The 68,676-nt window shown below is 46.9% G+C and overlaps 15 protein-coding genes across 15 annotated transcripts; 6 read left to right on the forward strand and 9 right to left on the reverse strand.

Annotated features, from left to right (window-relative positions):
• Nucleotides 1-5,740: 5,740 nt before the first annotated feature.
• EI90DRAFT_3018101 (uncharacterized protein) lies at nt 5,741-6,981 on the reverse strand (the record flags this gene model as incomplete). Its single annotated transcript, XM_039057187.1, has 4 exons — nt 5,741-5,914; nt 5,964-6,077; nt 6,624-6,732; nt 6,779-6,981. The coding sequence occupies 4 exons, from the start codon at nt 6,979-6,981 to the stop codon at nt 5,741-5,743; spliced, it is 600 nt and encodes a 199-aa protein (XP_038913672.1).
• An 8,302-nt stretch (nt 6,982-15,283) lies between these two features.
• On the reverse strand, nt 15,284-16,727 carry EI90DRAFT_3018102 (uncharacterized protein; the record flags this gene model as incomplete). Its single annotated transcript, XM_039057188.1, has 5 exons — nt 15,284-15,607; nt 16,025-16,041; nt 16,157-16,306; nt 16,428-16,638; nt 16,692-16,727. 5 exons carry the CDS (start codon nt 16,725-16,727, stop codon nt 15,284-15,286), a joined length of 738 nt encoding a protein of 245 aa, XP_038913673.1.
• A 448-nt stretch (nt 16,728-17,175) lies between these two features.
• Nucleotides 17,176-18,576, reverse strand: EI90DRAFT_1771697 (uncharacterized protein). Its single transcript, XM_039052185.1, has 6 exons — nt 18,501-18,576; nt 18,111-18,441; nt 17,947-18,035; nt 17,738-17,885; nt 17,654-17,678; nt 17,176-17,590 (listed from the first exon to the last, which is right to left on the reverse strand). Exons 2-6 carry the CDS (start codon nt 18,158-18,160, stop codon nt 17,297-17,299), a joined length of 606 nt encoding a protein of 201 aa, XP_038913674.1. The 5' UTR covers nt 18,161-18,441; nt 18,501-18,576; the 3' UTR covers nt 17,176-17,296.
• A 972-nt stretch (nt 18,577-19,548) lies between these two features.
• EI90DRAFT_3146311 (uncharacterized protein) lies at nt 19,549-22,233 on the forward strand (the record flags this gene model as incomplete). The annotated part of the gene is made up of 12 exons (XM_039065400.1): nt 19,549-19,860; nt 19,917-20,074; nt 20,130-20,363; nt 20,474-20,948; nt 21,010-21,287; nt 21,355-21,439; nt 21,506-21,578; nt 21,633-21,660; nt 21,718-21,877; nt 21,940-21,962; nt 22,025-22,095; nt 22,157-22,233. The coding sequence occupies 12 exons, from the start codon at nt 19,549-19,551 to the stop codon at nt 22,231-22,233; spliced, it is 1,974 nt and encodes a 657-aa protein (XP_038913675.1).
• Nucleotides 22,234-22,382: 149 nt separating this feature from the next.
• EI90DRAFT_3067429 (vesicle transport v-snare protein vti1) lies at nt 22,383-23,776 on the reverse strand. Its single transcript, XM_039061022.1, has 6 exons — nt 23,594-23,776; nt 23,429-23,487; nt 23,243-23,353; nt 22,933-23,184; nt 22,805-22,866; nt 22,383-22,734 (listed from the first exon to the last, which is right to left on the reverse strand). Exons 1-6 carry the CDS (start codon nt 23,700-23,702, stop codon nt 22,644-22,646), a joined length of 684 nt encoding a protein of 227 aa, XP_038913676.1. The 5' UTR covers nt 23,703-23,776; the 3' UTR covers nt 22,383-22,643.
• A 33-nt stretch (nt 23,777-23,809) lies between these two features.
• Nucleotides 23,810-24,427, forward strand: EI90DRAFT_3126975 (prefoldin subunit 6; the record flags this gene model as incomplete). Its single annotated transcript, XM_039063964.1, has 5 exons — nt 23,810-23,870; nt 23,929-23,999; nt 24,053-24,177; nt 24,229-24,289; nt 24,347-24,427. The coding sequence occupies 5 exons, from the start codon at nt 23,810-23,812 to the stop codon at nt 24,425-24,427; spliced, it is 399 nt and encodes a 132-aa protein (XP_038913677.1).
• A 24-nt stretch (nt 24,428-24,451) lies between these two features.
• EI90DRAFT_2928003 (DnaJ domain-containing protein) lies at nt 24,452-24,898 on the reverse strand (the record flags this gene model as incomplete). Its single annotated transcript, XM_039054953.1, has 1 exon — nt 24,452-24,898. A coding segment is annotated over one exon (447 nt), but the record flags the coding sequence as incomplete, so codon positions are not given.
• A 251-nt stretch (nt 24,899-25,149) lies between these two features.
• Nucleotides 25,150-27,673, forward strand: EI90DRAFT_3126976 (uncharacterized protein; the record flags this gene model as incomplete). The annotated part of the gene is made up of 9 exons (XM_039063965.1): nt 25,150-25,471; nt 25,525-25,639; nt 25,692-25,820; nt 25,891-26,213; nt 26,243-26,448; nt 26,500-26,695; nt 26,749-27,090; nt 27,144-27,274; nt 27,326-27,673. 9 exons carry the CDS (start codon nt 25,150-25,152, stop codon nt 27,671-27,673), a joined length of 2,112 nt encoding a protein of 703 aa, XP_038913679.1.
• Nucleotides 27,674-28,621: 948 nt separating this feature from the next.
• On the reverse strand, nt 28,622-29,836 carry EI90DRAFT_3223863 (uncharacterized protein; the record flags this gene model as incomplete). Its single annotated transcript, XM_039066477.1, has 2 exons — nt 28,622-29,020; nt 29,687-29,836. 2 exons carry the CDS (start codon nt 29,834-29,836, stop codon nt 28,622-28,624), a joined length of 549 nt encoding a protein of 182 aa, XP_038913680.1.
• A 4,026-nt stretch (nt 29,837-33,862) lies between these two features.
• Nucleotides 33,863-34,684, forward strand: EI90DRAFT_3126978 (uncharacterized protein; the record flags this gene model as incomplete). Its single annotated transcript, XM_039063966.1, has 2 exons — nt 33,863-33,945; nt 34,318-34,684. The coding sequence occupies 2 exons, from the start codon at nt 33,863-33,865 to the stop codon at nt 34,682-34,684; spliced, it is 450 nt and encodes a 149-aa protein (XP_038913681.1).
• A 704-nt stretch (nt 34,685-35,388) lies between these two features.
• EI90DRAFT_3018107 (uncharacterized protein) lies at nt 35,389-39,894 on the reverse strand (the record flags this gene model as incomplete). Its single annotated transcript, XM_039057189.1, has 14 exons — nt 35,389-35,591; nt 35,653-36,318; nt 36,482-36,947; nt 37,187-37,247; nt 37,280-37,291; nt 37,320-37,517; nt 37,554-37,666; nt 37,728-37,827; nt 37,881-38,055; nt 38,177-38,757; nt 38,820-39,113; nt 39,177-39,470; nt 39,512-39,792; nt 39,874-39,894. The coding sequence occupies 14 exons, from the start codon at nt 39,892-39,894 to the stop codon at nt 35,389-35,391; spliced, it is 3,465 nt and encodes a 1,154-aa protein (XP_038913682.1).
• A 2,128-nt stretch (nt 39,895-42,022) lies between these two features.
• EI90DRAFT_3126980 (uncharacterized protein) lies at nt 42,023-43,139 on the forward strand (the record flags this gene model as incomplete). Its single annotated transcript, XM_039063967.1, has 6 exons — nt 42,023-42,214; nt 42,270-42,413; nt 42,464-42,514; nt 42,571-42,853; nt 42,890-43,043; nt 43,097-43,139. 6 exons carry the CDS (start codon nt 42,023-42,025, stop codon nt 43,137-43,139), a joined length of 867 nt encoding a protein of 288 aa, XP_038913683.1.
• An 8,241-nt stretch (nt 43,140-51,380) lies between these two features.
• On the forward strand, nt 51,381-53,570 carry EI90DRAFT_3018109 (uncharacterized protein; the record flags this gene model as incomplete). Its single annotated transcript, XM_039057190.1, has 10 exons — nt 51,381-51,611; nt 52,063-52,136; nt 52,280-52,391; nt 52,448-52,459; nt 52,512-52,594; nt 52,673-52,752; nt 52,856-52,904; nt 52,960-52,993; nt 53,106-53,153; nt 53,214-53,570. 10 exons carry the CDS (start codon nt 51,381-51,383, stop codon nt 53,568-53,570), a joined length of 1,080 nt encoding a protein of 359 aa, XP_038913684.1.
• A 635-nt stretch (nt 53,571-54,205) lies between these two features.
• Nucleotides 54,206-54,750, reverse strand: EI90DRAFT_3126983 (uncharacterized protein; the record flags this gene model as incomplete). The annotated part of the gene is made up of 2 exons (XM_039063968.1): nt 54,206-54,645; nt 54,702-54,750. 2 exons carry the CDS (start codon nt 54,748-54,750, stop codon nt 54,206-54,208), a joined length of 489 nt encoding a protein of 162 aa, XP_038913685.1.
• A 1,603-nt stretch (nt 54,751-56,353) lies between these two features.
• On the reverse strand, nt 56,354-56,854 carry EI90DRAFT_3126984 (uncharacterized protein; the record flags this gene model as incomplete). The annotated part of the gene is made up of 1 exon (XM_039063969.1): nt 56,354-56,854. The coding sequence occupies one exon, from the start codon at nt 56,852-56,854 to the stop codon at nt 56,354-56,356; it is 501 nt and encodes a 166-aa protein (XP_038913686.1).
• Between the last annotated feature and the right edge of the window lie 11,822 nt (nt 56,855-68,676).

A 68,676-nucleotide genomic window follows, 5' to 3' on the forward strand; every position in this document is an offset into this window, starting at 1 on the left:
ACCAAATTCCGCAGAATCCGACTTTTTGCGGTACATGGAGTTGTCCCCACAACAGCATGCCAACGCGATTTCTTTGTGTGTGGTACCAAGTTCGTACTGAACCTCTATCTGGGAACTTTGATGCTTAACTTTTACTCAGATACTCAGTTCTTCCTGTGCTGGGCCTAGGATCGGTACACCATGAATTCCCAAGCGCACAGAAAGTCCAGCTGGGGAACCACAAAGTGAACCCTCGACCCAGCCAGAAGTTCAGTTTGGGGAGATGGCGAAAGGTGAGGGGTGTAAATAAGTATGACAGCTATGTTATACACTCTGGACTGCAAAATTAAGTCAAGGTTTCTACACAGCTGGGACTGATTAAACAGGGATATGAGAGGCAGTGAATTCTTCAGAACCACATAAAGATTTTATGGAGAGAGGCAGTAACAGGATATCGGAGTTGCATCAAGATCTGTCTCTTGGATGCTCAGCTATGGAAGGGCTGCTTGCTCTGGTGTTGTGCACAAGAGCAGGGTGCAGTGCATGAGATTGTTGGGGTTTGGGGGACACCTCCATGTTGCGAAGTTGAAGCATGTTTGATTGAACTTTGAGAAAGAGAACGACTGGCCTATTCTCCAATGTCATTGCTGAGGATGGACCCTGGCATTGAGCTGTTCATCCAAATAAGGAAACCCCCTTTTGTGAGCCATGATCTTGCCAACTTCTTTAGGCAGATGATTGACCTGCCCCAACCTGTTCGAATCGCAACTGGCAGATTTTTCTGTCCCCTGCTCTATATTACTGTACCCATGCAACCAACTACCAGTGCATCCCAAGTGTGACACAAAATTTCTGCCAGGTGATGAACTGGGAGCTCATTTTGATGCATGACAACCCGACCGGCAGGCACATGACCTTGACTGTGGGAGCATGATCCAAAAGGAAACCAACATGCTGATGGTCACGTTTGGTAGCCAGAATAAATGTGACTAAAGGGCTATCAGGAATTGGTAGTGGGAAACGGCCACAAAGGGCCAGGTGGAATTGGCAACATGCGTGCAATGCATGACCCAGACTTGTGCTCGTACATACAAAGAGGAAAAAGAAAACAGATGAAGGTTAATGGGAGTGATGATAAGAGTCAAGTCGGAAGTAGAGAAACATAAAAAACAAAATACAACACAGAGCTAATGTACAAAGACAATGTAAAAAGATAAACCTCAAAAACAAAATACAGCACAGAGCTAATGTAGGCAAGGGCTGAAAGCTGAGGCAAACAGGAGTGAAGTCACACCGCAAATAGTGTTGGCAGTAGCAAGTTCAGGGAGAATAGAGCATCAGTAGCGGCAGCAGCAGTGGGTCAAAGGAGTAAGCCTGGAAAAAACAGGTGGCAAGTTGGATCTCACTCACAGAGGGAGCACGAGATACCAGCCGATAGGGGGAGGAGAAAGGGGGGCCATCAGGGTCGTGAAAGTTCAGTACACACCTCCACTGAATGGTCCGCTTCGCACATCTGCGCTGAAACATCCAGCATACGTCTGAGGCAGCATCCCCTGACTGTTACAGGAATGGGTTCTGGGGAACCCAACCTGAACCGTTTGGCTTACTAATGGAGGTGGCTGCATAGCCATCGGAGGGAGAGCAGAATGGGATGAGTGTCTGGAAGTACAACCTGTGGGTTGGCCAACAGTAACTTGGCACTCCTGGGAGCGTACCGGTAGCGAGTATGACATGGGCTCCTTGAGGGAGCCACCTGGCTGTCTGCTAACGGGGACTTGGTGCTCCTGGGAGCGTGCCAATAGCGGGTGTGCTGGGAGTGGTTGGCTAGCAGTGACTTGGCACTCAATGGAGCATACCGGTAGTGCAGGATACTGGGACTCCCAAAGGGAGTCACCCAGTTGGTGGCTATCAGTGACTTGGCACTCACAGGAGCATACCGGTAGTGGGAGTTGTTGGGGAAAGCGGGCTGGTGGACCAGTGCACGGTAGTGGGTGACTGTGGGAAGTGGGACCTGCAGGTGCATGGCCAGGCATCCTGGAGCTGCCTGGACCATATCCCTCTCCTAAGGAGGTGGGATAGGCTATAGTTCCTGATAGGGAACTTCTGGTTGGATGGGGGTGACCACTCAACCACCAGTGGACTGGTGGGAGTGGGCAGCAGGAGGTTGGGCATGGGAATGCCCTCCTTGTTGCGGTTTCATCATGGAGAGGATGAATAGGGAGGTGGACATGGTTCCAGGGTTACAGGTTGAGTTTACAGTGGTGGCACAATGGTGAGGATGTTACAATCATGGTACAAGGTTTGTGGGTTATGTATTCAATAATCAGAACCATTTTTGGCATCTGCCTTACACATCATATGACTTCTAACTATCTAATATAAAAGTCATAATGGTCAAGGGAAGTCCCTTGAAACTCAACAAATCCCCCAGCCAGCACCAAAACCCGGTGGGAAAGCTTGGCATGGGGTTTGATGGAGAAGTAAAATGGGGGGAGGCCCTGGGTCCACCTGCTTGCAACCACAGACCATAAGATTCTAGTCTATATCCATAACACTGACCCATTCAGGCTAAGTTGCATGAGAAATCACGAGAGATCACTGCGATCAGTGCTGGGAGGTATGTGAATGCCAAAACAGTCCCGACAGGGTGCAGCCAGGTTTCCCAGCTAGTGGTGAGTGGAAGCAGGAACCTGAGATCAGCTGATGGTAAGTTGCTATCCCATGATTAGTCTCGTGAAATGGAGACATTAAACAACAATTAATTTGAAAATGAGTTTCCCTTTAAAATTTCTTTGCACCTAAGTATGGATGGTTTTGCTCTTGCGCAACATATCTGCTCTTATACAGATGAGCCCATCCTGTACAGAAATGCACTTATTGGATCCTACTTTCCCAGACACACCCTGTCCGTCACTGGGTTTCTCCGGTTCAAACTCCCATCATCCAAACAAATTTATCTGCATCTCCCAGTAATTCCGGCACCCTTGATGATATCACCACACTCCCTTCCTCTAGCCTCAGCTTGGATCTTGGCTGTGGAATGTGAGTGAGGTGGACACGGAGATGAAGATTTTTCACTTCTAATATAAATATTACTAAAAGGGCATTTGAAATATAGTTGCATAGCCACTGAGCCACCCCCAAGGAATTTGTGTGACATGGGCTGTTCAACCACACCCCCAGTGTGACACGTGACATGACCATCATTTTGGCTGGACCGGGAGGCCAGTGTGATGTGTGACCGGTAGTTGGTCATGTGGGTACAGTATATGCTTTCTTTAGGGGAGCTAAGTGTCATGCAGAAAATGGTAACCATTGTGACAGGATGTGGACTGTAAAGGAAGAGTAATTATTTGAAGGGGGATTCACCATTCTGCCATCAACACTGAGTGAGTAAGGGTTTCCTTTGCCTGAACCAGTCAACATAAACCTGGGTTTGGTAAAAACAAAGTCACGGGGACGTGAGTCGCATTATTCATCATACTAGTTGAACTGCCTTCAGCTGGTTGCGAACCCATAAGTGCAACCAAGAACTAAAATGCGGGCACAATGACTTCGTAATAATATATAGAATGCAGGCATTACAATGCGGTACCATACACAAATTCAATCCAAAGAAACCCCGGGAGTTGTTTTGACAGACAGTGTAGACTATTATTTTCTTCAACCTGCTATCTTGGGAGTGGGGTGAAGGCAAGTGTGATGGAATTCCCTCAGAGTGAGACCACATATGTACCAAGAACAGGGCACTGCCCTCTCAATCTTGATCTGTCGAAGTTGTCGTTGAGGTGCACACCAGGGTTAAAGACAATCTCAATGCAAAATGGACATTGCTTTGTAGTCTCCTGCTCACAGGTCAAATCTGCAGCGCTCAAAATGAGAGTCGTTGTGTACATAGACACTGCCAGAGTGAGGCGAGTGGAGACTGTGTGAAAGTTGCTGGATAATCTGAAAGTCAACCAATGACGGCGTGAAGTCAAAGCCCAGTGAGAAGTCAGGCAGCATCCATGAAAGTGAAGAGTCGGCCAAAGGGATGATACAGCATGCAAACTAATGAGTTGGTATGGATATGTAAAGAAACGGCATCAAGGCTCTGTCGTTGATGACATCGGAGAGTGCTTGTCAGATATCAGAGAAGATTTACTGGCATGATAGTGAGAGAGGACGCGAGAAGCGAAAGGCTAGGGTCAGCACAGTGGAGCGCGCCCGAGTTTTATAGTTAAAGCCAACAAATGAGATGGCCAGAAAGGGGTTAAAATGACAGATGAAGATAATGGGGTGTGTGCCTTGCCGAAAGGTCACTCACAGTGAGAGCGGTAGACGCCACCGATGTGAGGCGAGTGAAGGAAAGCTGCTGGTGTTTCAACAGTGCCATTCCTGTAGCTGTTGAGTGCATATACACCTTTCAACATGACATCAGAGCGACGTCAGGAGTGAAGGCAATCTGAATGTTTTGAAACGCTCTAAATGGCCAGAAAGTGTCTATTGAAATGGAAGTAATTGGCAGATGAAGATGGGGGCTGAGATGCATGGCGGAATGAGAAGAAATGCATCGAAAAGTATAGTGTGCAGTGTGCATGCCATCACAATCATTGCAGAAGTGTGTCAACCAAGTGTGGTATGCAACTTCGTGTCTGATCTGGAGTTAAGGTTTGTTTGCGGAAGCACGTCATTACATTTACGACAGAAACCCGTGTAAGAGTGTGATAAAGCCAGAAAATATGCGAAACATTGACTACAATGCGCCAGGGAGCCAATTCAGTGATGCACGGAACGTTGCCAGTCAAAGTCGAGATGGAGTTGTGAACGGAGTAATGGTGGTGCATAGAACAGGAATGCAATGAAAGACACATTATGATGTAAGGATCAAAGGATGACGTAAGTTACACTGGGGCGTATAAAAAGTTTGAGAGGTGAGCAAAGACGAAAGCAGGTTAGAACCCTCTACACTGATTAGCTAAGATGGAGCAGCCAGCGACTGCAAAGTCGTTAAACTAGGAAGGTAAAGAGTAAAAGGTAAAAGGCAAAACATACAGCCAGTACGTGAACAAAATATATATATATATATAAAAGAGAGGCCGGCAATGTCAACCAGGGGGGAAAAAGCTCAGGCAGCACCAGGGCGGGCATCGCACCGACCCTGAGCCCAGGGCTGTCGACCAAGAGCACCCAATTGCCACCTTAAAAAACGCCAAGTGCGGCTTTGGCAATTGGGTTCATGGGTAGTTCCACAAGAACTAGGACAGTTCACGGGAACATCCACACAGCCTACATGCTGTAGACTAGGTGTCCCACTATAGACTCGCAGAGTCATCTCCTTTGGTTTCCCCCTGATGAGGGCGCAGCCTGAGCAGACAACCGAGCCCGGAACCCCCCCCCCCCCCCCCAAAAAAAAAAAAAAAACAAATTAAATTAATGCCCCATGAAACCTTACCATCCTCCCACCTCAGCCCAAACCACAGTGCAGTGCCCATGAAACCACATCCACCGAACACAACTGATGCCTGCCTGTGCCCACCAGTCACCCGACAGCTGCTCAGACGGTCCCCAGCCACTATTGACCCAAGATGGCCCTGCCGGAAGCGCTCCCCCTCACCCCCAATCGCCCTGTCACATTATAACCGCATGACTTTCGTGTCTCAACTGCAATACCCCAAGAAATGCCAGGCCCCAAAATCGTCCTGGTCATGCAGGGCCAAAACTTGTGTTATATTTGAATCTTTCGCAGCTCTCAAACCCAAGTCTAAGCTCTGTCACTGCCCTAGCTTCCCCAAGTAAATGTGGAGGTTGCAGCCCTGGTTGTAGCTTCTCTGCGGGAGCTGAGCCAAGAGACATCCCCTTCTGCCACAGTGGATGGGATCTTAAGGGCGGTCACGACAATGTGCAAATAGTTCATCGTAAAAACCATTACCACCTGCCATCCCGCTGTGAAAACCTGTACAACCTGTGTAAACTAATCCATACCATAACCAAATAAGCATTACCCATGTCTCTCCTAATTGCACAGCCAATCTGTCCACCATCTCAAGACAGAAACACCACTGCCAAATCTCTACCCTAGCATGGCCACAACATCCGGGCACGAAACCCATTACATCCTAATATCTCGCAAAAACAACTTCCCCCCAATAGAATTAATGAACACCACTATGCCCCCTGGCCCGCCTGTAACTCTCTGAACTTGTGCCCCAAACCACCACCGGTAAAAGACCCCCGTTGACTAAACAAATTGACCCACCCCCTCATGCCAAATTGCCCACACTCAGATCCTAGAAAACCCAAACCCCCCTAACTGCCAACCGAATAGACAACCCCTGGGCAGGCCCCGCTCCTCCCCCCCAAATTTTGAATCCCAATCGCACCCACAACATCATCCCAAATGCCGATGCTTTCTAGTAGTTGGAAATAAATACAGGTATCTCCGCCGGAACTGTGTCAGTTCCCTCAGCCCCCAACAAGTACTCCGCTAATCCATGGAGGTAATTACCCCCCTATTCACCCCATAACCTCTGACAAGGTCCCAGTCTGAACAGTCATCCGTACCCCTCCATACAACCTTCCAATCCCTGCTGACGCCCAAGGACGAACAAATGGCTGCAGCCATAACCAATGTGCCGCAAAACTTTGCCGTCACTATAGCTGACCGGGATGATGAGAACACCCATGACTCTGACTCCGACAATACTGACACCTCTCAACCCAGCCCCCTTTTTGGGAAGAATTACCGTGGAAGCAGTAAAAACCATGACCCCACTCCAGCAACCGAAAATGAAACGAGGAAACACATGAGATCACCCACTGCCGCAAGACTCCAAGGCCCTTTAAAGGCCCCCCCCGCTTCCTCCCCCCAAAAGCGATGAGGCCCCCCCTCTCTACCCCCCAAATTCTCAAACCCTCCTTTGCGCCCACTCCCAACGTCTTCGACTTTGAGTCTGGAGGCTCAGTGGCCTTCCTAAAAAATATAAACCCTACCGAATTCCCTCCGTCCCGGAGCCCAGCCATGGATGGGGATGGATCCCCCATTGCCACTGACCACCTGACCTTCATGCCGGTATCTGCTGAAAAACCCAATGATGGAAGAGACGACCTCAACTGGCTACCCCTAGGCCCTGGCCTAGCCAACTTTTACGCACACGGCCTCCGCCCAGGTCGCCTCCTTGAAGGAGCGAACCCCGACCGTGCCAAAGCCTGGCTAAAAAAGGAAGGTGCCATCCTAGTCCTACCCCTAGACGCCGCCCACAGCAAAGAAAACACCAGTAACTTCCAGACCAACATGGAAGCCTTCCTTGAAAGGGCATTCCCACATCAAGTTGGGGAAGTAAGCATTATCCCCCCTGTCCCCATTGATCTCAGACGTGGCGGAACCCCCCAATATGCTAAACCGTGGGGCTTCTTAATTGATGGCCTGAACCCCCAATTTGCTGACCTCCTCATATGTGAACACTTATGGATATGCAAGACATTTGGGTTTATCGCTATCGGCGCTAGATTCAAGCCCTCTTCCTTCATGATTTCAATTGTGGGAATGGGCAACAGGTTGAAGGATGCGAACAATATAAAAGATGCCATCAAGCAAACTATCTCCAAATCACCAAGCCCCTTCCGAACATTCCTAGAAGAGGCAAGCATGACAAGTGACCAAATAAAGGAAATTGTAGACAGTGTCAGAGTAATCCCCCAAGGATATGCCCCCAACAGAAAGGAATACAACGAAAACACTGAAGAAAAAAGAAGGCCAACCTCGGACAAATCGGTAACCATGTGGGAGCTGCATATAGACCCTCCCTTCAAGAACCTCAAAGAGGCACGAGAAACCCCACATGACCAATGGTCCCATATTTTCAAAATGGCCTCATTCGTAAGCGAGAGAACCCAAGCTGGACACGCTTTCAACAGACAAAGAGTCTGTAACACCTGTAAAGCCTCTGACCACCTATTCCACTGCTGCCTGATCCACTCTCACTCAGCCTGGAATCAACGGTACCCCAAACAAGATGCAGACATGGAAGCTGAAACTGACAGCAACGCGATCCCCTCCAGCTCTAGCAGAGGTCCATTCCCCTCCCTCCCTCGACACCTGCCTTACTCAAACTTCCAACGTGGAAGAGGACGTGGCCACCCCCCTACCCAATATGGCTCGCGATTCCTCTCCTTTGTCCCTCCAAAATACAACTTTGACTGATATACACCTTAAAAAGATTTCACCTGGAACTGCAGACAAATAGCAAAATAAATTAGATAACCAAAAGAGCCTCGCTCACACCACATAGCTACTCTGCCCTGTCCTGTAATTACCTCCCTTACAAACATTGCGATTTGATTAAAAACCCTAACAAACCCTTAACCTCCCCTCCCCTCAACACCCTACTGAGCCCACACTTACTGAGCCCACGGGCGACAGGAAAGCCCAGTAGTCCAACCCCCATAAATGCCTGAGAATACCCTGAACCCCAGCTGGCAACCGGATTGGGGAACATGTCAGGGGATGACTCCCAGGTCCCCATGACCCTCCCCTATGGTCCACAGTCCCAGGTGTAACCAGCCCTGTCCAGGGCACAACCTACTGTGGGTCAGAGATGATATATAGAAGAGAGGCAAGTATATACAACTTGCCTACTGTGGGTCAGAGATGAGAAGGAAGTTAACTTCTCATCTTCCCACAGTGGCCACAATACATCGAAAACTTCCGGAGATATCCGGAAGTCACATGAGACCCGAGGTCCGGGCCATCCGGCCGCACTGAGCGTCCGGCACAGGGCGCGTGCGGGGAGTGCAACAGCTGGGTGCGGTTGCGGGTGCGGGTGTGGATGCGGGTATGGGCTAGGTCAGGGTGTATGCCCTGACAGAACACCAAAAACGCCTGTAAAAAGATCAATCCCCCAAAGCCCAATCACACGGTGAATTCCCAACAGGTTATTAGACCACAGCCCCCGGTGCCTGGAGGGCAGAGAATTTATACCGTTTTACCAAAACCCAATGACAGGCACCAGGGATCGGAAAACGGACCCAAACCCCACTCCCCACCTAGACCGCTCCACCTGAGAGGAGGTAGTGGCCCAAAGACAACAACAAATGGCCACCTCCACATCACCACCCTCAACATCAAGGGGGCCAACAGCCCACAAACTAGACAGAAATGGAACCTAATCATGGACAAAATGAAGAAGGACAAAACCGCAGTGATGTGCATCTCTGAGACTCACACTGACTCCTCACAGGAAGACCAACTATCCGACTGCTACAGTGATGACTTCCAAATCCTCCACTCCTTTGACCCAGCCCACTCCAGAGCCGCTGGGGTCGCAATCATCATTAACAAAAACATCATTAAGAAAAATGCAACAGGAACAACCAACCTCATCCCTGGCCATGTGTCAGGGTTCAGCACCCTGCCTTAGGGTGCCCCGGACTCCCCACCTACTTCACCCCCTTTTATTCTTTGACTGTTGCCTTGTTGTTGCCTTTGTGTGTTGTGTACACGCGCGCACGGGATAGCGTGGGAACTTTCTGAGCGAGCAGCTCGCCCAGAACGTTCCCACGGGTCACAGCCACAGTTCTGGGCAAGCAACTCACCCAGAACATTCCCACGCTTGCTGGGCACTGCCACCTGGATGTTCCCTCCGGGTCACACTACACAACTCTAAGAGCTGTATAGTTGTGGGCATGTGACCCATTCCTTTATATAGCAACCATGCGGGGAGATGAGACCTTTACCCTTCTTCTCATCTCATACCCCGCATAGGCAAGTGTATATATTATCTTTCCTTTTACTATACATCTCATACCCCACATAGTGTGAGGACAGGCCAGATGGGGGTTGAGGTCAGGGAGCCTCTGAGTCTGAGGCCGGGCCCTGACACCATGCTCTCCTCTCCACAATTGAATGGCCTGCTGATAGAAAGATCACAATCTTAGCTATATATGCCCCAAATGTCAGAGGAACAGGTACCGAAAGTGCTGCTTTCTGGCAGAACCTAAGTGAACTCACCGAAAACCTCCAAGTCAACATGATCCTAGGAGACTTCAATATCATCGAGGAAGTGATTGACTGCACCCCCCAACACGAAGATGCAGATACCGCAGTAAGGGCCCCCAAAGAACTCCTATACCTCCACAACCTAGAGGATGGCTGGTGCAAGGCCAACCCCCCACCATCAAAAAACTACACCTTCGGCCATAGATCTGGAACCCACATGTCAAGAATTGACAGAATCTATGCCACAAACGAAATAACCAACAGCGCACTCACTTGGAACATCCAAAACCCCGGAATCCCCACCGCCGACCACCAGCTGATCTCGGTCAATATCCATGACCCCTGCACACCCCATATCAGCAAAGGTAGATGGGCCATCCCAAACTTCCTAATAAATGACCAGGAGTTCCTGATCAGAGTTGAAAAACTAGGATCTGATGCTCTTGCCAACATGATCAGTCTCCCCTTGCCAAATGATGGTGGAATACAAAATATATTCCTCCAGTTCACACAGGCCACCATATCTCTTGCACACAAACTCGCTAAAACTAAGTCAGGCAAGTTAAACTCAACCCTCAGATGCCTTGAGAAACGTAGAGACAAAGCAATCAGAAATCTAAACTCACCCCGTTATGCACACCACCTGGAGGAAACCCAATACCAGATAATGGCCCTAACTGAAAGGATCCAAGAAATCGAGAAGACCCGCCATAGGAACAACAAAACCTCAGCCAGCACAAATAGACGCCTATTTGCTGAGTCAATAAACAAATACTGGTGCAGATGGGGGAAAAACAAAAAACCACGTGACACAGTAACCGAACTGCGCATTCCCCACACCGACCCCCCTGCTACACCTCAAACTCCTCCGAAATGGCCAAAATCGCTGCTGAACACTACAATGCAGTACAAACAAGAGACCTCAACCTCTCCTCCCCCCTTGAAAGGGAAAATTGCATCACGGAGTCCCTCTCGCAAATTACCACTGCCCCCTCAACCCAAACAATTCCCATGTCAACAAGCATCAGCTACAATGAGACCTGTGCCACCCTAAAACAATCCCCAAATGGAAAGGCCCCAGGCCTTAACGGAATCCCAACCGAACTCTACAAAAGGCTCCACAAAAGATGGTTAGCTAAGTCTGAAAGCCGTGTAGACATAGTTAAACTCCTCCACAATGTAATTCATGATATCGAAACGCGAGGCATATCCTCCCCTCAATTTACAGCTGGCTGGCTATGCCCCCTGTACAAGAAAAAAGACAGGAGAGAGATCGAAAACTACAGACCGATAACCGTACTAAATGCTGAATATAAAATTATGACAACAGCCCTCATGAATAAAATTGCCCCAATTGCCCCCAACCTCATAAATAAATGCCAGGCTGCCTTCATAAAAGGCAGAAGTATTCATGACCAAATCGACCTGGTTAACCGCATGATAGACCTATGTGAAATCATTAATCAAGACGGTGCGATTGTTGCCCTTGACCAGGAGAAAGCATATGACAGAATACGCCATGACTATCTCTGGCGCACTCTAGAGGCCATGGGAATCCCAGCCCCCACAATCAACACCATAAAATCACTGTACTCCGAACCAAAAACCCGCGTAATCCTGAACAGCGAAATCAGCAACGAGTTCCCTGTACACAGAGGTGTAAGGCAAGGTGACCCACTGTCATGCCTCCTGTTCAACATAGCAATCGAGCCCCTATCAATAATGTTAAGAGAATCAGACAAAATACGAGGCCTAGAAATTAAAACCCTGTCACTCACACAAAGAGTCATTGTCTCCCTCTTTGCGGACGACGCCGCGGTCTTCCTCTCAAAAGACAACAATGTGGACTGCCTAATGAGTATCCTCAATACCTGGTGCACAGCTTCCGGGGCAAAATTCAACAATGAAAAATCCGTAGTCATCCCTGTGGGCTCACCAACATATCGCAAAACCCTACTCAACACAAGAAATCTAAACACCAACTCGACCAGCCCCTTCCACAACGATATATTAATCCTCGAGGATGGACAAACCACGAGATATCTAGGAGCACAATGTGGAAACCACCCAAGCGGGATTGACCCATGGCCAGACATCATGGCCAAAGTCAGCACTAGTCTTAAAAACTGGCAAAAAACCTACCCGACTATCGAAGGACGAAAACACATCACCCAAATGGTCATCGGCAGCATGACCCAATTCCACACCTCCGCCCAGGGCATGCCAAAAAAAATTGAAAAAGAGCTCGGCACCCTAACAAAAAACTTCATCTGGAATTCTCAAATCCCCCCAATCAGCATGAAAACTCTAAACAACCCACCTGGCGAAGGGGGAAGAAACATCCTAAACATCAAGGCGAGGAACGAGGCGATCCACCTTGTAAAACTAAAGAGAATCCTCGACAGGTCCCCCAACAGATCACCGGCTGCAGACGCCGCAGAAGCGTTAATCATCTCCTCACTCTCGAAACACGTCCGGGACGAAGAGTCCCGCGACCCACGAATAACCGACATCTTCACCCAGCAAATCTTCATCAAGCAACGATACACGAGCAGAACCCTCCCACACGAAATCAAAGCCATACTCAACACAGGAGTCAAGTATAACCTAGCCCTCGATGACATTAACCTTCCTCTAAGCATCAGACTCGATCTCCCAGCATGGCACCACATCGGAAGAAAAGACCGTGTCAGAACAAGAGAAAACACGCCCGCGGCAAAATGTCTGAGAAAAACCCACGACTGCTTCCGCACAGGTGACCTCCTCACCATGGCAAACATTTTAGACGATCCATTCCACAGACGCTGGAGTAAATCTTGCTCCTGCCCCCCCTGCACAAGATTCCGTACAATGGGTTGTAAAAACCCTGAGACCTGCTACCAAGCCGCTGAAAACATAATCTCGAACCTGAAACCCCAAGTCAACCCCCGATCGGTCCTACCATGCCGTCCCCCCCCTCGAGAACACCGGAACCCACTCCCTAGGCGACGTGCTGAACGTCAAAACCATCAAAACCTTCCCCGACCTGAAAAACAATACGTCAGACTATTTCCGCATCTTTCGCGAAGAACTCAACCAGACAAATCCCCCCACGCTGAGACTCCCAAGGAACCTCAGCACTGACATCGTTGCCTACACAGACGGGTCCTGCACTGGCAACGGCGAAATCGATGCCAGCGCCGGCTACGGAGTGTGGTACAGTACAGATAACCCCAACAACGCCAGCCTCCCCGTAAACCGCACCTTCCCCCAAACAAACAATACTGCTGAAATCCTAGCAATAAACCACGCAGCCGCTACGACGCCCCGAAGAGCTAGACTCCACATCAAAACTGATTCTAAATGGTGCATGAATACACTAACCATAGATCTGGACAATGCGGAAGACCAGAACTTCATCGGATCCCCTCATCCCCTTGCTATAAAGACCACCATCAACTCCCTCCGGACAAGAAACGGCATTGTCTCCATCGAATGGATTAAAGGCCACAACGGCTGCGAAGGCAACGAAAATGCTGATAACCTCGCTGCAACGGGCTCCACAAAACCCCCCAATGCCGAACCCACCATCACCAGCCTCCCCTTCACCCAGAACGGCGCTAGACTGTGCGCCCTAACCCAAGCAACCGCCACGAAACTAATAATCCGAGAATCAGCAAAGAACAACCACAACAAAAGTCAAAGATCAACGAAGAACCTTGACCACATCAGAGACACCCTGAAAAGCCTTGACTGCCCGGCCCCAAACAACGACTTAATCTGGCGCGCCATCTTAAGAAATAAGAATGAACTGAACCCCAGCCTTAGAAACTTCGTATGGAAACTTGTCCACGGCGCCCACAAAGTCGGCCCCTACTGGAGTACAATCCCTGGATACGAAGACCGCGGCCTATGCGCGAAATGCGACGTCCCTGAATCAATGAATCATGTCGTTTTTGTGTGCCCACACAACCAAGGCCCTAAACTTTGGGCCGCCATAAGATCCATGAGCACAACAAAAGGAATACGCTGGCCCAATACCATGGATATACACCATGTAATGGCAGCCCCCCTAACCTTAATTAAAAGCCGGAGCGGCATCACAAACCACGGTGCTACTAGATTCTTCAGAATCGCCGTCCTCGAATGCGCTTGGCAAACATGGAAACTAAGATGTAAAAGAGTCCTCAGCGACGACACAAATGGTGAAATTAAAATCTCGCACAACGAAGCCATAAACTCCCTCAAAGCCGCCATGAATGAAAAACTTAACCAAGACAGATCCCTCACGAACAAGAAAAAATACCATAATAAAGCTCTACCCGAATGGCTCGTTCTACACACCTGGAGCGGTACACTGGAGAATGAACTATGCCTCCCCGAGAATTGGCTAAAGTGCAACGGGGTTTTAGTGGGTATACCTGACCCTCCGCGGTCACGGGAGCCCCACACGGAGCGATCCTCGCCAGTGCGATAACGCATTCCCCCGTGGTGGCAATTCCCCTCACACCGAGGCACCAATCATCAACTACTGGAAGGCACCGCCCTCCCTACAAACCTTCAGGCATTACGCCCGCGAAAGCTACCGAAGGTTCCACCAAAAAAAAAAAAAAGATGGAGCAGCCAATGAAAGAGGTTCCAAACATGGCTTCGGGGTAAACCGAGCCAATCAGATCTCATAAAAGACCGACCATGATTATTTATATGTTAGATGATCATCCCAGGGCTGTCATTCGAGATACGAACTAAGGGTTTCTCCTTGAAATCGTCCAAGCATATAGCTGCCAAATCGAAGTCCATCAGACAATGCCGACTTAACAGACTGCGAGAAACACATTTGCCAGACTCATTTTGATGCTGGTATCAGATCGAGAAGTGTTGAAACTATACCAGTATCTTTATCGTTTGAACGCACCATGAGCCCATCCGGCACTATTTTGAAGGTAGGAGGGGGGGGACATGATGACTAGTAGGAATGAGGGTAGCCTTGATATTGAGGATCCCACATTTCACTCAAAGAATATGTTCCCTCCCGCCAAACTGAGTGCATATACGAACCGACCGTTTCCACAATGCTCCCAGGAGGCAGCGCACCGGGATTGCAGAATAGTTGACGCACCTTCGGGTCTTACGAAATTCTACTAAACGTTCCTTTAATTTTCTGCGCGTTTTCGTTGCCATCGTTACGTGAAACAACCCTCTTCTTCATGAAAAGCAGAGGTATGACATTGAATCTGCTGCTGATGGCCCGCTTAGCCAATCCATCACCCAATCAAGAGCGAAGACACAGGCTTCTAGTCATCCATTCGCGGATTTCCCGACCATCAGACAGCGGACTGTATATATTGGTCACCCAATGGGTGGTGGATTCGTTTGTTTTGGTAGCAAGAGATGCTGTACACGACTAACCAGGGAGTCAAAAGGCCAACTGCGTCGGAGGGTGTGTTCGAGCCAACGTGATTGGGAGAGCAGTCCGTTCGCCGGGTTGTAAATCGTACAAGCATTCGTTGCCCGAACGCAGGCCCCAGGAGACAGATCGAGATTTTCGAGGATTGTGAAGGGTTCATCTGATGGTGCCCCTCCCCCCCTGCCCCTGGATATAGTGGGTGAGCCTCGGAGTGAAGGCTGTGATACGTCCTCAGCGACCGAGATGGCGCCTGGGCGGCCCGAAATCTATCCCGCAGAGGGTCGATAATCTTATAATGACATGCTAGCCCGTTAGCGTGACGTACGGTCAACCTTTGGCAAGATCTTGGATGAGATTAAGATCCGCGGGCGAAACTTTTCCAAAAGAAAAAGTCGTGGTCAAGGGACTGAAAAGATGCCTGGAGGGAGGGGAGAGAACAGCTTCGGCTCGTGATACCCTAAAGTAGGCGGTGAGTGTCAATTACTGGGATGCACTGAATTCCTCGCTCATCGGGGACTTGCTGAGTAAGGAAGGTTGTGTTCTGATCGTTTTCGCAAGAGTGAAGAGCGAACCGGTGGGAGTTGACAGATTCCGGGAAAACAAGAATCGAAACCATAATCAAGATTGCGCTGCGGAGAGCTAGTGAGTAGGCGCTTGCCAACCTGACCGGACGGGTGACTTACAACCATAGGCAGCGAACCTGAAGAAACCACCGTTGATGCACAGAACAATAAGGGCACGGATAAAGACAAGCCGTTGTCATATGATGCTTCAAGTCTCTATCGGAGCAGATTACGCAAAGATCCTCGACTTACTTAAAGCGGAATACCCCAACGTAAAAACAGATGTATAAGGGGGTCCTACACCTTCCCTTCCTTTGATGAATGTGATCAACGAGATCTCCAACGCGTGGAAGGCGATCAAAGTTATGCTCGGCTGCACGGATTTCACCATACGTGTGTTGACTGCACATGAAATTTAATCCGAAGAGGCATTTACCCAAGTTTCCAGGTAGTCTCCTCTGACCGCCGTTATGTCAGGTTGGTGCAGGCAAGTGCTGCTAGTTTTAGGCCAAGGCAGGCCCACGCCCAACACCCAAGGATGACAGGAATATGAAAAGTTCCTTCTGTACGACCGCCGCGAAAGGCTCAGCTGGTGGTGTCAAAACTCCTATTGTCACTTGGGTATATAATATGCAAGAGCTGCAGTACCAAGGAAGACAGTGTAGCTCCCCGAACCCACGGACTTCTCTATGGAAGGCAGAGGAGCGAGAACTGTAGATCAAGGGGTTGAGAATCTATGAGACGTCGATAACGTTGGTTGAGAGAATTGAGGCGGAATCCATGAGACCTGTTCCTTCAAAAGAGGTGACGTCCCTGGATCCATTGTCGGAACAGGTCTCCATTGATGCTAGAATATGCTCAAATTGTGTGAAAACAGCGCGTTCGGTTTATATGGCATAGTATTCCTTATTTCCGAGGCAAATTTCGCAAAGCGAGGGCTTTTCACTGAATGCAATTGAGGTATGAAAAGCCCATATCTTTGACCTTAGCGTGCCTATCAAGAAGCTACTTCACCAGTTTCCACTTACATAATATCGTGAGGTGGTACGTGCAGATTGGGGAATGGAACCGATTTGAAGAAGCTCTAGGAACAGTGACTCGAGGGGTTGAGACGCAACCATTCATTATCACTGCGCACGAAGCGAAATAAACTGCGCTGGCGTGTCTCATGTGCAGCACTTGAGGCACTAAAATATTGCCATGAGAGGATTTGGGAATTCGGAACCGACGCAAATAAAAAGTGACCCTCATTGCAAGGGGTAAGCCAGGCTGCCAAAGATCGTCCTCGATAATTCGCAACTAGCAACATGGGAGAGGCAAAAAGGTACACGTTCACGTTAGTTTATGTTTATGTGGGAGTTCTTTGGAAGGTCTTAGCGTGAGGCGCATCCTTCAGGAATACATAGGAAATTCGTTTCGATCTGTTTCTTCATACTCTATTTCGGTCCCTCCCAGATCATCATCATTCCACCGGCCACCAACCAATGCTTCTAGATCGGTCACACCACCAAATGGCGCAGCAGTACCTGAATCTCTCAAACGCGCTATTTCATGTTCGAGCTGCTGTTGAATTTCAGGTGGAAAGAATGGAAATTGGCCACCGGTTTGGATTGTACCAAAAGATGGATCTTGGGGTAGGTGTGGAACGCCCATCTGTGTCCGGCAGGCCGGGCAGGTGTCTTTTTTCTGTGTCAATGAAATGACAGGGGAGAAGTTAGTAGCTCCCGGGGGATATTGCAGGAGGCCTACAGCAGAAATAATCCATTTAGCAAGACTATGCAGGATGAGATATATGAATTAAAGTGAACACCGACTCGAGAAGCTTTGGCTCACTCTTTCTTGCAAAAGTAGTGCCCACATGAGGGGATCCTCGTCACACCCAGTTCGTAAGGCGAGTTTGCGGGACTATCCATAGCGTAAGCCATTTCCGCTAGCGCAATGACCGACAAGAATGTCTCTTGACAAATTGGGCAACTATCGTCTAGAACGACGCGTCATCGTTATCGCTCTAGCCAAGGTCACAAGTGCGAAGATCACAGTGCCTTGATGACCGGATGTCCTTAACTCTGCCTCTGTGATTGTAGGAAGTGAGTCCACAAAATCGTCGCGATGACCAGGGCTGGGGTTTTGACTGTATGGCGCGTCGATCTTGCATTAGCATTGAAAGGACCACTGGTGTGTTCAACTGTATCGCGAAAACTCTTACAGATGCTCCAGAAACGACATGATATCGTAATGACTATCTCTAAAATCCATTTTATCGTTTGGGTTCGTTGACAATGAAGTGGTCAGGAGATAGGAGAACGACGCGTGTCGGAGCAATCATGGTGGCCACGAATGAGTCATGTCAGGTGCGGCGGCTAGTTCCGCTGGCTTCAAGTGAAAAACCGTTCCTTGCTCTCCTGAGCATGCTGGGTGAAGGGTTCGCTTTGAACTATGCCCGTCTCTCCTCACGTTTTACATAAATGCCCAATCGCGACATTCTGAGTGAAGAATTCTCTCGCGCGATATGGCCCAGTGAGCAGCCACAAAGTCCTCTATATATATATTGATTAAAATTATATTGCCTTGGCATGGCCCAACTGAATTTGCGCACCTTGTGGTTGTTCGAAATATTTGTAATTCTATGTATTATGTACATAAAGGAAGAATTCGAGTATGATGGATTGACCCTGCGGGTTGTTGAGGTGATGCGTGCGGTTACATGTGCATGTATTTATGTATGTCTGCTGCATAAATCATTTCCATTGTCAGGAAATGCAACTGATCATTCACTGTTGCCCATGATACGCCATTTGCTCTTCGCTGTGCCCCTTGGTCTGAGATAATATTTATTTTCGCGATGCTCACTTACGAGCTGGCCTCATTGAACTACCTTCCTACTTTGTTCTCATTTTAGGCGATGACGGGGAGCTGAAACAAAACACAAATAAAAAGGTAAATTGTCAAGACGATGGTAGTCTGATGGTCCGGATCTTGCCCGAGCTGTGCTGACACGCTCCGCGTATCTGCATAGAAGAGAAAGCCAAAACTTGATCGACGTCGTGGCAGCAGGAATGGCTGAATATTGCTGTGTTCCGCGGTAATATGTATTTACCCGTCAATGTCATGTGGTTGAAATTTCAAAGGGTTGTCTTACATAATGTCTATCTCAGCTATCAATGTCATCATGCACTACGTTTGGTAGAGGTCTCTGGTAGTTGGTAATAGAGATTGGATTCGTTCACAACTATGGCAACTACATAAATAGCAGGGAACTCGGTGCAAAGCCGACCGTCGGCTATTTCCTTGGGAGAAGGTTTGGAGCCCCATCAAGGTTGGTGTAGGAACATGTTTACCAACACCCTGCTGATCTTGAATGTTGTCAGGATATCGGAAACAAAGGCTTGTGGTAAGTAGATCTGGTTACCTAATTTGGTACGAAGGGCATTCCCCGAGAGTGGCTCTTGACAGCACTAAATTAGTGAAAGACTAGATTCATTCTTGCCGTAATCGTGCATGACATTTATATTGTCAAGTATTTCAGAGCACTACACAGAATGTCCCATTTTATTCTCCAACCTGTCCTATATATGCACAAAGTAGGAAAAGACTGTCGCGGTCTTACCACGCTTCTTTGAGAGCTACGAACAAGCTCCTCAACCATGTTCGTCGTGCTCTTCTCATTTGTCCTCGCCGCTGTGACGCTGTCCGGCGCGTCATCAGTTCACGGCGTTCATCAAGATCCTTGTGTCAAAATCGCTGGACACTCTTATGTCGCTCCTGCTGACGCTCTAGCTTGCATGCGCTCTTTCCCTTATAATGAAACGCTCAAAAAAAATGTCCTAGCTGTCGTCAGCGGTGCGTTGGACTTCTTCACGTTCGAGGCTGAGCAAATCCACAGCCCACCTCCGTTCCAGGAGAGCTCCGTCAATCTCCGCTCTGAGTTAGCGAGGATAAAAGCCACCAAGTATCCCGTACGTGCCTCGTCCGTGGATTCAGCGTCCTTTACTGACCGGTCACTCTCTTTCAGACCGACTATGACTTCAACAAGGATCTCTTTGACACTATCAACAGGCTGAACGATGGGCATACTCTTTGGCTCCCTTTCTGCTATTGGGCTTCGTTTCAGAACATAATCCCCGCCCCTGTCGTCTCGCTTTCTGTGGACGGCGTGCAGAATGTTTACATGTATGACATCAAAGTTGCCTAACTCCTCTCCCGGTTCTGCTCATTTTCTCTGCAGTGCTCCAGACACAGTAGCTTTCATCAGCCAACTTGGCGCTCTCTTCACATCTTACTACGATTCCATAAATTTCGATTGGAAGAGATACGCTGGCGCCAAGGTTCTCGAGATTGGTGGTATGCCTGCATACTCCTACATTGACCACATCGCATCCACCGTCAGTGGCAATTACCTCGACCACGGGATCCGAGTCAATTCAGTGTTTTCGGGCTACAGGATCGCCTCAAATTCCTGGCAAGTATCAATTGATTTCGCGTTACATCGATTGTGTTCCTGATCAAATATGCCCACCATATGTCATCGCCTCGTGTGTCCATTTGCGTTCGATTAATATACACATTTAGGTCTCAGCGTTTAGGCGATCTTGCGGGACCTTTCTTTCCTACTCTGACATCCCTTGAATTCAAGCTCATCCGTGTCAATTCTGCCAGAGTCGAGACGGTCAAGTTCCCCTACCGCGCTGCCTACATCAACTCTGGTACCTTCACTGATTCAGCATCCTACTGGAAGGCCAACTGTGCTGTCACTGCGACTACGAACGGTCAGTCTTATTACCCGTCCGACGCCGAAACTCAGCAGGGGTTCGTGAAAATCGAGGATCATGACTCAATCGTGGCCAGGAGGGTGCTGAAGATGGTTGGTGCAAAGAAGGAACCCATGGATATTGGTCGGCCGTCCGGTGTGGGGCTTCCAGCACCACAGTGGCCCACTGCTCCTCTGCAAGCTGGGACTGGTGTTTTGAAGAGCTATATTTTGCCAGATAAGCCGGGCGTTGGTGTCATGATGGTGGGGTCATTCGAACCAAGGGGCTTTGTTCAGGTGACACACCCACTCCGTCCCACCATTCCATGCGCAGCTCAAGATTTACTTTGGATGCTAGTTCCAACAGGACGTTATTGACTCTCTTTCGAAATTCCGGGCCGCCAAAGTCACCAAGCTTATCATCGACGTGTCCAATAATGGAGGAGGCTACGTTTGCCTTGGGGAATATCTCCATCTTGCTCTTGTTGGAAGCAGCTTTGGCTATGGAGGATTTACGACATCCCACCGTGCTAATGACCTTGCTCGAGTCGTGGTCGCTGCCGATATCAAACGGGGCGTTAACGCGTCGATATCATTCTATGCACCTGATAACTACGCGTTCCTCAACGGTACACCGTAGGTTATTTTAATACTCTTTTTTCATGGGTAGGCCTGAGGCATATTGATGCCACCCTGCCTCTAGCCTTCCGAAAACATACAACTACATGGAGCCTCCCGTCTCCCACCAGGTCAACGGTTTGCGTGAGCCTGTTGGTCAGCGCATTCTCGTGAGTTCGTTAGCAAAGTTGTGCATCGCGTTGAAGTCCTAACTTCCCCGCTTAACTTGGCACTAGGATAATTCTTGTACGCCATTCAAGGTTGCCTTACCGCCCAAACCTTATTTCAAGGCTGAAAATATCGTCATTGGTAAGTTCGTCGAACCTTCATCTCTATCAAGTGGATTCACAAAACGTCATCAAGTCGGAAATGGGAATTGTGCCTCTACATGGTTTGTTCGATCTGCTTGGTAGAAACTGGAACAATTCACTTATTATATATCCTCCAGTGCACAGTTCACAACTGTCATGCGCGAGCGTCACAACGTTAAGATGGTTGTCTTTGGTGGCAAACCCGGCGAGCCAATGGAGTATAAGGGTATGGCCGGCAACCAAGTGCTTGATTGGCCCGACCTTAATTCGGAGTTATTGACCGCAGGCGTGAAGACTGTGAGTGTCCAGACAAAAACAAGCCTATAGGGCGTGGGTCACGACACTAACCCTTTCATCAGAATCCTCAGGCACCCCCTGACTTGTAAGTGGAAGCGCAACAGCATGATGATGCACTCATTCCTAATGTATCTCCACCATTTGTAGGATCATCAATGGTGATATTCGGATCAACTGGAGAACGGCCTATAGCTGGAAAGATCAGAATACACCTATCGGTAAATCTCATCTCTCCGGACATCACATAATGAGAGTGTTAACCTCCCGGGCGGAATGCAGCCTTCCGCAGCGATCGTGCTCCATACCGGTTTCCTTATACGCCCGACATTGTGCATACTCCGCAGGCTCTCTGGTAAGATACTGCGTTTTTATCGATGGCCGCGATCTGATTCTGGGGTGGTTCTTCGGCACGGACTGTAGGGACTTTGTGTACGTCGTCCAGAACACTTCCTAGTTGGTACACTGACATGTGTTTCGACAGGGCCCACAAATTTTTCTAGTAGATCTACATTATTTCTTGACCTATGTGTACTTGATTGTCGCTCCTTTCGGGAATACAATTACTCGACTGTTCTTATTTCGGCGTATGGTAAACATCATCTGTGAAGTCACAAATTGGAAACTAGGAAGCATGTACAATGACCTGCACACAATGTCCGGACTGTGAATAGAGTTAAATATGCTCGGCTAGGTGTCCATCTGCGGAAAAAGTTCGAACTGAGAGTCGTAGCCGGGGCGATGATTAGCTGAAGCCAAGAGATTTGGTCTAGCGGGATAACTTTGACCAAAGAATGAATCCAATGAGAATCAGGAGAACAGCGATGATGGCGCCCATGATGACACGCTGTTGATTCATGCTTGCATTTGAGGGGAAGCGAAATGGATACGTAAGTTTGTGCAAACGCATTATATTTGGGCATGACTTACCGACGAATCATTCCCTTCAGCGTACCAGAAGCACGAGTGATGCTCGCATCGGCTTCATGAAGCTATTTGAACGCGTTAGACCGAAAGTGGAGGTGGGAGTGAAGCACAGCTGAGTGAATGCTGCGTACAGTGTCTCGGGTCCGAACAATGCCTTCTCTCTGTATTCTAAGACTCCTCAGGATATCGGCCCCGACATCCTCTGTCTCGAGAGCAATCCGATGGCTATCTTCGAGTCTCCGAGTACTGTCTGTAAGCGTCTGAGTACCGGCTAGCAAGCGGGTGCGTTGTGAACCAGAGTCTTCCTCCGAGAATGCCGCGGAGGTGTTGAATGCATGAGAGCCCAGCAAATCGGCACGAGTTGCTGTAGCATGCAGTGCTTTCTAGACATCCGTACTTATGAGCTAGGCGCTATGACAGTGGCTACACGGAGGGACGCACAGCTTGGGTCCTCAGCTTCGAGAGGTCTGATTTGTTTGTCTTCACACGAATTTGGTTCCGTGCTTTGAGAGACTGGGGCATGCCTTGGATCTCTACTTCCATTTGAGATATCTGAGTGGACAGGGAAGAGAATGATGAATTGTGGACGATTTCTCAAAGAATGTATGACAGTAAAGGCTCACTCACAATTTCATCCGCCTCTTCAACCTCCATGTCTACTCGCCTCAATGTTGCCTTGCGTTGTTCTAGGAGACGGGGGGAAGTAGAAGAAATAAAAATCTTAGCATTCTATATACAAAGACCCTACCCTACGGAGGACAGTTGCGAGGTCAATATCCAGCTGCGACTCACCTCCGTTCTGGTCTTTTGCTTCCCCATCAAGTTTCCCCCGAATGGATTCAATGATTGACTTGAAGTCTTGTTCGTATGATTCAAACAGAGAGGTTGGTGAGTTGTCCATAGTAACACTAGCCAGTGTTCGCTACGAAGCTTGGGTTTTGAGGCTATGTTCGGCCTCGTGACAGCCAATCGAGGAGTTGGCCGAGTACAAATATATTGTGTTGCACGATGGAGGCACTGAAGGCCAGGCTGGAGAGTGCGTCACTCGAGTATCAAGAGTTACAACAGGGTATAAAGACAGGAGTTTTCCGTTTCGTTTACTACATGGTGAACCTATCGTAATTTAGAACTGTCTTCTGCCGTCGAAGTCAGACAACGCTTGGATGCGCAGTTGAATGAGAACGACTTGGTGCAAAAGGTTAGCCTTGGTATTAGGATTGCCTACCCTCTATTTTCGTTGGTCTCTATTAGGAATTCAGGACGTTGAAACCCGAGAACACTGTTTATAAACTAGTCGGACCAGTGCTTGTACCCCAAGATCAAGAGGAAGCCAAACAGAATATCGCGAAGCGGATTGACCTCATAAAGGGTGACATGTGCGGCTTTTAAACGTCTATCTCCCAGTCTAAAGCTCAGTGCTGGAACAGAAACCGAGTCGAGAAGCAGTTGAAAGATCTGACGGAGAAATCAGAACAAAAGAAAATGGAGGTCAGTGACTCCTGCTCAGCACAAGTGGTTTTAGGAGGTTTATTGATACTCGTCTAGATTGTGGAGACACAAGCGGCCGCCCAAGGCATACAACAGAAAAATGGAAAGAAGGCTGCTGAAAAGGCTACTGCGACGTAGTTTCAGAATTTCGCTGCTCTACTTCTACTCATCCACTGCCTCGTACCCAACCCACACCGCTTCTGAGCATCCTTGGCATCCCACCAAATGCACGTCTCGATTCATTTGTTTCTCATTGATCCTATACGACGATCCACATCGACATGGATATAACCAGTAATCATCCGTGTCTTCAACGCCACGATGCATCTCAAACCTATCTAATGAAACAACTTCCGCTGCCCTCTGCTCTTTTGAAGGCTTGAATGCTACTTGCTCGTGTGAGTTATATAACAGTCTTGATTGCGGATCAGCCAGGGTGGAGTATGCAGCCCGGATGAGCGTTATGGGATGTCGATCACTGAACAGAGAGCCACCAGTGCTTTGAACATGTTGGTTCTTGTCAGGGTGGTGGCGCAGTAGAGCACGACGGTAGGCAGCTTTAATTTCGCTTTGAGTTGCACTCTTCGTCACCCCGAGCACAGAGTAGAGGCTGGGTTCACTGTGGTTAGCCAGTTTGAACAAACGCCTCGCAAGCTCGGCCAATGATATCTTGTGGTTCGGATGTGAGGACGAAGTGAATACCTGTATAAAGACCCACCGTCGGTTGCCTGGTTCAGCGTCTATATAACTTTTACATAAGTAACTCGCCCGGGCTGTTGCGACGGCCACGTGGCTGCTGTGTTTACTCGCACACTTTGGGTTTTCCGGCCTGGGTGGGAGCACCCAGTTGCGATTGAGCTATGCAGTCTCTCAGAAAGAAGAAGTTAGCCAAAGATGGTCCAAGACCTCGTGCCAATGTGGCTGTAGCACGCAGCGACGCCCGGAAGTCTCGAGTGGACGATAAGATCAAGAAGCGCATGTCAATGCGTTACGCAGAGATATCGGGGCCGACTGACATACCGGATGTGCCTAGCGTCCCGCCTTTGCCTATGCAGTTGAGACAATTTGAAGAGGCGAAAGGTGTCGAGGATATACTTGGTTATCGCCAAAGCGATGTACCGTCGAGTGGTCAGATAATAGACTTGGCGATATTCCAGCAATCGGAGTTCAATCCGGACGCATGTACGTACTAGATTGTTTTCATGCCGTCTTCACAAATCTTCATTGTCGTACAGATCTCAAATCGGCACTTGCCACCTCGACAGAGGCGGAGCTACGGAATATGCAGTCTTCCTTGAGGGGGGCGAAGGGCAATGCCTTCTCCGACATGCAGCAGACCGTGTTTAATAAGTGAGTGAAGGTTTTGGATCTGCGTTGAGCTCATGTTGACCCTCATTCGCAGTTACGAGGAGTTTGTCCACATTTCAAAGGAAATAAGTACGTTAGAGAACGACATGCTCGAGTTGAAAGAGGGGCTATCCGAATGGAAAACCATGCCAGCATTGCTCAACATTGAAGATACGACGTTGTCGTCGATGGGCAAGTGAAAGTAGTCCAATAGTCATTCATTTGCCTCAACAGAGCCCCAAATTGTCAGACAGGCGAAGGGCTAATAGATCATCTGTGGCTGATCTCGAAAAACTTTACGCTACCCAACTCTCGACTCTGCACATGACCATTGAGGGCTCTACCAAGTTTGTCCCGGCAATCCCAGGACGGCATATCGTCTTGGAGGTTGAGAATTCATGGTCCCTCAACCCAGCCACTTATAAGGTGGAATATGCTGTGCATTTCGTACTGCTGGATGATTGCTTTCTTGTTGCGAAGCGGAGAAGAAAACGATCGGGCGAGGGGGGAAAGCTTGTTGCCGAGCGTTGTTGGCCGTTACGCGACATATCCGTAGTCGACGTTAAAGATTCTCCTGGTAAGTTCCCATTGATCGCACTGATATAGCGTTACTGAGGCTCGGTGGAGACGTCACTAGGGCATTCAAGGTGCGAAAAGGAAAGGACTCCTTTGTTTACCGCTGTGAAAAATCATCGGATAAGAGGGTGTTGCTGTCCACATGCAAGACCACATCGGAAGAGTTAGCGGCTCGCCGCCGCAAGGAGCGCGAAGGCGAACAGGAGCGTCGCAGAAGTCTGTGGACTGCTGGGGAGGTATGCCGCTCTTGGTATTGCACACGAGTTCTCGCTGAAGCCGTGAGTTAGCGGGCGTCGATGTACAATGTGCTTGAGGTAGATCATAACGCTGGAGTCTCATCATTACCCGTCCTGTCGCGATGCGAGAGAGGATCAGCGGAACGAGCTGAAGTGGAGACCCAAGCAGTTGGTGACTTAACTGACGACTTAACGGTAGCTATTGCTTTACGGCGGTGGGGAGAAGCGGTGGAGATTGTCGAGCGAGGTAAGGTTTTAGGCCAATTACAATACCATCACAGGCATGATGTTGTCCCATAGGCCAAAAGAACCTCGCGGCATTGCCCTCTTTGGCCCCCAAACTGACGTCACTCATTCCCGCATTGACTTCAGCTCTCTTACACTCACTCTCAGACCCCTCACTCAGTAAGTCAGCTGTCATGGGTGTCACGTCTCTCCTTCTCCGTTTGAACGAAGGCATTGCTGCTCGTAACGTGTTACTTTCCGCGCGCGGTTCGCTCATCAAGAAACGCACCAGGATGATTGCATTCGAGGGTGAAGTATCCAGCTATATTGCTGAGCTCGCATTTGTGGTCTTCACTAGCATCAAGCACACGGCTAATTGGTACTTGGCTAGTTTTGAGGAGAACGAGATGGCATCAAGTATGTTGTGACATTGATACCTTGAGAACTGATTGCTCATTTGAACGATTCAGCACTGATCCAATGGGCCAGAGAGCAGATTGAATGCTTTGCAACTATGTTCAAGCGGCAAGTGAACGGTCCGCACATTGGACAACAGGATGTTGATGCGTCAATCTTGGCGATGCTAGATCAAAACAAGAAGGTATTTAGCTTTCTCCTGTATGACCTTCCGACGCCGAGTCCTGTTATTTAGATTTTACATGATAATGGAATGGATTTCGCGCATCTCCTCATGACTCTGATAGAGCCGCTTGCTCTGTCATCTTTGACGTCTGTACCCTTGCCATCTCCTTCCAATGCATCAATCCCTCCCCTTGGATCTCCCCAGCCTCCAACGCTAAATATCTCGACGTCTCCACTCAAACTGTCCAACACCTCAGCGCGTGCACCGTCACCACTTCCGTCCCGCCTTACTGTCTCCGAAAAGTCAAAGAGCCGGAGCGTGACACCTGATCCTTCCATTCCTCCCCCCCCAGCGCGTTCCAGACCATTAAGAGGCCCCGGTCCACGGGCCACGACGGGCCCATCCACCCCGACGTGAGCCTTGTCAGGTGGACTCAGGAGTCTCATCGCGTTGTTTGAGTACTGCCTTAGTGCCTCACATGTACAGGCTGATTCACATATAACTACCTAATCTCGTGCTTATTTTCGCTGTTGTGATTGTGCCCTAATGTGCGATGTTTCTATCAGCACACTCAGATATGCCGCTTATAGCACAGGAATAACACGACGTTAGCTATTGACTCCTTGTTGTTTTGAATGAGCAGCATACTGCCGGATTCCATTCAATAGTCCACGTGACGAATTTCGGTTCTGCACTCGCTCCTTGGTGCAAAAGCAAGCCCGGCAAAGAATACTACTCACTGCGCGACTTTTATCCCATTTCACTCAGCAGTTGTGAGGGGGACTGTGTGAGTCACCGGGATGGCACACAACCTTATTAAGAAACGAAAAAAAGGCCCATTGATTAGAAAAAAAATGGGTTCGAGATATTTACAAGAACTACCTACTGCCTAATTTTCATCCCTTTCCATCCAGCTGTTGTTGAGGAAAATGGGGGGGGGACTGTGACAAATGTGAATTTATAAAAAATGGGAATTAGGATTATCGGTGGTAAAGTAACCTGTAGGAGTAAAATACATGCCTTTTAAAAGAAACCGCAAGTCCGTAGCTCATTTGGTTGGAGCTATTCTCTGTCAGGCTTGCTTTTGGAACCAAAACTCATCATGTGGACTATTGAATGGAAAACGGCAGTAGTGGAGGCTGAATATTCCCATGCTTTGTTACATAAACAACAAACAAATCGGTCGAAACAACACTCACAACACTCATGGAAACGGACTACAGACTATGCAGCAGGTTAAGAAAAAGGAGGAAGAAATCGACATTGGGGAAAATCCAAATACATCAGCAGTGCAATTCTCAGCACTTGAAACCTTCAACAACCTTTGGTGTTCATGAAGTTTCAAGGAAGAGGAGTAACTCACAACTACTGGAGAGCAGCAACCATCGCTTTGATATGGGCAACAAGTTCTTTCAACCTTGCCTTACGGTCCACTTCCAAAAGATCGAAATCCCATCTTTCTTTGGGTGCAACGTTGACAATAAAGTTGTCACTGGGTGGGATACATGGTGGGGTGACAGAGCGATTGGCAACACTATACTTGTAGATACAGAACCGCGTGCCCAAAACGCTTAGTCCATAGAACATGGGTATAGGAATACTTCCAGTGAAGTTGAGGAATCTTTCGTGCATCTGGTCATCCACCTCCTTGCACACTAAGTCTTTGTCGTAGGCTACCTGTGGCTTGAATTCGATAAAAACAACGGGGAGTCCGTGCCTCGTAATAACGTGGGGGGTGGGTACTGTACTAACATGACCAACAACCTGTCACGCGTCACGCTGGCCTCGAGGTCCGGCTCAAATCAAGGTTTTGTCATGCGTCATGCTGGGAAAAAGGTTGAGTTAGTTGTGTCATGCTGTAAACCTGGTTTCAGGGTGGCTGTGCAAACTGTAATTCAAATTTCCCTTTTTCGGAAATAAATACATTCAAAAAATGGCCATTTCCTTGTCCAAATGGCGCACCTGTCTGGCCCACTTTCTGCGGCCAAAGTCACTTCTGTGGGCTTGAGGGGGGTATCCTCAGCACAGGTTGATGCAACTTGTAAGGTGCCATTGCAGCCTAATCAGCCAGGATCCAGGCCCAATAGGCCTACTATGGGTAAAAACTACCTGGTGGCTTGGGATATTATTTCTGTATGAAATAGGTTCATTTGTGCAAGAACAAATTTGTTTGCAAGCGCAAAACCATCCATATGTGATATCCGGGTGCAGGAAATTTTTCAGAAAGGCGCTCTAAGCACATTTTCAAATTCTTTTGCATTTAGTTACTTATTATGGCAATACCCGATAGTATTGCATTCCTTTTATGGTAAGTTCGCCGGTTGGGTGTCACGCATCAACATGAGCTGCCGGTTCAGTACTTTTTGTCATGCTCCGGATGCAACTGGTAGTTGGCTGTGTGAGTACAGTAATACCAAGAGACCTAGCGACGTGTTTGAACTGCAGAGCAACCTGATAATCCTCGGAAGCTGGAAAGAGCTCGGTAAGGAGGGTAATGAATGGCCCATAATAGTTGCTTTCCTCGGTGGTGAACTTGTTGACGAGTTCAAACTGTAAGGTGACATAGCTTGGCCAAGTCATATCTCAGACCAATAATTAGTAGAGCACAGGATGGTGACATACTATCACAGCCCACTTACCGATGTTGCAAGGTTGGAGGGAGCTTTGAGATATGAAGGTTTTTGTGACTTGAGTGGCTCCCATCCTGTGTGAAGGCGTTACCACTTGACACTCTATGCACGTATATAAACTGGCAACGAACTAGTTAGTTCCCACTGTTCCCCTTGGCCAGCGACTTGGGGAGTGTTTTGCTTGACTGTCAGCATCAGCCGCTCTCCATGTGCATTAACCCCTTGATTCCTCAGGCCTGGTGGTCAGTCATATACGATTGCCAGCATGTCTCTCTGTCTCTACTGCTGGCTAGTTAACGATCTGCCTAACCATATATTCCAGGTTAACATCCCAGAATTAGATAGTGTTAGCGACCTCCAGAAACTCATCAAGCAGGAGAAGTCCATCACTCTCAAAGACGTTGAGCCAGACACCCTCACACTCTGGCAGGTTTCCATCCCAGATGATGAAAACCCTGAGAATTATCTCAGCAAGCTTGATGACAGACCACTGTCCCCTAGGGAGACTTTGTCCTGCCTGTGTATTTGACAGCCTGGTAGTACCGTACTACTGCTGATGTATGGGACAGCTGATTTTTTTCCTTTTATGGGTCGTGGGAATTTCTTTTATATGGGTGGCTGTGCTGGCTGACCAGCTGATCCCTTGGTTGCCGATCAGCTGGAGAGGAGCTGATTAGAGCTGATGTATGGGTGGCTGTGCTAGCTGACCAGCTGCATGGTTGTTGCATACTCTATAACTGGTGGGACACCACCTGACATGGCACACTGTCAGATTGCTCAGATTTTAGTTCAGATTGGATTTGGCTTATATACAGCATATATCTAGTATGAAATAAGATCTACTTACTGTCATATCCCAGAATTGTGAGGTCTCAGTGGGTAGCTCAGCACACAGAGCTGTAAGTGATACAATGGTGTGTATTTTACAGTAGTGCGTAAGCAGTTACCCGGAGGTTACCACTTACCCATGTGACTATATGTGTCAGAGACCAGGTCGAGACGAAGGAGTGTCTCCATGGCGGAGGGCTTCGGCCTCAGCAACTTGTGCCAGGAGCGCTGTGCCAAGTAACACGTCTGTGCCCTAACTTACTAAACTGGCAACCAGAACTAAAGAGGGTAAACTCTAGTTGATTTTATTACTGGAGTGTAAACTATGTACAAGTTAAGTATATATAGTTACAGCGAGGGCGGGTCCGCAAATGGTGGAGCCGAGCTAACGGGGTTAGACATTAGCCGATTAAATATTACCAACGAGTCGGGTTATGGGGTTAACGGATAGGCAGGCGATAACCCAGAAACGGAAAGGAGGGATAGGCCTGAAGGTGGGCTTGCAGGGCAAGCAAGTGTATTGTCCAGCAGAGGCGGGAGTGCGCTAGCAGACGTTGGAGCTGTCCGGAAGCCTTTGGGGCTCCGTACTTAGGGAGGCGTAGGTAATAAATTTTGAAAGGAGGGGGTGGTGACCATCGATGGGTACTGAGGGGGTTGCGGAATATGGGAGCTCCGAGGTTAGTGGAGAGGGAGCGGGAGTAGACCGGAGGGATTGGAGGGATCGGAAGTCGATGGCCGGGGATGGATATGACAATATGTATCTTAATTACATGTGGCTTGTGGTTCGCCCTGACATCCTCCCCCCTTGTGTTGCATTTGTGATGCATACAATGTTAATGATGAAGAGAATAAAATTTAAGAATTGAGTTACATTGAGTTTGAAATTATCAATGAGCGTTTTTATTGTCACCACTTTAAAGTGGGCGATTTGTACATGTTGGTGAGAGGGAGAGGAAAAAAAAGGTTTTAAGGAATAAGTGAGTGTGGGCTGTCACTTTGAAGTGAATGGCGATACATGGGTATCACAGAGAGGAAAGTAATGGAGTTTGTTGAAAATGAATTTCGACCCAAAGGTTGTATGTCTTTGGTGTTCCTCACTTGTTCCGTGAGGGTTCATGTGTAAATGGTGTTTACACACAAGCAGTGGTGGATGTGGGTTTTTTGATGAAGTAGAGATTTCCGCAATTGTTACTTGCAGTTCCTTGCATACAATATTGTGTGCAGGGCCTTGAGTTGGGGGAAGGTGTTTTCATGGGCACCTCTATGGCATATTACCATGTCACTTTCCCTTTCCTCAAGGGTAGAGTTATTGCCCTGGAGGAGGGTTTTCCTCCGGGTTGTTCATCTGGACATCCGATTGCTGTGTCGGATGCAATGATGTAGCCTGGGCTACATTGTCGAGCTGTGGGCTCGATGAAGTGGGCGCTCCCTGGGTGGGAGCGGGTTGTTGTGTTCCTGAGCTACTTGGCTCAGGTGTAGAGTACGGTAGGTCTACCGTTCTTCCTGTGGGGAAGGGTGGTCGTTGGCCTGGTTGTCCAGTGCAGAGACTTGCATCTCTTTCCCGGTATTTGGAAGCTTTCGCTTCCCATTCCGCAGTTCTTGCAGCATGTTCCTCAGGAGTCCTGAGTGGTTTGAACTGGGATTTTATATAGGCAGCTTTGCCTAGACTTTCCCAGGAGATTTTTCCCTTGTTCTCCAGGGAATTGTACTCCTCTGCGAGTTTTGCAATACTCGGGAGTCCCAAGAAGTATTTCTTGGTTTCCTTTGCTTTTTTGCGAAGGACTCTATGTACCTTGCAACTTTTGAAGGCAGCTTCAGCCTGTTCATACCAGTGTACGAATTCTTTCCCACTCACGCTTGTCCACCAAGCATATGCAGCGTCATGCGCCGCTTCTGACCCGCTATTCTCCTCATGGGGAAGTTGGGGTCAATTGTTACATCGACTGGGGCTTTGACTTTGCCAAACTCATTGAGTTCAGCGGTCTCGTATAACATGTGGACACTTCCCTGCAGGGTAGCTTGCCCATAGGGTGCTGAGGTACTCAGCGGCCTGCCGCCTCTGGCAGTGGTCCCCGTTTTAGGGTCTGCCGTTGGTTGCCTACCGCTCTCCCTCTTCCCCTCGACATGGGTTTGCCCTTATGCAACCCGGACAGGGTTGGGTTGTTGAAGATAATCGCATGTTTTCGAAATCGAGTGTTTTAGAAGTGGTAATGATGAGAAATGGCAGAGCAAAAGGAAGTGCCTTATCCCACAAGGAATACAAGCACTTTCGTCTGAGGACTCATCAGCCTTTTGCCCTTAAGGTATTTATACTTTAGGGAGAGGTCTGTGCACAGAAACAGTGGGATGTTTCATTAGAAACTCCCAACATCCTTATATAAGCATTTCCAATGCTTAATAAGCATGCACCAAGGCTAATCCGAAAATAGAAGTAATATATAGTTTATATAATGTATATAAATGTTTATATTATAGGTTAAAAACACCCACTGGTTCAGGTTGGGGGGGACCCTCAGGGCCCTCTCAAAATCCCCCCTATCGTACACAACTTTGAACTATTGAAACGACAGAAGCCAAACCAAACAACATGTATCATTGGATTTCACCATGTTTGATTTGCAATCATTTGAGTGACATGGTATCTCAATCACACATCAAAAGACAACATGATAATAATTGCGTGCAAGATTTGATCATGGGTCAATGTACAATGTGTTATATGTAATGGTGTTGATATACTTGAGGGTTGTTGTATTATTGAGCATGTGTGAAAAGATGACATGATAATTTTCTGCCAAATTTGATGATGGGTCAATATACAATTGTTATATAACGGTGTTGGTATGTTTGAGGGATGTTGTACTGTACTCACACGACCAACTACCAGTTGCATCCGGAGCGTGACACCCAACCGGCGAACTTACCATAAAAGGAATGCAATACTATCGGATATTGCCATAAAAGTAACTAAATGCAAAAGAATTTGAAAATGTGCTTAGAAAATTTTCCTGCACCCGGATATCACATATGGATGGTTTTGCGCTTGCACAAATGAACCTATTTCATACAGAAATAATATCCTTGCTAAGCCTACCTAAGAGGTAGTTTGTAGGCCTATTGGGCCTGGATCCTGGCTGATTAGGCTGCAATGGCACCTTACAAGTTGCATCAACCTGTGCTGAGGATACCCCCCTCAAGTGTGACTTTGGCCACAGAAAGCGGGCCAGACAGGTGCGCCATTTGGACAAGGAAGTGGCCATTTTTTGAATGTATTTACTTCCGAAAAAGGGAAATTTGAATTACAATTTGCACAGCCACCCTGAAACCAGGTTTACAGCATGACACAACTAACTCAACCTTTTTCCCAGCGTGACGCGTGACAAAACCTTGATTTGAGCCGGACCTCGAGGCCAGCATGACGCGTGACAGGTTGTTGGTCATGTTAGTACAGTATTCCCAAGTGCGTGTGAAAAGACAACATGATAAATAATTTTCTGCAAGATTTGATGATGGGTCAATATACAATGTTATATCATGGTGTTGGTATATTTAAGGGACGTTGTATTCCCAAGCGCACATTCAAGACGATATTATTTCCTACAGAACCCGGCAACATTTCCTAGGACAAGCACTCAGCCTGTCATATCCATACAATCCCGACCTCCGCTCCGGGCTCCTGGAACTCCGAACTCCGACTTCTGGAGCCCTACTTCCCTTCCATCACTTTCTCCTTGCCGACTCCCAAGAGTTTATCCCACCTCCGGCTCAGACACCACCTTCGGTCCGACTCCGGAACATTCCGGGTCCGACCCCAACCTCGACACCTTCCAGACGAGTACGCAAAACCTATGCTCCCGACTCCGGACCTCCGCTCCGGCATCCCGTTCACATCTCATCTCCGGAACCTCCGGTCTTAGCTCCGACCTCGGACTTTGACCCCACCTCCGCTTATACCCATTGTATTGGTTAGCTCATTCCATTTAATTACCTTTGCCAATATTCCGGAGTTTAACCTCCGAGTTCGGACTTTCCGGACTTACTCCGGACCTTGCAACTATTGCATTGTCCATTTCAATTCCGCTATTCTCCCTCATTCCTATTTGGGCTGCTGCTTCCTTTCTATTCAGTCAGCTAGCCATTCCCGACTCCCATCCTCCTTCCTTCCTTCTTGGGCCTTGGCCCTTCATTCCTCCTTTGGGAAACACCATTGAGTCAAACACTTGACCCTCGGTGTTGTTCCTCTTTCCATCTCCCTTTGTCTCCTTTTGTCCTACCCTTGTTCCTTTTGATTCCGGACCCCCCTTATATACAATGTACCTAGTAACTTGTAACCTCAGTCCGAAATCGACATGAATTCCCCCAAGAGACTTTCCCTCTGCTAGATCCGAAATTAAGGACCCCCAGGACAACCAGCAATGGCACAGCGCTCCGCCTGAGTTGCTGAGGCCGAGGTCCTTCCATGCTAAGTCTCTGATTCCGCTCTGGAGTCGTCCGAATCCACCCGTTCTAACACAGCCCAGGATTCTCTGCTTCATCTTCTGATGACTCAGAATCAGCACGGAGGGATGCCTCTGAAGCTTTGTGTGCCAAAGAAGTGGAGGGCACTCGCTCCTTCATGGGTGGTACTCGGAAAGACTCCACAATGTGAAGGGAACGGCACTCATCACCCAAGAACTATCGCACTGCACAGAACACAGGGCACATGTGTGGAGGTTGGGCTAGGTGCTTGGAAATGGTCGCAAGCCTAGACTCCAATACCTCCTTCGGATGGCGCCTCCAGTCCATCTGATAGCGACTCCCAGGCTTGAATGCATTAGGTTTGCAGGCCTCTACCAGGTGGAGTTGGGCAAGGACAGCAATGGTGACCCCTTTCCTCTCTATAATAATAATATTATCATCATAATAATTGTGATACAGATAGCTTCAGGAAGCACTCACGGAGCTTGGTGTTGAACGTGGTCATCATCTCCGCATTTTTTCCTTGCTCAGCAGTATGGGAGGCCAGTTTGATGGACTGAGTTCGGGCCTTCTGTTCGTGTCTCTGCCACCAAGGACTGTCCTCCACCAAAATACCGCAAATGTATATCAACCAGAGGTGGAAGAGTGGTGGCTTTGCTTTCCACCCTGATTGAGTCTTCCCATATTCACAGTCCCATACAAGGCTGTTGGCATATTCAACCATGTTTGCACCCTTTGCCCGTTCCACTGGAATCTTCTCTTCATTGTGTTTGACCTGATGGAAGGGAGCCCATGCAGTGAGGATGAACGCAGCAATGAGGCTGATGTGGAATCTTGCATCTGACATATCATAGCTCTTGGTGACCCAATTCGTGAGCTCCTGAGACATCGGGTCCTTCAAGATGTCTTGCTGGATCCAGTCAAGTGGAAGTCGAGAACGTTTGATGACCCATGTAAGGTCACCAAGCCTTGCGTCAGTCCAGTGCCATGATGCCTGTGGGTTTCCCTCTGTAATCTGGGTGCTGGCAATGGAGGCTGCAAGGCGATCTGGATCAGACATGGTTCCCAGATCAGGTCGTCTTGCATTCCTGCTGGGGTATATCAAGTCCGCCCATGAATCATACTGTGCCCATTGACTTGACCTCCCTGTGGGAAACATGGTGGAATGTGGATATCGATACATCGTCTTGAATCCGTCTGAAAGACAACAGCCTCAATGCAGAACTCCTGTTGCCCTTGTGAGGATGATGTGTGTGGGCAAAGGTCTCGCAATGCCTGGAAGACTTGAGTGCAGACTTCCGCAGCAGACCCTTGTCAAAATCCAAGGCCCTCCTTGTTGATGATGATTTTTGAACAAGGTCAGGCAGTGTGACCATTGCATACAAGCCATGGACCCATTCATAGACATCAATGTGGGGCAGGTTCTTCAAAATTGAGTGTATGGCTTGAGAGGAGGTGGCAAGTGTGAGAATCTGGCACTCTGTGGCCACTTTAGAATTGTCAAAGGGGTGTGCCCTGGACAAGAGTTCCTTGAGTGCATCAGCTTGGATATTGAGGCGACGTCGGTCATCTCGGTCTGCAGTTGCATAGCTTGCATTCAGGGATTTCTTGATTCCCTTCTCAATTTCATAGAGGGCATTTGTCTCGAGTGTTTCAACCACATAACTGGCTAGTGACTGAAGGATTTTCTCCTCCCTTGGGAGGGAGGTGGGGAGATGTTCGGTGGTGTGAAGACCAAGGTGGATATGCTCAATGAAGCAGGTGGCTTTCATATGCTGTGAGTGAAAGTGAAGGGGTGGGTCAGAACTCGGCAATGGCAATTCATGCATGATTGAAAAAATGGGTTATGGGTTATTATCGTAGTTCCATTCGCACATGGAATGACAACAACGTCTCTGTGGTGAATTTTTAGAAAAGCAGTTGTACTTCCATGCGAGCACAGAACTATGACAATAATTTCCCTACAGAGACTTAAGAGAAAGGTCATACTCCCATGCGAGCACAGCACTATGACATTAATTTCCTCCAGAGACTTAAGAGAAAGGTCGTACTCCCATGCGCACACAGAAGAATGACTATCCCAAGGAGTAAACAAATAGACACTCACATCATATGTGGCCTGAGAGTAGTTGTACAGAACAACACACTTTGATGCAAAGCGTGGGACTCCAGCAGCATCTTTCGGCCATCTGGATGCATCGACATCAATCTTTTCCATTTGTTCAAGGTGGATCCCCACCATGTCACTCAGACATGGGAATCCAGTTTCCTTGATTCCAACAGAAAGCAAAAGAGGGTCCATCACATATGTGGACAGCACCCTTCCTGCACCACAGAACCCAAAGCTACCAGCTCGTTCCAGTGCTGAAAGCAGCTCTCACAGCAGCAAGTTTGCTGGATGTCCCTCTCTCTTGTGTCGGACTTCGGATTGGTAGATGTGATCTATGGCCCAGAAGAGAGGGTATGTGGTCCAAAGATATGTCTGCTGAAGGACCTAAATCATCCCCATTCCCACCATATTAGACATGTCAAAGATGATCATGACCAACACATACCTCAGGTTTGAAGATGACCAAATTGTGCCTGAGTTTGTCTACCAATTCCGGATCAACCCATGTGTCCACAAGGGGGGTGAGAATCTTCTCGAAAACAGCTCTGGAGATCAACCATCAATACAAAGTACAAAACTTCCAATATATCATTCTGACCTTCCAGTCCGTTTCTCTTGTGCAATTCCAGAAAAGTTGATGGTCCAATAATTCTCCAGTCGGAGATCAGTTGGTGGTCGCAAGTCAGGATCATTGGATGTGAGTTTGTGCTTCATTCGGTCGAATGGCATCCCCCGCTCCACATAGGAGGACATCTCTTCAGCCTTTGTGCGTTCTGTCAGTTGGGCATATTGTCCAGCAAGAGCAGCAGTTACGGCTCCATGCATGGTTTCAGCTGCTCCTGACCTCCATGCAATCCGATGTTGCAACTCATTGTATCCCTGGAAAAAACACACCCTTTAGGGGCTCCACAGCATGCTGATGGAGGAGGTCCTCAACCTCCTGGGTGTCAAGTTCATCACCACCAAGCAGTTGGTCATCATCAGATTCTCGGTTTGAGGGTGCATAGTCACTATCGTTATTGTCATCATCACTGTCTTCTCCAATGGGGTCATGGCTTTGTCTTTGCCTTGTTTGAGAAAGCAATTCACTGTTGATTCCCTGTGCAGCCCTGTGGAATTCAGGGAGGATGGTGTTTGCTTGCACATGCCCAAAGCATGTCATGAATGCTTGTGGGTAGACAGAGATGGACACATTTCCAGTCCGGTCACCATAATGGAAGTGGTCAAACATCGTTGGGGCATCGTGCAACTGGAAGAGAGGGCCCCCTGGTGCAGCTGTTGCACTGAAAAATTGGACTCTATGTTCAATCCTATTTTTCTCTGAGTCATAGATGTTAACATCATTTCCATCTATGTCCTGGTATGGCAGATTGGTGAGATCAGTGATTGGTTCATTATTTTCATCATAAACCTCATCATGCTCTTCTAGGATAGTTGCAGGGTCCACGTTGACTGTCTTAGCAACAGCAACGGCACTAAAGCCCCAAAACAAAATCAATGCACACACTTGTGAGCCATCATACATTTGATGACTTACCACAAGTGGGTGGCAATGGCAAAGCTCCAACGTGATATGTGCTCGAAAGAATAGTTTTGTCCAAAGGTAGTGATGGTTTGCTCCAAGTTGACATCACTTGTGTCAAGCAGTAGGTCTTGACCATATTTCATCAAGACAATCAATGGTATGGATTCCTTGAACCAAGGATTGTGATGCCATGTCTCAGGTGCATTCTCGAAGAAGTGTGATTCATATCGTTGAACCATCGTGTCATGCATAGACCGGACACTGGAGAGATTTAACATCGCTTTTGATGATTGCTGTGAGCTAGTGCTAGTGAAAATGCATCGACATGAGCAGAGAGACATTGAATGCTCTGAGGCTTGCTTGACTTACACCCAATCTGTGATGGCCTTGTATTGGTCAAGCCTCCCAGACAAATCTATGTAGTAGTTGTCATGTGTGGAGTAGCTCCTGTTGGGGATACGGCCCATTGCCCAGAGAATTATGCAAGTGGCCATATGGACATGTGCGGGAGTCATCTGGGTGCACTCGGATTGGGTACCCAGTGCAATTGGATCATTATCATTATCTAGGAATGAGTGAGGTGCCATGGCAAGAAAGATGTTGTCATGATCCTGTGTACCGATGAAGAGCATCCTGCCTGTGGGGTCAAAGCCAAGGTCACCCCTGTGGTTGAGGAAGATCCCAACAAGTTGAGGTGGAAGCACCAGGTGGTATTCACATTAATGGAAGGGGGAGGAAGGATCACATCAAAACCGATGTGATCCGGGACTTTGAGGGAGAAGTCGATGTGGTGCCCTGCAGTGCGGTAGGCAAAGTGTTGGGTGACACCGTCTTCATAAAAACTGTGATCGACATTGAGCCTGTACTTTGTCCTGAGAAGGCGGAAGGCCCTTCCACCATCCTTGCAGTTGTAGAGTCCTTGCAGCTGGCTGAGGTTCAGCAATTGTTCAGGCCATTGATGGTATCGGTCTCGTTCAGGGATCCTCTATAGAATGAGGGGGAAATAGGCTATTGCCACTGCACCCTCGAGACTTTCTGGGCTTGAAAAAAAAGAGAAAGATCACACCTTTCTAACGGTACCAATCATTTGAAATTTGGTTCAGCCATTGAAAAGTTATAAGCATCAACATTTCTGCATCCTGCACCCTCAACGTGAAGCCTTGATGTTTTCTTGGTCAGTTTTGAGAATTATGGGCGTCAATAGGCATTCCAGATAGCTGTAGGCGAGATCTACAAGATGAAAAAAAGAGCATGTGAATAGCTGCTCTGGGTAAGGAGGTATGGGAAAAATAAAATTTAGAGGAAAAAAATAGGGAAAAATGCGGGGTGTTCTGGTGTGGAACATGGTGAGGAGATAGAATGGGGAGATATTTTATTTGGAATTTTTTAGGGAGGTTTTTTTTTGAGGGTGCACTTGGGTGCAGAGGGTGCAAGTGAGGGTGCAAGTGAAATTAAAAGTGAAATATCTAAGTGAAGAAAATGGATATAAATATGGGGTCTTTTTCAGTATGATATATTTAGCAGAGAGAGTGGAATAGAAAATTTTAATATTTTCCTTTTTTGGAAAATAAATTTCGAGGGTGCAAGTGAAATAAAAGTGGAATAGGTTTTGACTGGATGGATGAAAATTGAAATGATTGATAGGGTTAGGAAGGTGTGATTTTAGTGAAAATTATAAAAGCAAAAAAAAGAGAGGTGGCTGTGCAGTTTTTGCACAGCCACAGAGGAAATTTTTTGATAAGTAGAAAGTGGAAGGTGAGAAAGGTGGGAGAAGAGAGCCAGAAAGGTTAGAACTGAAGTTAAGAAAAGGACTTGAGAAGACAACAAGGTAACAATGCAACAATGTGACAACAAGACAACTAGACAAGGGAAGAAGCAAAAATGCAAAGCTAAGGAACTAAAAAAAGTGAGAACTGAAGTTTGAACTTGAACTTGAGAAGACAACAACACAACAATGCAACAATGGGACAAGGCGACAACTAGACAACTAGACAAGGAAGCAAAAAAAGGTTTGGACTTGGGAACTGTGAAACTAAAAAAAAGTGAGAACTTTGGTTGAAGTTGAGAACTTAAGAAGGTGGGATGGAAGAAGGCAAGAAGAGGACAGGAGGACAAGAAGTGGGTACTGTGGAACTGAGGAGGGGACTGTCAGGGATGCATCCAGGGTGGAGGGGGCCTGTTAGATTGGGCGGATTCGGACGACTCCGGAGTGGAATCGGAGACTTAGTGTGGAAGGACCTCAGCCTCAGCGACTCAAGCGGAGTGCTGTGCCATTGCTGGTTGTCCTGGGGGTCCCTAATTTTGGATCTACAACCATAAGGCCAAAGTGACGAGAAAATCCCCAACCCCAACCCCAACTGCCAAGCCCTGTCATTCTTGTTCCCAAAAGAGTATCCTGGATCAATCAGGGTTAATAGCCATGACCCCTGCATCATGGGGTCCTTTGCCACTTCCTCCATCAGTAAATCCTGTCCCCTCATCCAGCTCTTTAGCACCCATGAGCCCCCAGCCTTCACACTCTCCTCTCCCTCAGAGCCCACCACCTTCCATATCCATATCCCACTCATGGCACAGGAGACAACCTAGTAAGGAGTCCTTATTGCCTCCCCTAGAGAGTGTCAGAGACCAGGTTCGAGATGAAGGAAAGTCTCCGTGGTGGAGGGCTTTGGCCTCAGCGACTTATGCCAAGAGTGCTGTGCCTAGTAACACGTCTGTGCCCTAACTTACTAACTGGCAACCAGAACTGAAGGGGGGTAACTCTAGTCGATTTTATTACTGAAGTGTAACCTATGTACAAGTGGGATATATATATGGTTACAGCGAAGATGGGTCCGCAAATGGCAGGCCGAACAGAGCGGAGCTAACGGGGTTAAACATTAGCCGACTGAATATTACCGACGAGTCGGGTCGCAGGGTTAATGGAAAGGTGGGTGATAACCCAGAAACGGAAAGGAGGGATAGGCCCGAAGGTGGGCTCTGCAGGGCAGGCGAGTGTATTGCCCAGCAGAGGCGGGGGTGCGCTAGCGGACGTCGGAGCTGTCCAGAAGTCTTCGGGGCTCCGTACTTAGGGAGGCGTAGGTAATAAATTGAAAGGAGGGGGTGGTGACCATTGAGGGGTACCAAGAGGATTGCGGAATACGGGAGCTCCAAGGTTAGTAGAGAAGGAGCGGAGGTAGACCGGAGGGATCGGAGGGACCGGAAGTCGATGGCCAGGAATGGATATGACAGAGAGGCAGTCCAATTCAGAGCTCTCCACACATGATGATGCCAGCCTTGTTGGGCCGACAGCCTCAGCATCTAGCCTGACCAGGAGGAATCCACCCAGGAAGAGGTCAAGGAAGAGTTATGATACTGAGGAAGCGCAGATCAAGGGAAAACAACCCAGAAAGGTAGCTGCTCCAAGACAGGTGAGAACAATATTATGCAAAATCACAACTTATTTCATCATGTATTTGTGAGAAGGAAAGCTCAAGGAAGAAGGGCGGTGCACGGGGCAATCCCCAGGATGAGTCGCCATTGGTGACTCATCCTGAAGTTTCTCCTGACATGTCGGAAAATGCTCCAAGTTCACAGCCAAGGGCAGTAGAGATTTCACCTGCTGTCATGGTAGGGTGGTAAAAGTGCTTCATGGTGTGATTTCTGATGTACTTCTGCAGTCAGGACTCACTCCAAAGAGGTTCTTCAAATTGACAGCGTTTCATGGTTTGGTGGGTTGTTATTGTTATGTATTTGACACATGGACTGACAGAATGAGAATGAGTAGCCATACAATGACACAAAGATGGCCATTACCACTGCTAGAGGCAAGGACTATATCGAGGACCTGGCTTACTTTGTCCATCCATCTTCCATGCCCAACCTCTCAACTTTTAAAAAGGGGGAACTCGAAATACTCCAATCCTCTGAACCCTCTGAGTTCTGTCAGGTTATTAGAGAGCTGTTCCTTGTGGAAGGCAGGGAAAAGGAGCCATTCCTGCTTTCCACTGTGCTGCATGTCGCAGAACTTGACCGATGCACCCCTGTTCAGGTGCTGTGTTGGATCTTGAGTAAAAAATGCCAGTTGGCTCATTTAATATGTTTAGATATGGATGACCCCGATCCACATGCAGAAAACCGCATCTACTCCACCACACTCTTGAGTGCATTTGCTCAGATGGAGGACCTGATGAAAGGCCAGATACTTAATGTGCTATCTCTGCCTAGTATGAGAAGCCCACCACCTGGGAGTGCGAGCAGGTGTGTCGGAAGTGTTAAAGTGGATGTGTCCCAAGTTGACATCTTGATTTTAGCCTTCTTGCAGATGACTATTTGGCAATAAATTCTACATTGTAACAGGTCTATCGCCTAGACTTGAGACAGAGAGAAAGGGGGAGGGTGGTAGTGTGTGTGGGTGTGGTTCATGGAGCCGGGTTTTGGTCCTGGGCGCTACTGAGTCTGCAAAAACCTCAAACAAACACTCACCTACGTCTCTCTTGGACATCAAGGCTGAGTATTATGATGTGAGGGGTCTTAGACGTGAGCCACTAGCTCAGAGGGGGCGTTAGGGTCGTGGATGGCATCTTTGCCGCTTGGATGTAACTTCTGCTTGTCCCTTCACAGGTCTATTTAGTACTAACTAGTTATGTACAAGCTGTTATCTATTTTATATGAGTTGGAAATGGAATGAATGGAATGGGGAAATGTAAACGGGCCGTTAGGCAACCGTAAATGATGAATATCCAATTGGGAACAAAGAAACAATAAAAGAAATATGAATGAATGGGGAATATATGATAACGGATCCGAAATGGGAATTGTGAAAGTTAACTCCGCAACACTTCGCTACAGCGCCCGCCTATCCTCCCGTCAGCAACCTCCTCGTCTCCAGCTTCCCAACGAGCCCTTATTCATCCCAATTGGTGCAGTACTTCTTGAGATGTGGCCATTGACAGGTGCTGTCAAGACCATGTGAGACTATACTCCGTGCTGAACCATCCGGGTATGGGATTGCCATTCTGGGAAATGCCCCGGGGGTGAAGAAGGATGGTAGAGCATCACTATCAGGTAGAAAAACGGCTGGGTTGTATGTGTGGTTATGGAGATCTAGAGAGGGGGTGAAATTGGCAGCATGGTTGGGTGTGTGTCAGAGACCAGGTTGAGACGAAGGAGTGTCTCCGTGGTGGAGGGCTTTGGCCTCAGCAACTTATGCCAGGAGCGCTGTGCCAAGTAACACGTCCATGCCCTAACTTACTAAACTGGCAACCAGAACTGAAGGGGGTAAACTCTAGTTGATTTTATTACTGAGGTGTAACCTATGTACAAGTTGAGTATATATATAGTTACAATGAGGGCGGGCCCGCAAATGGCGGAGCCGAGCTAACAGGGTTAGACATTAGCCGATTGAATATTACTGACAAGTCGGGTTACAGGGTTAACGGAATGGTAGGCGATAACCCAGAAACGGAAAGGAGGGATAGGCCCGAAGGTGGGCTTGCAGGGCAAGCAAGTGTATTGCCCAGCGGAGGCGGGAGTGCGCTAGTGGACGTCGGAGCTGTCTGGAAGCCTTCGGGGCTCCATACTTAGGGAGGCGTAGGTAATAAATTGAAAAGAGGGGGTGGTGACCATCGAGGGGTACTGAGGTGATTGCGGAATACGGGAGCTCCGAGGTTAAGGAGCGGACGTAGACCGGAGGGATCAGAGGGAGTGGAAGTCGATGGCTGGGGATGGATATGACAGTGTGGGAATTTTGCTTGGGGTTGTTGGGAATGATGGGGAAAATATGGAAAAATATGGAATGAGTGTATGGTGTATTGGATAGTGATAGAATGAGCATTGGGAGCGTCAGAGGGTATGTGGTGTATGTTGGTGGCCAAATTCCGCAGAATCCGACTTTTTGCGGTGCACGGAGTTGTCCCCACAACAACGTCATCAAGCAACTTCATGCATGGCCAATCACAGCTTGTCCCCTCTAGCACTTGGTCCATCCTGTCGTCATGTGGGACTAGCCACCCTCCCCACATAGATGGCATGGGCTATGGTACTGTTCTCCAGGTTGTTTCTGGTGCAAAGTGGATCATTGTTAGTAGTGACAACGAGAGGCTCTTCGGCACTGAGGATGCTTCTGAAGACTTGTTTGCTCTGGCATATCGGAATGATCCATCAACACAATTAATAGTGTTGGAACCTGGGTTTTCCCTGTGAGCTCCTTTATTCAGTATGTGAACGCTCACATACTAATAGAGTTTCTTCTTGTTAGTGTCTTGCCACCAGGGACTCCTCATGCTGTTCTTTCGGTGATTGATGCCTCAAGTAAGAGATCATCAAAAGGAGGCAAGGGATTGGTTGAAGAGGTGCATGATTTTGAGCCCTCTGGTCGGACAAGTCCTGGTGTCTTGATGGTGGGGCACCATTTCTAAACTTTGGTACCATGGACCTTACACTTCGAGCCTTCTTGCTTCAGTGCATAAGGCCGAAGTGGTCCAATCAGGAAGAGACTGACAGCATCATGGTCCATGGCTGGATGCTGTTGCTGATGCACCTCCAGGCAAAGCTTCTTCATCCCCCATCCCTACCTCCAACCATTCCAGTCAGGTCAGGTTTGTCGCTGGTATACCTGGTCCTTGAGCACAAGAAGTTTTGCTTCTCAGCAGTGACCAATGACCGCTCATTTGGCCACTTTTGTCATGCAGCAGATGACTTTCTAAAGGACACAAAATTGGTATCCAAATATTGCCGCTTTGCCAGCAGCATTGACTTGATGCTTCAGCAAAACAATGTTTTTCCTGTCGATTCTTGGGTTATGTAGTTTATATACTCATGCAATTCGGATTGTGATGACAAGTAGCTTGGAAGCTGAGCAAAGGGGTGAAGCGTATGGTTCCAGAATAGGACTGGATTAGATATGGATCACACATGTCTTGCCATGCTTGCTGCCAATACATTCTGGGCCCTTTGGCTTTTCCTTTTCTTCTGATTTCTAACCGTTTCCCATTTTGCATGTATCAGCTTTGGTATCCTTTCCTGATTTCTAACTGCTTCCGAGTTTGCATGTATTACTAGTATGTGCTCTTTGACATCAGCTATTCTTTTGTTTTCCCTCAAAACTTTCTTGTACATTTATATTCTTTTATCTGGAATACCACATAAGTCTTATTTAATCTCGTACCTCCATCTAATCAGGGCTAACAAATGCTGGTAGTGGGCAACGGCCACAAAGGGCCCATGTGAAATTAGCCACATGTGCACGATGCATGACCCGCATTCTCGTACATACAAAGGGAAAGCATGAAAGTTACTAGTACAATGAAGAAAAAGAGTAACAGACGATGTAAAAAAGTTTGAAAAGAAGAGATGGCAAAGGAGGAGTATTGGGGAGGAGGAGGGAGACAAGAAAATAAGCTAGGAGCTGGAGCAGATGGGAATGTAGTCGAGAATCGCGGTATTGGCAGCAGCAAATCGGGAATAGAGTAATACGCAGGTGGCAGCAGTGGAAGCAGGTCAGAAGCATGGGCCTGGAAAAGCAAGCGGTGTAGGAGAAATAACGGTCACACTATGGAAACCCATTATGGAAATATGCCAGATAAATCACAAAACCCCATACGACAAGTAGATATGAGAAAATAGAAGGACCTGAATTTTAATGAATCTTAATGAATTTTTACGAATTTTTACGAATTATTATGACTATACGCGATAAATTGAAAGAAAGAAAATTAGCAAAAATACTTCAAGCTTAGCATCAACAAGACAGAATTCTCGGGGGAATTTATACCAAATATTAAAGAAAGAATTAGGACAATCGACCAAGATTTGACTATAGCAACAATCAGAGAGCCTCCATGGAAACTACTTTCCCACGTCTGCACACATAGCCAAGGATGGAAGTACCACGGAACAAGGATTCCTCAGGAACTAATGCAAAATTCAAAGTCGTGTTTATAATAGGAAATGAAGATGTCCCCCAAACGGACCCAATGGAAGTAATTACAGGGAAAACTACCCACAAACAACGGAGATATGACTAAAACTCCTGCAAAATGAGGACAATGTTTAAAAAGCAAGCGCAAAGACTAACCAGTAACGACCGAGACGAGCTTGATGGCCCATTAGAAAGGAAGGGATCTAATCTTAATCCACCCAAATTTTCATAATAAAAGGATCATGCATTAATGAGATATCCAATAACGGGAATAGCGACATCCAAAGTCCAAGCTCAGGGAAAAGACGATGTTTGCGTAGGATCCATAATTACAACATACAACGAAATTTACACGGAAATTATGAAAAATAGGGAAATATAGTTATGCAAATTTTCAGCCCAAATGGTCCAGCTGCTGTGAAGTTATACCCATGACGGGAATATAGAAATCCGCATCATGTTTAATGACACGTGAGGGTGGCAATGCGAAGGGAACCGGCCATCGGAACCGAGATCCGCACTTCGGCAGATTGCGAAGACCAATTTCCATCCAAATAAGGAAGAGCCCGGTCAAAACAAAGCACGGAAAGTGCAAAACAACCTTAGATCATGAGGGAAAAATCTGAAATAAATCACAGAAGCCCATATGAAAGATATAAACACCTGCGCATATCATAAATCCCGAACAAGTAAACAGAAACAGCACCCGCATACGAACGACTATGGGAACGATGCACGTGATTACTGAATGTGCATGCAAACTGTTGCTAACTCGACGAATACCAGGAAATAGAACACAACTTTAGTACCATTGGAAAGGTGGGAATAAATGAAAATTTATGATACCAAGAACGCGAGAAACCATCCAGAAATGAATGAGATACTAGGACATGAAGTTAGAAACCTGAAAATGCACAGGAAAACAGCTTCAAGAGGTCCAGAGCCCTAAATAAAATACATAAAAATATGATATCTTCGAGGACGACCTACTATAACAACGAACAATACATATGGAGGATTAGGATGTGATAATACAAGGGGGAATCAGGGAAGATGAATGAAATCCACGAAAACCACTAAACTACGATGGACCATGGTGGGAATTTTAGGGAACGATATTCTAATGAAGTGGAGAGCTATAATACATTAGTTTGAGTAATTCTTGACTACTAGCAACTTTGCCTTTCGGTTTTAAACCTGAACAATTCACTCATTTACCATTTCAAGTCTCATTTTAACTAAATGTTGCTGAATAAAAATGGAATAAATCAGCTGAATGTCTCAGCGCAGCCACACGCATAGTAATGCGAAGTTTGAATTCAGAATCACCAAGTCATAGCAAATTTAATGGTAAATATGAGGAATTTGAAATAGGAAAACTGTGACAAATGCAGTGCAGTCAAGTTTTAATTAACCATTAAAATAGCTTAGGCAAGGAAGGACAATAAGGATTCTAGGCGCAGTCTGACCACAGTAGAGCCGCAGTTCAGCGCAGTAGAACTATAGCGTGAAAATTTCATTTTTTATTCAGTTTGAGAAAATACACTGTAAATAAATCCTGTAAATAGGAGGTAGAGTGTGAAAAAGGAAGGCGACCCAAGGAGTATAAAAGGGAGACCCTTTCTGCGACTTTTCGCCCCCCCTCAGAGAAGTAAGAAAATAGAGTATTATTTTTCTCAAGCATTTCTGGTTGTCACTCCAGTGCGAAAAAGTGATAAACAGTTAAGATTGCCACTGTAGTAAAAGGCAGCAATTAAGGAGAGAAATATTAAGTAGATATTCAACAGGAGAGCTGGTTAACACTCCAGATTTCAAAGTGTAAACACAAAACAGTTATTTTGCTACTGTTAAAACAAGCAATAAAATAAGACAAAAATAAAACAAACTCAAGGGACACTCCAGACACAATCCAAATCCATTAACTGAGTAGAATCTTTGAAACTTCACCAAGTAGAAGATTTAATTCAAGTTAAATTCCAAATTAAACAATGCTACACAGAATTACACCTAGACAAATTAAGAAATTTCAATAAAGGAACAGCTCTGCAGGGCTCGGTTTATCTGCAAGTCAATTCCCAGAAACTTTAGACTAACCCATAAAAATAGAATTAGCCAAAACACTTGGATTGGTACTATATTTACAACAAATAATACTAGCACACTTCCCCATCCTAACTAAAGAACCAGGGAACAGCTTGGTGGTGGTCTCGTTTGAACCTCCCAACTGACCTTCCTTCGTTCTCTCCTTCAGTGGCAAATTGGATCTCTGTTAAAAACCCGGGTTGTGGAAGAGGGGATAAATGCGTGAGTCCGAATGCAGGTGGGGCTCAACTAGAGGGGGGTCCGAGGGCTCCAGTAGTGAACCGAAGCTTCTCAGGGAGCCCGGTTCTGCTGGATGGTACAAGAGGCTCTAAGAAGGACGCGGCCTCAGCGACTCGGAGGGAGCGCTGTAGGAGAAATAATATTCAAAGAATAAAACAATGATCTATCAGAATAGTCAACGAACAGGTGACAAGTTCAGACGTTTAACAGATCTCATGATCTTTATGAGACTGGACAGACATTAGAAGATCATTATAAAATATCTACACCCATGTAGTATGAGATTTAATCTACTACAATCATGCCTAGAACTTGACATAGGTGTAATATTCAAAGAATATATCCCTACAACAGGAAAATAGCACATAGACGGCAGAATAAGAAGGAACATTGGGAAAGAAATGTAAATATCTCGGGAACCAGTAAACTTTTGACTGTAATCTTTTTACCATCTGGAAGGACTGTTTCTTAACTTTATCCACGGTTTTGTTTCATTCTAAAAGCTTCAAAACTGACGGAGATATCGCTCAAACGGCGAAACACCTTATAATTCATATATATTTATTTGCTAATTCTTACAAAAGGTAATGTGACTCAAGGGAAATATATTGGCGCCCGGAAGTCTGGCGGACCGAATACCATATGATAGAGTATTCCCCGGCGCGGGCGGACAGTTTTTGATCGCATCAGAAGAGGAGAAAATGCTAAAAAACCGGATCTTGTATATTTTCCCATGATTCATCAAAACTTTTTGATTTTAAGCCCAAATAAATCGGAACAAAGGAATGATTGATGATCTGGATCTCGGATCATAAGCATGAAGTGATTCAGAAGTCCGCGGATCAGTTAATTAATTGGGAAGGCTCTAGAACATTAGTAATGATGTGGCTTCACAAAAAGGGGTCAATTAGAGAACAGTCTAGAAAGTTCCTTTATAGCCGAGTCATTTCTAAAGATAACCGTTCGTAATTAAGGCGGTGTAGAGCATAGCTTCAGCGCTACAAGATCCCGCTGAGATCGGCCCAAAAGACAAAGAAATGAATTACTTATTGCTGAGTCATGTCCTAAGTCCATTATTAAGCTTACACAGCCCAAGCCCCTATATCATTCTAGAACTATCTATAATACAAATGTAGCACATGTAACTAGTGCGAGGCGTGGGAGTAGAGAGGCCTCTGAAAAGCATAAAAGGCCACCGCTTCTGCCCCCTCTCAAACCTCAGGTAGAAATAAAAGTTTAATTCTCCTCACCAGTGGTTGGTTCGTTTGCTCCAAAAGATAAAAGCAAATATTAGTTGTTAGCTAATATAAAACTAACACGTCACTCTAAGCGTGAGTTAGGGTCAGTTAGACACAGCTGAACAAAAGTGTCATAGTGAGAATTAGTGAGAATTTGGTGGAGGGACTTCTTAATTGAATAATCTCTCAGCAATACTTGGTTATCACACCACAGGAGAAAAGTGAGCGATCCTGAACCTGCTAGATAACTAGCACGCACTCTAAGCGATAGAAAGAGCAGTTTGGTCACTCCTGTATTGAGTAACATTTATTGCGGAATTATTTTATTAGCAGTTTTCCTTCAGTAAATTATCAGGAAAATCACATCCTACTGAAAAGTGGTAAATATAGGTGTAATATTGACTAGAAATCATAGTAAAGTCAATATAGAATTTTATCCGTAGACGATCTATACATCAGGTGAGATCGTTGGGGGGTGTTTATTGTTGTTTAGACAGTGAACAATCATATATTTGGCAACCAAAACACGGTCAGTACGCAAATCAGCACAAACTCTAATATCGTTATTGGACGTAGGAAACTGGTTACATAAGGTGATCCAGCTCCGCTCCTTCAGCGCTGTGCCTCCGTTACGTCTCAGTTAGTCCTTGTATTTCTTATGTCTGAGGTGTCTTGTAGAACGGGGACGGGAATCACTCAGAGGGACTTTGGGTGGCATTTTAGTCGAGATTAGAACTGAGGAACTACAGGTTCTAATCTACATGTATTTAAAAGGAGGATGGGGAGGACTTTAGTCAAAGTCCGAACCGACAAATGGGAAAACACCGAAGGGTACCGAATGATACCGAGAGGTACCGAAAGGTAACGAAAGGTCCCAAACGATATTAGAACGGGGAACCGAGGTGTCGGGCCAAGGAGGGCGGAGTTGAAGGCCGGAAAATGAATGGGGAAGACAAATGGACAAAGGGGGTTAGCCGACTGGATGGTAGTAAAAAGGTAGTCGTGCTAAGAATGGAAGGTGACTAATAAATGATAACGTGAGGGAGATCACTGAAGGATGCAGGTAGCTCCGAAAGCGGAGTTGCATATCCGAAGGATGTTAGGTGACTCAAATAAATGAAATGGGTGGAGGAAGGGTTTAAGGGCATGTCATGGGATATCGGAGGTCCGTTGGGGTATCGGAGCAAATCCGGGGTCTCCGAATGTTCCGACTCGGGACCGAGGTTCCGGGATGGGAGTGGCCAAGGTTCGGTGTGCCGCAACCAGACCGGAGCTGAGACAGTCAGGAGGGAAGGTGACTTGGAGAGTGGGGAGGCTGGTGTAGGGGATGGTGAAGTTGTTAGGAAGGTGTGATGTGGTGGGAGTGCGTGGGGTCGGGATTCCGGGATATGACAATCTCACTCACCAGGGGAGCGTGAGATACCAGGCAATAGGGAGAGGGGAAAGGGGAGCTGTCAGGGCCCCTTTATAGGCACGACTTAGGTAGTATGAAACCTCTCCTCAACAGTGAAAGTTCAGTACATACCTCCACTGAATGGTCCGCTTCGCGCATCTGTGCCGAAAACATTCAGTGTATGACTGAGGCAGCGTAATTTGATCCGTTCAGGCTAAGTTGCATGATAAATCACGAGAAAACCGCGATCAGTGAGGGAAGGCATGTGAATGCAAAAGCAGTCACAATTGGGCGCAGCCAGGTTTCCCAGCTAGTGGCAAACAGGGGGGCAGACTGCTAACCCGTGATTATGCCACCATCATGAGACACAGCCACAGCCACAGATGCCCACAATGTCACGTACAGTTCCTCACACTAGCTCAGTGCCATCTGGCAGCAAAGAGTCATTCCAGGGTAAAAATGAACAAGCTTTGGGAAAGGTATGCAACTGATATGCACTTTCAGGTTGGGTATGGTGGAAGGTTGCTGGTGAGGGCAGTGAAAAGGAAAGCGAGTATTTCCATGGTGATTTGTGCATCCACTCTCCCTGGTATACTGGAGGTTGTAGTTGAGCATTCCTTAGTGTCTACTGGATGGACAACTCCAAGTTAGGTGAGGACCTGGACTTTGCCAACACCCTGGTGCAGAAAGGGGGGAAGGGCAAAATAACCCATATTGGGCCCAAACTACCACCTGTAAGTAATTAGAGTTAATCCTGCAGTGCTCAGAGTTGACATTGTGTCTCATCCAGTTCAATGAGGAGGTAAGAACTATGACATGTCTCATTGGTTCTTGCCTGCTCATGCTATCAACAGAAAGTGACCCTGGAGGTCTACTGGGATGCTACTATCCCAGCCATTGCTAACGGGATTTCAGAGGAACTCCACCAACACCCCCTGTAAGTCTCAAGCACATTGCCAAGGTCTAGCGCCTGCAGTGCCGGCCCTTTTATTAAAATTTCCCTTCTTCCTTGCAGTTCATCTTTGAAAGTCTACCCTCATGAGCTGATCCGGCTCAAAGGGGTCACTGTTGTTAGGCCTTCTGTGGACATAAAGTGTATGTTTATTCACTCTTGTTTTCTGCATCGCATAGGATGAAGCCCTTAAATAGATTCATGTCCTGTGATAAATTGTTTTTGACGAAGCTGCCTTCTCTGCAGCTGCAGCCAGGGATGTTGTTCCCGATTTTTATGGGGGTTGGTTTTGCCTGTAAGTAACCCCAAGCCTACTGGAGTGATGAAGGGATTTTATGTGATTTTCATAGCCGTTTCTTCCAAGAAGGGCTCAATGGGTTCTATGTAAGCGTGCATCCATGTTATCCTGACATCTTACCAATCTATCACTTAGTCCCTTCAGAACCTGTGTGAAATTTTCTCACCATGTAGCAAACCCTGGGATGCTTACTCCCAGCCTCTCAAATTTTGCTGCAAAGAGGTTATTCCACACCGGTTTACATTGGTGGGTAGCGATCATTGCCAGCTACCCTCCCAATCGTACACCCTCACTGATGTCCTTCAGTCCATCCTGCATGAGGGATGTGCTGAAGCTTACAAGGATCTGGATTTTGGGGAGCATCCCAACATTCACTGGATCGCAAGGGTTGCTTGCAGCGACCTCAAACTCTTCGGTGCACCCAATGGACAGGATTGGGACTTGAAAAAAGAGTTGCGAGTGTTCCACCTGAAGAAAAGGTGTATTTTGTTGGCAGTGGATGAATTGGAGAAGCTGGCGAATCTGGGGGAAAATTTGGAGAATGCAGCAAGTGCCTTTCTAGGAGGGACTTATGATGCATTCTTTCAAGAGTTGGAACCTGAGGAATCTGGGGTCTACATCAAACACCAGTGTCCTTCACCTGGTTGTGGCAGGCTATTTTAATGGGTGTGTGTGTAATTCATATTCCTTTCCATTCTTGCTAAAAAAAAACCTATTTATTGTTGGACCCTTATATTATATGTTGGCTTCTGAAGCCCACTTGCTCAAACTCACCTCCCAATTTCCATACTTTTCACCTCCCCTCCAGCCATTAATTCCCACTCTCCATAGCAGGTCCTACATTTTTTTCTTCCCCTCTCACCATTTCACTGCTTATAGCTGCTTATCATGTTCCACATGCAGCGCTTCCACTCATCTTATTCCTTTATTAGTTTTGTCTCATCATATTATTAGTCTAGCTACTTATACTGCTGTGTGGTTACAAGGTTACGATCTCTCTTATTTGGACCTATGTACTCTATATTTATTCCCTATCTGAACTTTGGCCTCTCTCAGTCGGGAGCAGATGTGCTCTCTATTGTTTTCTCACATTGCACCTCCCATCGCTGTGATTCTGGACCTGGATTCATTCCTTCCTCACAGCCCATCCTACACTGTTTGAAAATCTCAATGAGGTCCAACCATCTCTCCTTCTCACTGAGACCACTCACAGCAATGCATGTCAAAAATTTCCATGTTGCATTTCCACAAACAAGCGAAAGACAAAAAATGTAAAAGGAGCTCAATAACCGATGTTTCTAAATAACATGCCTTCTCCTAAGCTCCCAGGTGATCCATTCTGACCAGGACTTGACATCTTCCTGGAGCCAAACATCAATGCAGCCCATCAACTTACGAGGGGGTTGCTTGAAATTGACATATATGACTAGCGCATCTGAGGCTCTGAGTTTGAGCAAGTCAAGATAATTATAATGGCGAATGCCATCAGGGCATGGAGGTTGGAAGTCTGTTGATCGACACATGGAGCTGCTCATCTTTCGCACAAAGGACTGGATTCCAGACAATGCCAGCAGTATCAGGAACACTCGTGGTGAGGCAGCAGCATCTCGATCCAATAAAACACCTTTCTCTTCAGCAAGAGGGTCCTCTTCTGGGCTGTCCTCAACATACACTATTTGGTGGCGAAGTACACCTGTTCGCTGTCGACATCTCTGTCCATCACTCTTCTTCCTTGCAGCTATGTGAGGGTAACTTAGAACACAATTTTGAATGAGGAAATGATTCTGGTCTCACCTTCTTCTATGCATCTGGTGCATTCAGGGTACATGCCATCTTTGAACATGGTGATATGATCCAGAGTAAGCATGCATGTCTTGGAACATATGTCACACATTAAGGTGCTGTTGTATAATGACCTGAGCATGTCTTGATAGAACTGTCAGGGCCTGGCCTCAGACTCGGAGGCTCCCTGACCTCAACCCCCATCTAACCTGTCCTCACACTATGCGGGGCATGAGATGTATAGTAAAGAAAGGAATAATACACTGCTATGCGGGCATGAGATGAGAAGAAGGGTAAAGGTCTCATCTCCCCGCATGGTTGCTATATAAAGGAATGGGTCACATGCCCACAACTATACAGCTCCTAGAGTTGTGTAGTGTGACCCGGAGGGAACATCCAGGTGGCAGTGCCCAGTAAGCGTGGGAACGTTCTGGGCAAGTTGCTCACCCAGAACTGTGGCTGTGACCCGTGGGAACATTCTGGGCGAGCTGCTCGCTCAGAAAGTTCCCACACTATCCCGTGCGCGCGTGTACACAACACACAAAGGCAACAACAAGGCAACAGTCAAAGAATAAAAGGGGGTAAAGTAGGTGGGGAGTCCGGGGCACCCTAAGGCAGGGTGCTGAACCCTGACAAGAACACCAGATATGAAGACCATACTTGAGAGAGCCATGAAGAGTAACATGAACCCGCCTGCCATTATCATCCATTTGAGGAAGGCCTGCCTTGGCATCAAGATCATCCACATTTTGTGTATAAGAGCAGCAAAGGAGTTTGAGTGGAAGAGGTGGACAAGGAGGTGGTGTGTTGCATTGGGTTGTGCATGTAGGCAAAGCTCTGACAAGGTGCCCAGCATCTGGAGCTGTTCCTTAGCATGTGGAATGTGAGATTGCATGCAAGTGCGAAATGCATTCCTGAGACTACCACTCTTGTAGAGACCTGTGCTGGAATGGAAGTCCTGGGCCAGCTGGGTCCTGCTTCTTTTCAATGAAGTGGGAAATTGCGAACCTTGATTCCTGAGGCACATGAAATCCCTGAACCAGTCAGGGTCACAACTTGTTCTGGTGAAGAGCGAAGCAGTTGAAGGCAAATAATGTCATCAAACAGGCTCTTGCTAGACTCTAGAGATACATGTATCATGTGGATGCAAGCTCAGGAGGGAATATGCAGGATAACAGTGATCTGCGTTGTTTTTGTTTGCCTCCGGATATTTGCCAGGCTGCTTCTAGAACACCGCCACCGACGAAGCACTTGGCTATTCACACCGACTCCGCTACTTCTTTTTCAATATTCAACTCCTTCATGCATTCGATATTTACAATCCAATCATCATGGCATCAGTGAAAATCTGTGGCAGGCTTTCACTGTCAGATGCTCATATATGCTAAAACTTTCAATTAGGGAATTCACGCCCAGTTTTACCTTGTATATACAGTCATTCACCCCCCAATGGTGTGGATTTCACTAATCCGGGCCTCAGTGTAACGAAGTTCCTGAAAAGAATTGATAAATTTGGGTAACATGAAGAACATAAATATGAATCAGTGGCCGGCAATATTTTGAGTGGAGTCCTGTTATGAAGTGAGTATGGGAGTGAGTATGAAATGGGCGCTTTCACCCCTCAGTGGTATCCTGTGACAGAGTGTGACAGTGCGTTTGCATGCTCATGTTGGACCCCTGCTGACCCCATCAGCCACTTGTTCAGCACACCCTGGCACCTCCGGCATTGCAGGGGGCTTGTTCTGCTGGAGCTGTGGATAATTCTGAGCCATCCAACCCCTCATTTGGATTTCCGATGGCTTTGCTGGCACTCTTTGTTTGAGCGCAACTAAGCCCGCTTTTTCCTCTCGCCATTTTGCCACCTCTGCTTTCTGTGTCTCATTGAACTTTCTCCATCCCTCCTTGGCCTCCTCCTTCAGCTTCTCCAGCTCGGCCTCATCCAGCCTCCGTTGAGTGCACTCAGCTTGATCCCTCAAAAAACCTTCATGTGTCACAATGCGGCTGAACGTTCCCTTGATACTTCCACCTTCCTCTTTCTCTTTTGACTTTTCCAATTCCTCCTGCACTAGAAGTTGTGTCTGTGATTTAGACACATACGTTCCTCCCAATGCCAACTGGACATTTGCTGCATCCGCCACATTAACGGCTCTTTCTACCAGTGTCATATCCATACAATCCCGACCTCCGCTCCGGGCTCCCGGAACTCCGAACTCCAACTTCCGGAGCCCTACTTCCCTTCCGTCACCTTCTCCTTGCCGACTCCCAAGAGGTTATCCCACCTCCGGCTCGGACACCACCTTCGGTCCGACTCCGGAACATTCCGGGTCCGACCCCAACCTCGACACCTTCCAGATGAGTACGCAAAACCTATGCTCCCGACTCCGGACCTCCACTCCGGTATCCCGTTCACGTCTCGTCTCCGGAACCTCCGGTCTTAGCTCCGACCTTGGACTTTGACCCCACCTCCGCTTATACCCATTGTATTGGTTAGCTCATTCCATTTAATTACCTTTGCCAATATTCCGGAGTTTAACCTCCGAGTTCGGACTTTCCGGACTTACTCCGGACCTTGCAACTATTGCATTGTCCATTTCAATTCCGCTATTCTCCCTCATTCCTATTTGGGCTGCTGCTTCCTTTCTATTCAGTCAGCTAGCCATTCCCGACTCCCATCCTCCTTCCTTCCTTCTTGGGCCTTGGCCCTTCATTCCTCCCTTGGGAAACACCATTGAGTCAAACACTTGACCCTCGGTGTTGTTCCTCTTTCCATCTCCCTTTGTCTCCTTTTGTCCTACCCTTGTTCCTTTTGATTCCGGACCCCTCCTTATATACAATGTACCTAGTAACTTGTAACCTCAGTCCGAAATCGACCTGAATTCCCCCCAAGAGACTTTCCCTCTGCTAGATCCGAAATTAGGGACCCCTAGGACAACCAGCAATGGCACAGTGCTCCGCCTGAGTCGCTGAGGCCGAGGTCCTTCCACGCTAAGTCTCCGATTCCATTCCGGAGTCGTCCGAATCCGCAAGTTCTAACAACCAGTGTCTTTGCCTTCCAAAACTCGTGTTGCATTTCGTCGATCTCCTTCATCAATTCAGGGTGAGTCTTGTGCTCTGAGTTGTGATCATGTATCAGATCCCAATTGATAGGAGGAAGATCGCTGAGGTGCCCATATGTGCGTTTGGGTAGTTTAAAGGTTGAACAAAGAGGTGAGGAAGATATGATAGAATTTGAGGATGAGGAGAATGACATGATATGTTCCAGGTCATCAACAGCGTGCTTCTTTGCCTGAGAGTAGGAAGGAGGGAATGTAGGAGTTTGACAACAAGCGTTGACTGTTGCAGCATCTGAGCCAGAAGGTTGCAGTGGCGTGTGGACATGTGTTGTCTGAGACACAGCAAACAATAAGGGATTAATGATCGGTCCGTCACACTCATTATTATCCACTTCGCTGTATGTTCCATCATGACCCCCTAGGTACATCTGAACATCCTGCGAGTCATCCATTGGTGAGGGGGTATCATTGCGCTGGTACACATGGGCCATCAGCTGACCATGAAAGTGCATAATGCGCTGTAGGAGAAATAACGGTCACACTATGGAAACCCATTATGGAATATGCCAGATAAATCACAAAACCCCATATGACAAGTAGATATGAGAAAATAGAAGGACCTGAATTTTAACGAGATTTTATGAACTATTATGACTACATACGATAAAATGGAAGAAAGAAAATTAGCAAAAATACTTCAAGCTTAGCATCAACGAGACGGAATTCTCGGGGGAATTTATAGCAAATATTAAACCAAGAATTAGGACAATCGACCAATATTTGACTATAAAAACAGCCGGAGAACCTCCACAGAAACTACTTTCCCACGTCCGCACACATAGCCGAGGATGGAAGTACCACGGAACAAGGATTCCTCAGAAGCTAATGCAAAATTCAAAGTCGTGTTTATAATAGGAAATGTAGATGTCCCCCAAACGGACCCAATGAAAGTAATTACAGGGAAAACTACCGATAAACGACGGAGATATGACTAAAACTCCTGGAAAACGAGGACAACGTTTAAAAAGCAAGCATGAAGAACAACCAGTAACGACCAAAACGAGCTTGATAGCCCATTAGAAAGGAAGGAATCTAATATTAGTCCACCCAAATTTTCATAATAAAATGATCACGCATTAATGAGATATCCAATAATGGGAAGGGCAACATCAAAAGTCCGTGTCATATCCATCCCCGGCCATCGACTTCCGGTTCCTCCGATCCCTCCGTTCCAACTCCGCTCCTCCCTCACTAACCTCGGAGCCCCCGTATTCCGCAATCCTCTCAGCACCCCTCGATGGTCACCACCCCCTCATTTCAATTTATTACCTACACCTCCCTAAGTATGGAGCCCCGAAGACTTCCAGACAGCTCCGACGTCCGCTAGCGCACCCCTGCCTCCGCTGGGCAATACACTCGCCTGCCCTGCAGAGCCCACCTTTGGGCCTATCCCTCCTTTCCGTTTCTGGGTTATCGCCTGCCTTTCCGCTAACCCCGCAAACCGACTTGTCGGTAATATTCAGTCGGCTAATGTTTAAACCCCGTTAGCTCCGCTCCGTTCGGCTCCGCCAATTGCGGACCCATCTCCGCTGTAACCATATATATATCCCACTTGTACATAGGTTACACCCCAGTAGTAAAATCAACTAGAGCTACCCCCCCCCTTCGGTTCTGATTGCCAGTCAGTAAGTTAGGGCACAGACGTGTCACTAGGCACAGCGCTGAAGGAGCGGAGCTGGATCACCTTATGTAACCAGTTTCCTACGTCCAATAACGATATTAGAGTTTGTGCTGATTTGCGTACTGACCGTGTTTTGGTTGCCAAATATATGATTGTTCACTGTCTAAACAACAATAAACACCCCCCAACGATCTCACCTGATGTATAGATCGTCTACGGATAAAATTCTATATTGACTTTACTATGATTTCTAGTCAATATTACACCTATATTTACCACTTTTCAGTAGGATGTGATTTTCCTGATAATTTACTGAAGGAAAACTGCTAATAAAATAATTCCGCAATAAATGTTACTCAATACAGGAGTGACCAAACTGCTCTTTCTATCGCTTAGAGTGCGTGCTAGTTATCTAGCAGGTTCAGGATCGCTCACTTTTCTCCTGTGGTGTGATAACCAAGTATTGCTGAGAGATTATTCAATTAAGAAGTCCCTCCACCAAATTCTCACTAATTCTCACTATGACACTTTTGTTCAGCTGTGTCTAACTGACCCTAACTCACGCTTAGAGTGACGTGTTAGTTTTATATTAGCTAACAACTAATATTTGCTTTTATCTTTTGGAGCAAACGAACCAACCACTGGTGAGGAGAATTAAACTTTTATTTCTACCTGAGGTTTGAGAGGGGGCAGAAGCGGTGGCCTTTTATGCTTTTCAGAGGCCTCTCTACTCCCACGCCTCGCACTAGTTACATGTGCTACATTTGTATTATAGATAGTTCTAGAATGATATAGGGGCTTGGGCTGTGTAAGCTTAATAATGGACTTAGGACATGACTCAGCAATAAGTAATTCATTTCTTTGTCTTTTGGGCCGATCTCAGCGGGATCTTGTAGCGCTGAAGCTATGCTCTACACCGCCTTAATTACGAACGGTTATCTTTAGAAATGACTCGGCTATAAAGGAACTTTCTAGACTGTTCTCTAATTGACCCCTTTTTGTGAAGCCGCATCATTACTAATGTTCTAGAGCCTTCCCAATTAATTAACTGATCCGCGGACTTCTGAATCACTTCATGCTTATGATCCGAGATCCAGATCATCAATCATTCTTTTGTTCCGATTTATTTGAGCTTAAAATCAAAAGGTTTTGATGAATCATGGGAAAATATACAAGATCCGGTTTTTTAGCATTTTCTCCTCTTCTGATGCGATCAAAAACTGTCCGCCCGCGCCGGGGAATACTCTATCATATGGTATTTGGTCCGCCAGACTTCCAGGCGCCAATATATTCCCCTTGAGTCACATTACTTTTTGTAAGAATTAGCAAATAAATATATATGAATTATAAGGTGTTTCGCCGTTTGAGCGATATCTCCGTCAGTTTTAAAGCTTTTAGAATGAAACAAAACCGTGGATAAAGTTAAGAAACAGTCCTTTCAGATGGTAAAAATATTACAGTCAAAGGCTTACTGGTTCCCGAGATATTCACATTTCTTTCCCAATGTTCCTTCTTATTCTGCCGTCTATGTGCTATTTTCTTGTTGTAGGGTTATATTCTTTGAATATTACACCTATGCCAAGTTCTAGGCATGATTGTAGTAGATTAAGTCTCATACTACATGGGTGTAGATAATTTATAATGATCTAATGTCTGTCCAGTCTCATAAAGATCATGAGATCTGTTAAACGTCTGAACTTGTCACCTGTTCGTTGACTATTCTGATAGATCATTGTTTTATTCTTTGAATATTATTTCTCCTACAACGGACTATGACGGAGGCTCGGAGCAAGGTACGAGCGGTGTCCGAGTGCGAAGTACGGGACAGCGGTGGAAGGTCGTAACTTGGCGGAAGGGTGGCGGAGGAGTAACAGAGGGAGGAGAGAGGGGAAAGGTAAGGGAGAAGGAGTGGCGGAAAGGAGAGTAGTCAGGTCCGAAGGTGAGTATCGGAGCGGACGGGGGAAGCGTAGGAGGATGACGGGAGGGTGGAGGTGTTGTGAAGGGGGAGCGGAGTAGTAGGAGGGTGGTGAGAGGGGCGGTGTTCGGTCCGAGATGAGTATCGGAGCGGACGGAGATAGGGTCGGAGAGGTAAGGAGGAGGTGTGTTGCCAGGACCGAGGGTGAGTATCGGAGTGGCAGCGGTAGGTTATGACTCCGGAGGTGAAGAGGGTGGAGGTCCGGAAGTCGGGTCGGGGTCGGGTATGCACGGATATGACACATTTACCATTTCAAGTCTCATTTTAACTAAATGTTGCTGGATAAAAAAATGGAATAAATCAGCTGAAGGTCTCAGCGCAGCTGTATGCACAGTAATGCGAAGTTTGAATTCAGAATCACCAAGTCATAGCGAATTAAATGGTAAATACGAGGAATTGGAAATAGGAAACTGCGACAAATGCAGCGCAGTCAAGTTCTAAAGTTCAGTGCAGCAAAGCGCAGTAGAACTATAGCATGAAAATTTCATTTTTTATTCAGTTTCAGAAAAATACACTGTAAATAAACCATGTAAATACGAGGTAGAGCATGAAAAAGGAAGGCGACCCAAGGAGTATAAAAGGGAGACCCTTTCTGCGACTTTTCACCCCCCTTAGAGAAGTAAGAAATAGAGTATTATTTTTCTCAAGCATTTCTGGTTGTCACTCCAGCGCGAAAAAGTGATATACAGTTAAGATTGCCACTGTAGTAAAAGGCAGCAATTAAGGAGAGAAATATTAAGTAGATATTTCAACAGGAGAGCTGGTTGACACTCCAGATTTCAAAGTGTAAACACAAAACAGTTATTTTGCTACTGTTAAAACAAGCAATAAAATAAGACAAAATAAAACAAACTCAAGGGACACTCCAGACACAATCCAAATCCATTAACTGAGTAGAATCTTTGAAACTTCACCAAGTAGAAGATTTAATTCAAGTTAAATTCCAAATTGAACAACACTACACAGAATTACATCTAGACAAATTAAGAAATTTCAATAAAGAAACAGCTCCGCAGGGCTCAGTTTATCTGTAAGTCAATTCCCAGGAACTTTAAAACTAACCCATAAAAATAGAATTAGCCAAAACACTTGGATTGGTACTATAAATATAACAAATATTACTAGTACACTTCCCCATCCTAACTAAAGAACCAGGGAACAGCTTGGTGGTGGTCTTGTTTGAACCTCCCAACTGACCTTCCTTCATTCTCTCCTTCAGCGCTTAACAGGTGAGGTCACAGGGAGGGGAAGGTCTCCCCAGGTGGAATGTTCAATGCTTGGAGCAAGTTGTTCAGGGTGGATGATGGATGGATTAACAGGGTAGACACCAGTCACTTGGAAACTGGTGATAATGTGAGTTGAGTTCACAGCCTCCATCCATGTGTGGCCAAAGACCGATAAGAATGATGACTTGTTCAGTTTTTTGGGGTAATTCTGCAAGTTGAATGCATCCCATTGTTTAGAGAAGCTCCGCTTCAAGAGGGAGAATATGATGACATCGAGTCTTTGAAGGACATGAGTTGTGTGTGCAGGATAACATATAATGACGATATTGTGGTTGTGTGCATAGGTTATAAAGTCAAGGCTGTAGTGCGAGTTATGTCCATCCACTATGAGAAGACGGGGGTGGCCAGCGGCTTTTCCCTGTGTAGCAGCATTAAGAGTTTGAAGCCAATCAAGGCCAATCTCATTGTCTGTCCACCCTTTCTCTGAAACAGTGACCCTAGAAAGTGGAAATATAAGCATGTGCAGTGATATTATGGATAAGAAACTCATGTGGCCTCCAAAGGATTGTCCTTCAACCACTTGGAGTTCACATTCTGCCCTTTAAAGATGACGACTGGAGGCACTGAAGTGCCATCTGCACAGACAGTTACAATCACGCTCACATTCTTGCGGTTCCCATCACGTTGAATGTGTGCTATTTTTGTCATCTTGCATGCAATGACTTTGGCCTTTTGTCCTGTCCCAAATGGGAAGCCGCTTTCATCCATTGCATAGATATCCTCACGTCTAAATTTGAAATGGTCATACTGAGCTTGAACCAGTGTCGCACAGCTGCAGGATTTACAGCACCACCCCGAATACTTTCAAGGTTGGTACTCCACTTGGCATCAAGTCGGTTTTTGTTGCGTACTAGAAAGCCATCAACCCAATTTTTACTGAGCCCAGTAAGGTTTGGGTGGCTGTCAGGGCACAGCCCTTGACCCCACTCACCCTCAGACACCCTCACCCTTCTCCTAACCACCCTCTCTCCACATTTCCCCATTCCCCTTATCCTTCCCCCCACTGTTTCACATAATGACGCGCGCGCGTGAACCTGCGGGAACGTTCTGGGCGAGCGACTCGCCCAGAAATGTACAGCCACAACCGTGGGAACATTCTGGGCGAGCAGCTCGCCCAGAACTTTCCCACGGGTCACACCCGTTATGGAAAGTCGGCAGCAAGCGGGAACTGTATAGTTCCTAGGGTCCTTTTGTGTCGGCCTCACAGGGGGCTGAGAAGCTTACCCTTCTTCTCAGCTCATTCCCTGTGAAGGCTGAGGCCAGTCCCCTCAGCGACTTCGAGGAGTTAGCACCTGGGGAGAGTACCCCAGCTTCCACACCCGGCCTCGCCCTCCGGCCACTCCCAGCTGGGGTCCGGATCCTGACAGTGGCGTATCTGGGCAACTTCCAAGGCATATTCCTTCACACGATCACGGGTAGCAGGGAATCCACGGTCAGACATAAGGAGAAGGAATTCCACCAGGGTGTCACTCTCAATCTGATTCAGCCATGACCGGTTTATTGAAGCCTCGAGCCGACTTTTCCCACCACTCAGCCTCCGCATGAATGTAGAATAGGAAACATCACAATTAGAAGCATGTTCCCTGGTGCTGGGAGCTTTTTTGTGATTTTGTGTTGCATCCAGGACCTGAGATCTATATGAAATGACGGTGTTCTGCATGTGCAGCTCTGCTGCCTCAGCTGCAAGCTGCCTATGGCGCTCCAAAGAGTTGGCATGCCGGACCATTTGTCAAAAGAAGCAAGCAAAGCAATATTGGGGTCAGGGGATGTGGGAATGGTGATTTAATTTACAGATTGTTCGGTAACGGATGAAAACATGCTTCTGACTTAGGTTCCGTGTCTCATCAAAACAAACAAATACTGGCACGTGTAACACTGGCCTTTTGCTCACTAGCTGTCTGGCTAGCTATTGGTAAGATGAAGAGAGCAATGAAACTGGAGCGGTTAAGTTGCAAGCATGGCGACTCCTCACACCCAAGTTCCCTATGTTTCCTCAATTTTTTCCTTTACTTCTTGCCCACTTGACATCAAACTCAGTACATAAGTAGTCCTAGCAACGACTTATATACATGCCAAATCTCATCACAAAGGGTGGGGGGGCTCGGAAGTTATGTGGTGATTTATCATTGGGGGGTGTGTCTCATTGATGTCATATCCATCCCTGGCCATCGACTTCCGGTCCCTCCGATCCCTCCGGTCTAACTCCGCTCCTCCCTCACTAACCTCAGAGCCCCCGTATTCCGCAATCCTCTCGGTACCCCTCGATGGTCACCACCCCCTCATTTCAATTTATTACCTACGCCTCCCTAAGTACAGAGCCCCGAGGACTTCCGGACAGCTCCGACGTCTGCTAGCGCACCCCCGCCTCCGCTGGGCAATACACTCGCCTGCCCTGCAGAGCCCACCTTCGGGCCTATCCCTCCTTTCCGTTTCTGGGTTATCGCCTGCCTTTCCGCTAACCCTGCGAACCGACTCGTCGGTAATATTCAGTCGGCTAATGTTTAAACCCCGTTAGCTCCGCTCCGTTCGGCTCCGCCAATTGCGGACCCATCTCCGCTGTAACCATATATATATCCCACTTGTACATAGGTTACACCCCAGTAGTAAAATCAACTAGAGTTACCCCCCCTAGGTTCTAATTGGCAGTCAGTAAGTTAGGGCACGGACGTGTCACTAGGCACAGCGCTCTTGGCAGAAGTCGCTGAGGCCGAAGCCCTCCGCTATGGAGACATCCCTTTGTCTCGAATCTGGTCTCTGACAATTGAGGGGTGAATGACTGTATGTGCCACTACATCCACCCATCCTCTGTCAAGAGTTATCTGTGGGGGATCTGTGTGGAACTAGAAGGGGCCTGGCCAGAGATTTGCACAATCAGGAACCGGTTGTTTGTTTCATGTTGCCTTAGTGGTTGTATGAAGCTACACAACACCCTGAGCATTCAGAAAAGGGCTCTAACAGAAGATGCCTCATTTGTTTCTGAGACTGCTTGGCACAACCTGCCTCCTATGATGATACTTTATTCATTGCAATTGTTTTCACCTGCTGGCTTTGCTTAATGAGGCTGGGGGAACATGTGGACCCAGACTCCACCGATTTCCACAAGACCATCTGCCATCGCTCAGTGTATTTTAACAGATCACCTTGGCCACACATCTCATTTTATCTTGCCAATGCACAAAGCGAACCATTTTTTTGAAGTGTCTACAATGATTCTAGAGGGTGGTGAAAACGGGCTGGACCCACTGTCAGCATTTGCTTGGTACTTAATAACTCGCCACCATAAATTTTCCCATCTAAGAAGGGAACTGTGCTGATACACTCATGGTTCTTGAATCAACTGCACACGGTGTTTCCAGATGTTAATGTCAGTGAACACTCTCTATGCTCAGGAGGTGCTACTGCACTTGCACTTGCTGGAATGCTGCTGCCTCGCATCCAAGCAATTGGATGCTGGTCTTCTGAAGCTTTTCTAATCTACATTGACCAAAACCCGATTCTTATCCAAGGAACTCTTTTGGGGAGATTAGCATTTGATGCCAGTTCCAATTAATAGTTTTGGTGAGCAGACATGTTTACGTTGATCCCTTTACAACCACCATCCAATCCTCCTGCCACCTGGATAGACCTGATGAGATGCGGGTCATGTCAGGTTTGCTGCACATTGCCAATACATCCTGGGCCACTTTGGCCATCTCCCGCTGAAGGAGAGAACAAAGGAAGGTCAGTTGGGAGGTTCAAACGAGACCACCACCAAGCTGTTCCCTGGTTCTTTAGTTAGGATGGGGAAGTGTACTAGTATTATTTGTTGTAAATATAGTACCAATCTGAGTGTTTTGGCTAATTCTATTTTTATGGGTTAGTTTTAAAGTTCCTGGGAATTGACTTACAGATAAACCGAGCCCTGCGGAGCTGTTTCTTTATTGAAATTTCTTAATTTGTCTAGGTGTAATTCTGTGTAGTGTTGTTTAATTTGGATTTAAACTTGAATTTAATCTTCTACTTGAAGTTTCAAAGATTCTATTCAGTTAATGAATTTGGATTGTGTCTGGAGTGTCCCTTGGGTTTGTTTTATTTTTGTCTTATTTTATTGCTTGTTTTAACAGTAGCAAAATAACTGTTTTGTGTTTACACTTTGAAATCTGGAGTGTCAACCAGCTCTCCTGTTGAAATATCTACTTAATATTTCTCTCCTTAATTGCTGCCTTTTACTACAGTGGCAATCTTAACTGTATATCACTTTTTCGCGCTGGAGTGACAACCAGAAATGCTTGAGAAAAATAATACTCTATTTCTTACTTCTCTAAGGGGGGTGAAAAGTCGCAGAAAGGGTCTCCCTTTTATACTCCTTGGGTCGCCTTCCTTTTTCATGCTCTACCTCGTATTTACATGGTTTATTTACAGTGTATTTTTCTGAAACTGAATAAAAAATGAAATTTTCATGCTATAGTTCTACTGCGCTTTGCTGCACTGAACTGCAGCTCTACTGCAGTCAGACTGTGCCTAGAATCCTTATTGCCCCCCCTCGCCTAAGCTATTTTAATGGCTAATTAGAACTTGGCTGCGCTGCATTTGCCGCAGTTACCTATTTCAAATTGCCTATATATACCATTAAATTTGCTATGACTCGATGATTCTGAATTCAAACTTCGCATTACTATGCGTACGGCTGTGCTGAGACCTTCAGCTGATTTATTCCATTTTTATTTAGTGACATTTAGTTAAAATGAGACTGAAATGGTAAATGTGTGAATTATTCAGGTTTAAAACTGAAAGAAAAAGTTGCTAGTAGTCAAGAATTACTCAAACGAATGTGTTATAGCTCTCCACCTCATTAGAATATCGTTCCCTAAAATTCCCGCCATGATCCGTCGTAGTTTAGTGGTTTTCGTGAATTTCGTTCATATTCCCTGATTCCCCTTTGTATTATCACATCCTAATCCTCCATATGTATTGTTCGTTGTTATAGTAGGTCGTCCTTGAAGATATCATATTTTTATGTATTTTATTTAGGACTCTGGACCTCTTGAAGCTGTTTTCCTGCGCGTTTTTCAGGTTTCTAACTTCATGTCCCTATATCTCATTCATTTCTGGATGTTTTCTCACGTTCTTGGTATCATAAATTTTCATTTATTCCCACCTTTCCAATGGTACTAAGGTTGTGTCCTATTTCCTGGTATTCGTTGAGTTAGCAAAAGTTCGCGCGCACATTCGGTAATCACGTGCGTCATTCCCATAGTCGTTCGTTATGCAGGTGCCGTTTCCGTTTAATTGTTCGGGATTTATGATATGCACGGGTTTTTATTTCTTTCATATGGGCTTCTGTGATTGATTTCAGATTTTTCCCTCATGATCTAAGGTTGTTTTGCACTTTCCGTGCTTTGTTTTGACCGGGCTCTTCCTTATTTGGACGGAAATTGGTCTTCGCGATCTGCCGAAGTGCAGATCTCGGTTCCAACGGCCGGTTCCCTGCGCATCGCCACCCTCACGTGTCATTACACATGATGCGGATTTCTATATCCCCGTCATGGGTATAACTTCACAACGGCTGGACCATTTGGGCTGAAAATTTGCATAACTATAGTTCCCCATTTTTAATAATTTCCGTGTAAATTTCGTTGTATGTTTTAATTATGGATCCTACGCAAACATCGTCTTTTCCCTGAGCTCGGACTTTTGATGTCGCTATTCCCATTATTGGATATCTCATTAACGCATGATCCTTTTATTATGAAAATTTGGGAGGATTAAGATTAGATTCCTTCCTTTCTAATGGCCTATCAAGCTTGTCTCGGTCGTTACTGGTTAATTTTCGCGCTGTAGGAGAAATAACGGCCACACTATGGAAACCCATTATGAAAATATGCCAGATAAATCACAAAACCTCATACGACAAGTAGATATGAGAACATAGAAGGACCTGAATTTTAACGAATTTTACGAATTTTTACGAATTATTACGACTATACACGATAAATCGAAAGAAAGAAAAATA

The sequence above is a fragment of the Cantharellus anzutake genome (genome assembly GCF_015039405.1).
Source record: "Cantharellus anzutake strain C23 chromosome Unknown EI90scaffold_40, whole genome shotgun sequence".
Classification (NCBI taxonomy): domain Eukaryota; kingdom Fungi; phylum Basidiomycota; class Agaricomycetes; order Cantharellales; family Hydnaceae; genus Cantharellus; species Cantharellus anzutake.

Coding starts and splice junctions, on each gene's coding strand:
- EI90DRAFT_1771697 (XM_039052185.1), bottom strand. CDS start 18,160: ATGGATTTTAGAGATAGTCATTACGATATCATGTCGTTTCTGGAGCAT. Junction 18,036..18,110: donor ATGTCGTTTCTGGAGCATCT/GTAAGAGTTTTC, acceptor CGCGCCATACAG/TCAAAACCCCAGCCCTGGTC. Junction 17,679..17,737: donor CACTACTTTTGCAAGAAAGA/GTGAGCCAAAGC, acceptor CATCCTGCATAG/TCTTGCTAAATGGATTATTT.
- EI90DRAFT_3067429 (XM_039061022.1), bottom strand. CDS start 23,702: ATGGACAACTCACCAACCTCTCTGTTTGAATCATACGAACAAGACTTC. Junction 23,488..23,593: donor AGCAAAAGACCAGAACGGAG/GTGAGTCGCAGC, acceptor CCCGTCTCCTAG/AACAACGCAAGGCAACATTG. Junction 23,354..23,428: donor TTGAAGAGGCGGATGAAATT/GTGAGTGAGCCT, acceptor CTGTCCACTCAG/ATATCTCAAATGGAAGTAGA.